This window comes from Chiloscyllium plagiosum, unplaced genomic scaffold, assembly GCF_037043375.1.
Source record: "Chiloscyllium plagiosum isolate Xiang-an unplaced genomic scaffold, Cpla_swu_hap1 HiC_scaffold_19, whole genome shotgun sequence".
Taxonomy (NCBI): domain Eukaryota; kingdom Metazoa; phylum Chordata; class Chondrichthyes; order Orectolobiformes; family Hemiscylliidae; genus Chiloscyllium; species Chiloscyllium plagiosum.
The window spans coordinates 5,636,039-5,688,873 of NW_028270157.1; the positions used below are offsets into that span (position 1 = coordinate 5,636,039).

At 43.3% G+C, this 52,835-nt stretch overlaps 2 protein-coding genes across 5 annotated transcripts in view; one reads left to right on the forward strand and one right to left on the reverse strand.

The window, feature by feature from the left end:
• Positions 1-5,523: 5,523 nt before the first annotated feature.
• tm7sf3 (transmembrane 7 superfamily member 3) lies at positions 5,524-43,850 on the forward strand. Of its 4 annotated transcripts, none has more exons than XM_043708725.2 (12): positions 5,524-5,624; positions 20,065-20,219; positions 22,329-22,473; positions 23,357-23,480; positions 25,646-25,814; positions 28,023-28,200; positions 30,968-31,054; positions 31,670-31,750; positions 36,364-36,516; positions 38,258-38,355; positions 39,496-39,658; positions 42,288-43,850. In XM_043708725.2, exons 1-12 carry the CDS (start codon positions 5,537-5,539, stop codon positions 42,548-42,550), a joined length of 1,704 nt encoding a protein of 567 aa, XP_043564660.2. In that variant the 5' UTR covers positions 5,524-5,536; the 3' UTR covers positions 42,551-43,850. The 4 variants fall into 4 exon arrangements, with proteins under 4 accessions (XP_043564660.2, XP_043564661.2, XP_043564662.2 ...); XM_043708726.2 differs by having other exon boundaries at positions 23,360-23,480; XM_043708727.2 differs by lacking the exon at positions 36,364-36,516.
• A 4,621-nt stretch (positions 43,851-48,471) lies between these two features.
• The window catches only part of fgfr1op2 (FGFR1 oncogene partner 2), a 17,919-nt gene continuing 13,555 nt past the window's right edge, over positions 48,472-52,835 (reverse strand). The window contains exons 5-6 of the mRNA XM_043708723.2: positions 50,074-50,187; positions 48,472-49,380 (exon numbers count right to left, since the gene is read on the reverse strand). Coding sequence (XP_043564658.2) covers positions 49,246-49,380; positions 50,074-50,187 — 249 coding nt within the window. The 3' untranslated portion in view covers positions 48,472-49,245. The remainder of the gene's footprint in view (positions 49,381-50,073; positions 50,188-52,835) is intronic.

The window sequence follows — 52,835 nt, forward strand, 5'->3', positions numbered from 1 at the left end:
AATTCCCGCCTCAGGCGACTCTCTGTGTGGAGTTTGCACATTCTCCCCGTGTCTGCGTGGGTTTCCTCTGGGTGCTCCGGTTTCCTCCCACAATCCAAAAAAAATGTGCAGGGGTTAGGTGAATTGGCCATGCTAAATTGCCCGTAGTGTTAGGTGTAGGGGTAAATGTAGGAGAATGGGTCTGGGTGGGTTACGCTTCGGCGGGTCGGTGTGGACTTGTTGGGCCGAAGGGCCTGTTTCCACACTGTAAGTAATCTAATCTAATCTAATTATCTGGAACAGTAAATCTTAATTTTTCCCATTGCATTGTGCTCCCACCTTCATTTCTCTTCTTGGATGGATATCATTGGCTACAAGAGCAGTGGGGTGGCATCGTGGCTCAGTGGTTAGCACTGCTGCCTCACTGCGCCAGGGACCCAAGTTTGATTCCAACCTCGGGCAACTGTCTGTGTGGAGTTTGTACATTCTTTCTGTACCTGTGTGTATTTCCTCCGGGTGCTCTGGTTTCCTCCCACAGCCCAAAGGTGTGCAGTTAGGTGGATTGGCCATGGGAAATTGCTCATAGTGTAGGTTAGGTGCATTAGTCAGAGGTAAATATAGGGTAGGGGAATGGGTCTGGGTGGGTTACTCTTCAGAGGGTACGTGTGGACTTGTTGGGCCAAAGGGTCTGTAGAGATTCTATAAAAAACATACGTGGGAACCCCAACCCTGACTTGGAAATATATCACTATTCCTTCAGTGTCACTGGAATCAAAATCCTGGAATCACCTCCATTAAGGGCATTGTGGGGTACTAACACTACATGGACTGCAGCAGTTCAAGAAGGCAGCTCACCACCTTCTCAAGGGGCAACTAGGGATGGGCAATAAATGCTGGGCCCAGCCAGTGATGCCCATGTCCCACAAGTGAATTAAAAAACACCGACCTTACTGTCAAAGTTAAAAATCACACAACATCAGGTTATAATCCAACAGGTTTAACTGGAAGCACTAGCTTTCAGAGCGCCATTCCTTCATAAGGTGGTTGTCCAGGTGGTTGTCCACCTGATGAAGGAGCGACACTCCGAAAGCTAGTGCTTCCAATTAGTGCTTCCTGGTGTTGTGTGATTTTTAACTTTGTACACCCCAGTCCAACACCGGCACCTCCCAATCATGCTTACTGTCAAAAGTATCATTCTTGGGTCACTATCTTGAGCCACTCCACATGAATCATGATGTTGCACAGACACATTGCATTCAATTGATTTCCTGCTTCTGTTGTTATCAATGTCACAGTTACAAACCACTTATCACCTCTCATCAAACTGTACTACTGTGTCAAGTGATTTGCCAGAGTCATCCTGTAGTCATCTTGCTTCTTTTCCTTCTTGCTTCTTTTGCCCACTCCAATTTGCCTATCGGATCACCAGATCCACGTCAGATTGCCCTTCACTCCTCCCTAGAACATCTCGACACCAAGAACAGCTATGAAAGAATCCTACTCATTGACACAGTTCAGCCTTCAACACTATTATCCCCTTGAGACTGATTACTAAACTTAGTGATCTCGGACTAAGCCTCACTCTCTGCAACTGGATCCTCAGTTTCCTGACCCACAGGCCACAATCAGTGAAGATTGGGGACAATATTTAATCCTCACTAACACTCAACACTGGAGCCCCCCAGGGCTGTGTACTCAGCCCCTACTGTACTCATTGTATACCCATGACTGTGTTGCTAAATACCAGACTGATGCCATTTAAAAGCTCACTGATGACACCACCATGGTCGGTCAAATCTCAGATGGCAATGGATCAGACTTCAGGCGGGAGGTGGAAGACCTGGAAAAATGGTGCACTGAGAACAATCTAGCTCGCAATGCTGGCAAAACCAAGGAACTCATTATTGACTTATGGCGGGATGTTACTCATGCTCCCCCTACACATTAACAGCACAGAGGTGGAACGAGTGGAGCGTGTCAAGCTCCTGGGAGTGGTCATCCACAACAAGCTTTCTTGGACTCTTCATGTGGACGCACTGGTTACAAAGGCCCAACAATGTCTCTTCTCAGACAGCTGAGGAAATTTGGCATGACGGTGAATGCCCTTGCCAGTTTTTATCGGTGTGCCATCAAGAGCATTCTGTCTGGATGTATCACTACCTAGTATGGCAACTGTACCATTCAAGATCGGAGTTAGTTACAGAGAGTGGTGAACTCGGCCCGGACAATCACAAAGGCCAACCTCCCATCTATAGTATCCATCTACCAGGCCCACTGTCAGGGAAAGGCCGCCAACATTCTCAAAGATCCATCCCACCCTGGCAATGTTTTTCTACAACCTCCACCATTGTTTTTGCCGCTGTTTACCTATTATTTACTTATGTATGCTACTTAACTCTGTGACCTGCCTGTATTTCTTGCAAGACAAAACTTTTCACTGTGCCTCGGTACACGTGACAATAAATTCAATTCAATTCGATTCAATTTCCAGCAAAACATATAAATGCAAAGCAATTCAGCTTTTTGCAGTTCGAGAACTGCTTCCCCAAATTGAAAAATGCCGCCGTTACCTTTGTGTGGTATCCTCCACGATGTTTATACCTTATATTCTGACCTGGATCTTTTTGCTGAGTTTTCTGCAAATATTTGTTCTTTCTTCCCCAATCTGTTGTCTCATTCACCCTGGGCTGTCTCTCAACATAATGCAATGCTTCATCCATTCTCCCATCAGTAAGCTCTGGATGATGATTGATAATCTCAGAAATTCTGCACTTGTGAATCACTTTCTTGAGAGTTAGGACCTGGGTTTTTCTGTCAATAAGACACTGAAAGCTAACATGTGGATGCAGCAACAATGAGGAAGGCCTTGAGGGGTCTGTATTGAGTAAATTGGGAGAGAAATTTATCCCTATTTAGAGGCACTAGAATGTCAGGATCCAGATTGAAGACCATTATCCCAAGAAGTATAACTGTCTTGATGCAGTGAGGGGTCTGGAGTGCACTGTCAGAGAGTGTGCAGGAGGTAGCCTCATTTTAGGCACTGTTATCTGGAAGGAGGCAGGAGAATGATATGAAGCAAACTGATTGCTCCATAAGTGAAAATAAAACCAGAACAACTTGCAAACGAATCACACTGGTCTGAATTGTAAACCTCAGACCACAACTCCAATGCATTAATTTCCAAATGCAACAAACATTTTATTAACTGACACCTATGGGAACAGAGGAATGCCAATTGATCAAATATTTTGGATAATCAAGAGGTCCACATAAAAACATGCACTAAGAATTAGAAACATAATGCAGGAGGTATACACATTATACTTTATTTACAGCATAAATCACTGAAATAATAACACAATTTTACCTTAAATAAAACTTACTGACAGAGAGCCTTCTTTCTCATTACGACAATTCAGACATCGTGGAGATTGCAATGATGCAGTTAAAGTAGTGCTATTTGAGATCTATAATTTTTGCCGCTTTATCGGGAGTGCTGGTTGATTAAGGTGCTGGTTAAAATCTCTGATCTCAAAACTCCAAGACCTGGGTCTCAACTCCGCCCCCTGCAACTGGATCCTCAGCTCCCTGACCCACAGACCGCAATCAGTGAGGATAGACAACTGCACTTAACACTGGACCCACCCCACGAAGGATACGTCCTCCCTGGGTATTCCCTGGACACCCACCACTGTGTAGCCAAATTCCGAACAGACACCATCTACAAGTTTGCTGATGACAACACCTTGGTGGGACGGATATCAAGGAACAATGAGCTAGAATACAGAAAGGAGGTGGAGGGCTTAGTGATGTGATGCAATGAGAACAACCTCTCTCTCCATTTCAGCAAAACTAAAGAACTGATCATCGACTTCAGAAAGAAAAGAGGAGAACAAACCCCCATCTACATCAACAGGGCTGAAGTTGAGAGGGTGGATAGCGTCAAGTTCCTTGCAGTGACAATAACTGATAACCTGTCCTGGACCTCCCACATAGATGCGACAGTCAAGAAGGCACAACAACGCCTCCTCTTCCTCTGGCTCAGGAAATTCGCACGTCCATAAGGACCCTCACCAACTGCTACAGATGCCCCATTGAGAGCATACTGTCCGGGTGTATAACAGCCTGGTACGGCAACTGCTCTGCCCAGGACTGTAAGAAACTTAAGAAGGTGGTGTGCCTAGTCCACACCATCACGGAAACCAACCTCCCATCCATGGACTCCATTACACAGCTCACTGCTGCAGAAAGGCTGCCAACATCATCAAAGACCCCTCCCACCCCAGTAATGATCTCCTACAACCTCTTCGATCAGGCAGGAGTTACAGAAGCTTGAACACACACCAACAGGTTCAGGAAGAGCTTCTTCCCAGCCGTTATTAGACTGATGAATGGACTCTCTATCCTTGAATAATGCTGACCTTGTTAATGTTGATCTTTCTTCGCACACGTCCTGTGCAGTGTACCCTGTATGCCTCACTTTGTCCAAAGTTTGTTCACTCTGTGATCTGTATGTCCTTGCTATGACCTGCTTGTCATGCTCGCAAAGAAAGCTTTTCACTGTACCTAGGTACATGTGACAATCAATCAAACCAATCAATCAATCAAAAACAAAGTTTGCTGTATTTTAAAAATTGTTAGAGAGCAAAAAGTAAGGAAAAGAAAATCTGTGACTTTAAATTACTATGAGTCAGAATGTCTGGGCATTTTCCAGCCTTTGCTGCTGTGGAAAATCAACATGGAATACTAGGAGGAGGATGCCATTCGGCCTCTGAGCCATATGATCGTGGCTGATCATCCAACTCAGTTCCCTGTTCCCGCATTCCCCTATAACCTCTGACTCCTTTAGCCCCAAATGTTATATCCGATTCCTTACAACCAGAAACAAAAACATAAATTGCTGGAAAAGCTCAGCAGGTCTGCGGAGAGAAATCAGGGTTAACATTAACTCTGGTTTCTCTCCACAGACCTGCTGAGCTTTTCCAGCAATTTCTGTTTTTGTTTCTAGATTTACAGCATCCATAGGTTTTTCGGTTTTCCTTGAGAGCCCACAGTGGTTTGGCCTCAGCTCCTTGCCGTGGTAATGTATTCCACAGGCTCATTCAAGAAGACAGAATTGAGTATGTTCAGCCCCACTCTGTATTGTTCTGAGCCCTGCAGGTGAATGCTGCCAGGCTGGACGCGACGGGCCGAATGGTCTCATTCTGGCTCCAACCACTGTGGGATTTTTATGTTCTGTAAGAGTGTAATAAAGCGGTTTCCTGAAAGCGATGGTGCGGCCAAGAGAGGGTTGTGTGCTGGGCTGGGTTGGAGTGAGACTGGGGTGGGTGGGAAGGGTTAACAGAGCCCGGGGCTGGTTTACATCACGAGGAGATGTTGTGATCAGGAGTTGGGGCAGGTTCCGGATATTGAGGCGCTCTGCGACTGACTGGGTGTCTGTGTGTGTAAAAGGAGGAGACTCAGAGAGCTTTCTCTGTACTGGGATAGTAACAGCAGTGTCTTTCTCCTGAACCATTCACAGGAGTAAACCAGAGACAGGGGACAGGGGACAGGGGACATGCCGTCCTTCCCCCGGATACAGAGTCCTCTCTGGGCTGCACCTTTCCTCTTGCTCCTAGCCCTGTCCCAACCCCAGACTCTTGCAGGTGAGTGCTCCCTGTTTATCCCACCCTCTCGAGGGGGGCCGGGGTTATTTTCTCTCCTTTTCAGGGGCTCTCCCTTGAAATCTGATCGTCGATGCAAATACGTTACATTTTCAAGGCGCCACTTGCTCTTTTGAAAGTAGTTGCGTTGGTCGAAGCGACAGGGGAATTATCGTGAACCTCTGTCGCTCTTAAGTTGCAACTTTTTTGTATTTTTTCAACACCGCAGCGATAAATGTTGCGGTATTAACGAATTTCTTTGGTAAAGAATACACGATGTCCTCTGTAGAGTTGTTCCTGCCCATAGTTGGGGGGTACAGACTTACTGTTATCTGTGTAATTACTGATGCCTGGGTTAGAGCCGCTATTAGAGTTTGATTCAATCAGTAAATTGCTTTGGTTTGTCAGATTACACTGAGCTGCTGTTATGGCCGATAGAATCCCAGCCTGGATGCACCTATTAAGGGGCTATTTCTCAACAAGAGAGTTAGGAGTGAGATGAGGAGAAACTTCTTTAGCATTTGGAATGCACTGAACAAAGACTTTGGAGTGCAAGTTCATAGCCCCTTGAATGTGGAGTCGCAGGTAGATAGGATAGTGAAGAAGGCGTTTGGTATGCTTTCCTTTATTGGTCAGAGTATTGAGTACAGATGTTGGGAGGTCATGTTGCAGCTGTACAGGACATTGGTTAGGCCACTGTTGGAATATTGCATGCCATTCTGGTCTCCTTCCTATCGGAAAGATGTTGTGAAACTTGAAAGGTTCAGAAAAGATTTACAAGGATGTTGCCAGGGTTGGAGGATTTGAGCTATAGGGAGAGGCTGAACAGGCTGGGGCTGTTTTCCCTGGAGCGTCGGAGGCTGAGGGGTGACCTTATAGTGGCTTATGAAATCATGAGGGGCATGGATAGGATAAATAGACAGTCTTTTCCCTGGGGTTGGGGAGTCCAGAACTAGAGGTTTAGGGTGAGAGGGATATTTTTCATGCAGAGGGTGGTACATGTATGGAATGAGCTGTTAGAGGATGTGATGGAGGCTGGTACAATTGCAACATTTAAGAGGCATTTGGATGGGTATATGAATAGGAAGGGTTTGGAGGGATATGGGCCGGGTGCTGGCAGGTGGGACTAGATTGGGTTGGGATATCTGGGTTGGTTTGGGCAGGTTGGACCGAAGGGTCTTTTTCCATGCTGTACATCTCTGACTCACTGCTGGGGTGGTTGTGTTGGTGGATTCCCTGGAGATTTCAAAACAGCTGGACATACATCTGAAAGAAGTGAGTTTAGAGGGTGCTGGAGAGTGGAACTAACTGGGTAGTTCTTTCAGGAGAGAGTGCAGTCACAAGAGGGTGAATGGCCTCCTTCTGTACTGGAACATTGTGATTTGAAACATAAAACACCTGATGAGCAGTGCTTTGAAAGCTAGTGCTTCCAAATAAACCTGTTGGATTATAACCTGGTGTTGTGACATATTTTTTAAAACTTTTTTTTAACCCCTGTCCAACACTGGTATCTTCAAATCAATACATTGTGTTTGTGTGAGAACTTAATGCACAAGTGATATTATCACACTTCTATATGAGCGGCAAGTGTAGAGGGAGTTAGGTGGATTGGGGAGTGAATAACCTAAGAACCTAAATAGTGCTTAGAAGAACTTCCCCAGATTCTCCACAAACCTAGCAGTGAGAAATTATTAACGTTTCAGTCTATGACCTTCCAATAGCTTTGAGTTCTGTGAAGGGTCATCGACTTGAAATGTTAACTGGGTTTTTCTCTCTACAGATGCTGAGTCTTTGATCTTGTTCTGATTTCCAACATCTGCAAGATTTTATCTTTTGCTCCTGGGGTATATGGTGAACCACATTATAGGTAGTTATGGATGCACCCTTGTTTAAAAAGGTATTTGGATTCTAAGCAGCTTCAACAGAAGTAAGATGTTTTTTTTAAAAGGGCTTTGGGTCAGCTGTGTTTACTGACCAGTCTTTTTTGTTTGTTTAGCAAGGATGTGAATGTATGAAGATGACATGTTGGCTCAGTGGTTAGCACTGCTGCCACCACCAGGAACCCAGGTTCGATTCAACCCTTTGTGCAAACTCCACACAGACAGACACCATTCTCCCTGGGTCTGTGTGGGATTTTTCCATGTGCTCCAGTTTCCTCCCACTGTCCAAAGATGTACAAGTTAGAGTGGATTTACCCTGCTAAGTTGCCCTGTAGAGTCCAGGGGATTTGTACACTAGGTGGATTAGCCATGGGAGATGCAGGGTTGTGGGGATAGGGTAGGGAGATGGTTATGGGGTGAGATCCGATGGACCAAATGGCCTGCTTCCCCACTGTTGGGATTGTTTGATTCTGAAGGTGTAGAAAAGGTTCACAAGAATCATTCCTTGGAACTTAAGGGAGGGGAATAGATTGAGGGATGGTCTGCTAGCCTTGATGGAGAGGGCTGAAATGAGGTTTTATTGAGGCACTCAATAGTGATGGGTCTAGACAGATTTTTTGAGGGAAAGCTGAACCAGAAGGTACTGATTGCAAAGTGATTGCTACAAAAAGCAAGGATGACATGGAAAAGCTCTTTTGTAAACTCAAACCACTCGCTTTTAATTGTATGTGGCAGAGGCAGGTTTAATTAAGGAATTTGAAAGAAATAATGATCTCCAAAAGACTAGATTAGTAGAGTTGTGGGAGAAGGACATGAAAGTACTCGAGATGGGCTGAATAGCCTCCTAGACTCATTACCATAGTTATTAACCTAGCTAGAATCACTATCAAGTGCAGATAATATCAGATTTATCAATGTACCAACTGGGAAGTGGGGAGAAAGGAGACTAGAATTGAAGATGTAACTTCTCCTGTGTATAGGAGAAAGCGAGGACTGCAGATGCTGAAGCTCAGAGTGGAGAGTGTGGTGCTGTAAAAGCACAGCAGGCCAGGCAGCATCCGAGGAGTAGGAGAATAATCGACATTTCGGGCATAATCCCTTCCTCAGGAATGGGCACTTCAAAGGTTTATGCCCAAAACATGGATTCTTCTGCTCCTCGAATGCAGCCTGATCTGTGCTTTTACAGCACCACACTCAACCTGTGCTGTGTGTGTGTATGTAGGTCACGTCAGAGTGGTGAAATATTGCAGGCAGACTCCCCAGCTGATCTGTGGAGTGCTAAAGAGTTCCAGCACCTACCTTGTCTTTCTGGCCTTGGGAAACTTGATAAGTTTCTGATTTTTGAGGATTATTGATCACTTGATGTGCTGAGGGGTCTTGACATGTACATGTGAGAAGGATGCTTCCCCTCATGAAAGAGTCTAGAAAAATAAGGTACGCCACTTTTTTTTTAAAGCCACCAGTTTAAAAGTTGTTTTTCTCTCTGGATTCTCCCTCCTTTAAAGCTGGTTGGAGCGGAGTCCATGAATGTCTTTAGGCAGAGCTCCATTTGTTTTTGGAGCAAAGTTGATTGGGGTAGGAGGGACTGTGGATTAATCAGATCAGCTGCAATCATCAATGGCAGAGCCAGCTTGAGGGGCTGAGTGGCCTTTTGGAAAGATTAATTGTGTGAAGAGAGAGCCTGGATCAGTTAGGACCATATTCACTGGAGTTTAGAAGAATGAGTCTAGATTTCATAGATTTGTCTTGGTGTCTATCAGGACTAGACAATGCGAAGGAAGGAATTCACTTAATCTTGTGTTGCTAGCAGCTTTTTTTTTGGTCCATCCCTAATTGTCCTGAGGGGCAAAGCAGTTTACAGGTGAAGTGACTATTGTTGATCTGCAGGCTGAAATTCTCTAGAGCAGAATGGGAAAGGAAACAGATTTTCCTTTCCCTGAAGGTCCTGCTTTCTGGAACTTTTTAATAGAATTAGTTACAGATGCTGACACTGCTATAGTGTTTATTAAGTGTTCCTTGACTATTTCAAAGCCTTGTATGATGACCCAATCCTGCATGTGTTTGTCAGTAGTTTCAACTCGTTTCTAATTAGTTTATTTCATGAAAAGAATTCCTATGAAACTGGATTAGCAACTTTGGTTCAGTTTGAGTCTTGGCTTATCTGTGTTGAAGTATTCATTTGTTACAAATAGGTGTCATGAGCATGTATAAAACTGATGAGATACTTTCTAACAAAGCTGGCCAGGGATGTTGACACCGCTGTGGAGCAAGTGGGACTTGAACCTGTGGCTCCTGGCCCTGTGATACGGACATGATTGCTGTGCCATCACAGCCTGCTGCAAAACTGACTGTAACTTAGTAGCAGACTCTATTCAGCTGGTAGCTGGTGACTTGAGCACATTGCAGTGTTGAGGGGGCACTGCGTTATTGAATGTGTTCTTCAATTGAGATTGCAAAGACCATGCTGTTTGTAATCCTCTTCAAATCATGAGGTGGCAAAGATCAGCTGGCCTACTGTTTCTGCCCAGTGATTAGATTACTTAGTGTGGAAACAGGCCCTTCGGCCCAACAAGTCCACACTGACCCGCCGAAGCACAACCTACCCATTCCCCTACATTTTACCCCTTTACCTAACACTACGGGCAATTTAGCATGGCCAATTCACCTGACCTGCACATCTTTGGCCTGTGGGAGGAAACCGGAGCACCCGGAGGAAACCTACGCAGACACGGGGAGAATGTGCAAACTCCACAGTCAGTCGCCTGAGGCGGGAATTGAACCCAGGTCTCTGTCGCTGTGAGGCAGCAGTGCTAACCACTGTGCCACCATGCTGCCCACAGTGCATGCTCAGAGCTAATGTATAGAACCTGCATGTCCTCAAAATACTGCACATCTTTAGTTTTATACAAAAAAAAACTCTGCTAAAAATGCTTCTACTGCCTGCTTGAGCAATACAATCTGGATCATAGAAAACAGGAGTAGGCCATTCAGCCCTCAAGCCTGTTCTGCCATTCAATACAATTATGATTGATCATCCAACTCAATCCCTGTTCCTGCTTTCTTCCTGTGCCTTTGATCTCTTTAGCCTTAAGAACTATCTCTAACTCCTTCTTAAACACTCAATGTTTTGGCCACTTTCTTGTGGCAGAAAATTCCACAGCCCCCACCCCAAACACTCTCACAATAACTTTCTCCCCACCTCAGTCCTGCATTGTTAAATGGTGACCTCTGGTTCTGGACTCCCAGGTCATTGGGAATAACCTTCCTGCATTGATCCCGTGCAGTTCTGTTGGTTTTTTTTTAAGGTTTCTGAGCTCCATCCTCGTTCTCCTACACTCCAGTGAATCTAGTCCTATCCAATCTCTCTTCATACATCAATCCTGATAAACCCTTGGTGCAAGCCCTCCATCGCCAGTACATCCAGGAGACCAGAACTTCAACACAATACCCCAGGTATCACCAAGGGCTTCCAAAATAGAGGAGGCGATGGTAGAGTGGTGGTATTGCTGGACTGTTAATCCAGCAACCCAGGTAGTGTTCCTGTGTTCAAATCCCACCATGACAACAGACAGTGGAATTAGACTCCAATCCAGTTGTCTTTTTTTAATTCCAATAGACAATTGCTGATTGTCAAGAAAATCCATTTGGTTCACTCACTCCTTTTAGGGAAGGAAATTGCCATCCTTACCTGGTCTGGCCTACATGTGACTCCAGACCCACAGCAATGTGGTTGCCTCTTAACTACCCTCTGGGCAATTAGGAATGGCCTCGATTAGCTACACCATCATCTGTGAAAGCATTTTAAAAATTGCAGTGAGGTATCCCTGCTTGTAAACAACTTATCATTTTTCCTCTTTTTTCCTTTTACATTTGGAAGCCAGTAATACCACAAGCAGTGTCTCTCTCTGGATGTTGGGTTCTGGTTTGAGTTGCTGGTAAAGACCAACAGCTTGTCAAAAGCAGATGCTTGTTCTATGTTTTTTGATCATGAACTTTGGAAAATATAACAGATCTGGGAGGTCTTGCTGGAACTCTGGTGTGTATGCTGAACAGATTTCAGGAGTAAGGTTGGGGGAGGAGGGGTGAATCAAAAGCTCTGTACTTAGTGTCACTCATTTTGAGGTTTTTCCTTAATTCATACACTGGATGTGGCCAGCATTTATTGCCCATCCCCTATAGGGCAGTTGAAAGCCAACCCCATTGCTGTGGGTCTGGAGTCACATGTAGGCCAGACCAGGTAAAGATGGCAGTTTCCTTCCCTAAAGGGCAGTAGTGAACTAGGTGTTTTTTTTGTCAACAATGGATTCATTGTCATAAAAATCTGGAATAAAGAACCTAATTGTTAAACTCAAATTCCACCATCTGCCATGACTGGATTTGAACCAAGGTCCCAGAGTGTTACCTGGATCTTTGGATTAATGGCTCAGTGAAAATATCAATAGGCTATTGCCACCTCCCTAATATTGAATTTCAGTTGATTGGCAAAATAAGCAATAATAACTTGATTTATATAGCACCTTTTTTTGACCTCCGTGTAACACCCCAAGCTTGGTAAGTGTGTCAAATTTGGGTTTGATACTAATTCTCATGAGATATATTGAGGCTGGTGACCAGATGGCACCGTGGTTAGCACTGCTGCCTCAGTGCCTGAGACCCGGGTTCAATTCCAGCCTCAGGCAACCCACCGTGTGGAGTTTGCACATTCTCCCCGTGTCTGCGTGGGTTTCCTCCGGGTGCTCCGGTTTCCTCCCACAATCCAAAGATGTGCAGGTCAGGTGAATTGGCCATGCTAAATTGCCCGTAGTGTTAGGTAAGGGGTAAATGTAGGGGTATGGGTGGGTTGCGCTTCGGCGGGTCGGTGTGGACTTGTTGGGCCGAAGGGCCTGTTTCTACACTGTAATGTAATCTAATTGCTCAGGGGTGCTCTAGGAGCAGTGGTAGTGACCCTACACTGGCCTAGGATTCTTGGTTTCAAGTCCCACCTGCCACAGAGGTGTGTAACCAATTTTCCTTAAATTAGATGTTATTTAAAAAGGTTTACACCGAGATGGTGGTCACTGGCTTTTAAGGGCCAATTTATCTTCAGAATTGCATGAATCTCAGATTTTAGGGTATTGTCAGCCTGAAGGTGATAGCTTACCTCATAGCTATGTTGTAAATTGTGATTATCTCTAATGCACTGCCTGAGTCTTTAGTAGCTGCAGACCCTACTGGTAAGTTACAATTAACCCTTAATTTCTGTAATGTTACCATTTCACACTTTACTGCTTTTACATTTCCTCTTCCAATGTCTGCCTGTTCCGCCAGCCTGTTGTTGTTCACTATTTACCTCCATTTGCCATCTGCAAATTTTGGAATTAAGCACTTGTTTCTGCAACTGAGTCATAGCAAAACATGCCTAAGAATTGTGACTGCTGTAACTGTGTAGTTGGTTATAAGGTTATTCAGGGTGGTGTGTGCACATGGCATTTAGCAAAGGTGGACAGAAGGGTTATTGACAGTAACCCTTCCTGATGAAAGGCTTTTTGCCTGAAATCTTTTTTTCCCTGCTCCTCAGATGCTACCTGACCTGCTGTGCTTTTCCAGCACCACTCTAGTCTAGACTCTACTGACAGTGCCTAACTCCTCCACAACATCTCAAACAAAATCTAGACCATTAGAACTTTTTTTTTCCCTACTTTTAAAATTTTACTTTTTGCTCTGGAGGCAGACATAAACTGTTTTTGAGCCTATCAGGAAAGACTGGGGATTTCTCTCTCCAAAGAGAAGACTGAAGAGCTTGAGTTGAGAAAGGGTTTGTTGTGTAGAAGTGTTGAAGATGTCAAGGGAGACCTGAACTAGGAGTCATCAATAGAAACTGGTCATCAATAAACTCCAGCCGGAAGTTCTTCATCTGGACCGTAGTGAGAATGTGATACTCATCACGTGGAATCATTGAGGTGAATAAAATGGAGCCATGTTAAGAGGATGTTGGATGAACACAAGGGAAAAGGATATGCTAAGGGATGAGAAGCATGAGACTAGTTGGGACATAACACCAGACCTGTTTATACTGTAAAATTATTACAATCACTGACAGTGCCTTTTGTGAAGGAATTATGTAAGATTTCACACGAACATAAAAACATAGTCTTTGTTTTACTGTCTGATAGACTAAAATCAGCATTAACTAAATATGATGTATTAACTCTCACTCGGCTGAATGGCTGGCTTTCAACAGTGGGTTCAGTTCCCACACTGGCTACTGAGGTTATCACCTAAGGACTTTCCTTCTCAACCTCTCCCCTCTTGCCTGAGGCATGGTGACCCTCAGGTTAAACCATCCCTGAGCTGCTGTGTGGTCTAGTAGGACTATGGTGACTCTTTTTTTTCCCCACTTTGCCCACCTGATTGTACTGTTCCTGAACCCCTCTCTCTCTCAAAAGTAACCGTCCCTTCCAACGGTGCACGCCCCCTCAGCTCTAGACTGAAGGTCAGTAAAGATTTTGGAGTTGAACAGGTATCCACTGCCTTAGACTCGGAGTGTGGATTGCTATTGGTCATCCATGGCTATATGACACTATTGTAGTGGAGGATGAAGTGAGCTTTGCAGTCGAATGACCCGTTGACTACTGGAGCCAGCTGGGAGGTTCATTTTTGGTCACATTTTACTGCAAATCTAAAACTGCAGTGCACCCACTGTGCTCTATATGGCAACTTGTTCTGTGTTTCACCAACTTCACATGACATGGCGTGATACAACTTGTGATATTTTGGCTTTCGATTTTGCTCTAGGTTATACACTTCATTCCACGTTCCTGAGCTCAGGGTGTGCACTTCATCCAAATCATGTTAGATGTAGTGGAATCTGATCACGTACATTTTATCACCAATTGTTTTTGTTTGGAAGTATCTCTCAGGAGGCTGATTTTTTTTTTCTCTCTCTCTGCTCGAACTTTGACTTTGTCTGTAGCTGGGCATTTGCTGCTGTAATCTTGTGAAGAAAACTCTATGCCTTTCAGACTGGTAAGATTCTGATGTTCAAAAGCCTCTCGCTCTCTCTCTCTCCACTGTTTGTTTTGCCTTAATTGGAATGCGAAAAGGTGAGCTGCAGGTCTGGTCTGATTACAAAAACCAATAGTGACTCACCAATTTTAACTGAGTCATGTCACTTCAGATGAACTCACTTGAAGTTATAAAAGCAGATACCAAGCATTCCTTTAAATATCTTTAAAAGGAAAAACATTAAACTGTGTTTGTTTGTCCAAGTGAAAATGGATGTTAGTAGATAATAAAGATAAGTGTAAGGAACAAATGTTTTTGTTTTCACAACAGAAGATATAAAAATATCCCAGTAATTGTTCTGAATCAGGGCAGAAAGAGAAACTTGATTTGGTTAAATCTGCAGGTTCATCTTTTTGTTAAACTTTCATGGATGTGGGTGTCACCAGGCAGCACCATCCCTAATTGTCCTGGAATTGAATGCCTTCCTCAGCCACTTGAGGGTGCTGCTGTGGGTCTGGAGTCACATGTAGGTGAGAATGGCAGATTTCCATCACTAAAGGACACCACTGATGCAGGTTGCACAAAAAAAATCAAACTGATTTAAACATACCTGGAATAGAAAAATAAATCTTACCAGCTGCCCTCGGATTTTAAACAGGATGCCCCAAGTATTAACCTGGGCCAAGGGATTACTAGTCCATTGGCATGGCAAACCATGCTCCCATCTTTGGTTTTTTTAAAAAACATTTGGCTGTGTACCTAAGTAAAGTAAGTGAAAAGTTTTTGTGAGCTGTACAGACATCCCTAGCAAACTAGGGCCCACAGATCTTAGGGCACTTAGACAGCAAGACACAAGGTTATGGCTGCACAGGATGTACACAAAACAAGATCAACACTAGCAGGTCAATGTTATTTTAAGTTAAAGTCCACTTATTAGTCTAACACATGGGAAGAAGCTGTTCCTGAACCTGCAGGTGCATGTGTTCAGGCTTCTGTATCTTCTACCTGATTAGAGCTTGTAGGAGATCATTCCCGGGGTGCGATGGGTCTTTGTGAGCAGCCTTTTCCATGGCAGTGAGCCATGTAAATGAAATCTATGGATGGAAGGTGAATTTCTGTGAAGTCTAGTACTGTGCACGTAACTTTTGTAGTTTTCGTATGGTCTGGGGCAGAGCAGTTGCCATACCAGGTCTTTACACATGGTTTCAATGGTGTATCTGTAGAAGTTGGTGACATGCCAAATGTCCTGAGCTGCCTGAGAAAGAAGAGGTGATCTTGTGCCTCTTGACTGTCACATCTATGTGGGACACCCAGGACAGGTGGTTATCATCACTGAAGAACTTGCTCTTACCCCCCACAACCTCCACTCTGATGTAGGTGAGGGTATGTTCTTTCCTTCTTTCTAAAGTCAATGACTAGTTTTAGTTTTTCTGATGTTCAGAGATTTGTCACTACATCACGCCACCAAGCTCTCCTATCTGCCTTCTGTATTCTAACTCATTGTTACGTATCCATCCTATCACGCTGGTGTCACCATGAAACGTGCAGATGGTGTTCATTTGGAATTTGGCAACAGAACCATGGGAGTACAGTAGGGGGCTGAGGCCACCCCCTTGGGAAGGGGGCAGGCTCCAGTTTTGTTGTTGTGCTGAAGGTGCAGTTACCACCTTCTCGGTTTGTGGTCAGAAAGGGAAGGATCCAGTTGTAGCCAAGACCTGGGTGAGAGTTTTGAGAGCAGTCTGGAGGAGGATAATGGTGGTGAAGGTGGAGCTGTAGTCAATGAGCAGGAGTCTGACTAGGTGTCCTTGTTGTCCAGATGTTCCAGGGATTAATGCAGGGCTAGGGATGTGGCATCCACTGTGGACCTGTTACGTTAGGGGATGGAGGCAGACTGGGAGACGAGTTGATGTGGGACATAACCAGTCTCTCTCACTTCATGGTTAGACCCACTGGATGGCAGTCATGAAGGAATGTTGCATGAACTCAAACTTGTGTATTCCAGTTATGAACAAGATATTGTCCTCTTTTCCTACAGTAACACTGGCTCAGAGTCAATCCCCAAACTGAACAGATTCTAACTTCCTTATTACTTTTAAATTAACCCCAACACTACCAAGCAGCAGTAGTGCTAACTTATTCCCCAGCACCTATGTCATCTGTGTGTGGGTGTAGGACCCAGTGAAGAACAAGTGCAGAAAACGTAACTGATCTTCCACCATCAGGAAGAAAAACACCTGGGTGGCCAGTGATATGAGCAATGACCTTGTCAGAGGGCAATGCTGAATGATCAAAAAGTGAAGGGGAGGAGGGGGAGGGATTAAATCAAAATAGAATCTGAGAGGGAAACAAAACACTCTTGCAGTGCCCATCTCTCCCTGAAAACCTGAGGTGTTGGTGGACAGTGTACTCCTTCTCCAGAGACTCCTGGGCACAGATGTAACCATGGAAGAGGGGTAGGCAATTGGCCATAACTACCTCCTCCACAGCCCGTGACCTAGACCTGTTTATGGTCAGTTTGGCCAGTTCCAGGAGCAGACCTACGAGGAGGTCCTCTGACCTGCCCTCCCTGCTCTGCACTAGGTGATTTTCATCATTTTTAACCAGGCAGTTGGCTAAATAAATGGTCAAAGTGTACTTACAATTGGTACAGTGGAAATACCCATGTTATGGCATATCAGCTTATTTTATTCTGACAGTAGCACACAGTTCCTCTCCAGTGGAGCAGAGAAATCTCCACTGGGTCCACTGCACCAGGAGTTTAAAATGCAGGTATTTGGATTACTTTCTCAGTAAATGACAACACTCCGTTCACTTTCTGAATTATTTGCTGCATCTTTTTTTGTACACTTGAACACCAAGCTCCTTTGCTTGAGCTGAGGAGAAATGTCTTCACCCAGAGAGCGGGGAGCTGGTGGAATTCTGTCTCGAAGCAGTTGAGGCCAACATAGCCACCTCCAGAAGGAGTTGGATATTGTTCTTGGCCTAAAATCCCCAAAAGTTATGGGGGACAAAAGGCGCTGCTGCTCCACAGTGCCATGGACCCTGGTTCGATTCCTGCCTCTGGAGTTGGCCCATCCTGCATGGGTTTCCTCCCACACTACTCAAATGTGCGGGTCAGGTGAATTGGTTATACTAAATTGCCTGTAGTGTACAGGGATGTGTAGGTTAAGTGCATTAGTCAGGGGTAAATGTAGAGTAATAGCGTAGGTGGAATGGATCTGGGTGGGATACCCTTTTGAAGGGTCAGTGTGGACTTGGGCCAAATGGCCTGTTTCCATACCTGGGATTCCATGAAGGTGAGAACTGGGGAGGGATGGATGATCAGCTGTGATTGAATAGTGGAACAGGCTTGAAGGATCGTATCACCACCTGTTTCCATCTGAGCTTTGCAATCTTTCAGCATTTAGTGTTTTTTTTTAAAATTATCCCAGTTATCATGGACAATTAATTTCCCATGTTATACTCCACTTGCCAGCTCTTTGCCCACTCACTGAATCAACATTATTCATAGCTTTGTGTCCTTTTCACAACTCCCTTTCCTACCTATCTTTGTCAGTTACCTCGCCCACCCTTCACCCTATTAAACCTGTTTAGTTTCTAACATCTGTCTGTTCCGATTTAACTTGCAATGTTATGAAAGCCAAGGGCTGAAATAAAAATAGTACTGAAGCAACTCAGCAGGTCCAGCAGCTTGTGTAGAGACTGAGGAAGAGTTAATGTCACATTGAATTCATAACATCTCTTCAGATTTGGTATTGGACTCTGGTATCTCTGCTCATAGATGGTACCAGTCCTCAAACTTTCACTTTGTACCTCCTCTGTACACAGCTACAGATACAGCCTGATGTAGTGTGTCCTGTTTATCTGCATTCTTTTCAGATGACATGACAGAATTTTCTTCAGAGTGCTATGAACCTTGAAAATTCATCAAGTTTGTGGCATCTCCACTTTTGAATATAAGGCCATGATAGGCTGATAGTTGGGGCTATGATATCAAGGAAAAGGTGGGACAGTGGTGTTTGAAGCCAGAAGTCTGTCATGATTGTATGACAAAGTTCAACAGGCTGAATGGTCCCCATCTCCAGATTCGGGTAATAGCAGGGGATGGCAAGTGACAATGGAGCGATTTAGAACCGGGGAACGCAGGGGCTGTCTGTTTCTGAAGTGTTCACATTCATGTGCTGGCTGGCAGTCACTTGTGGCTGACCCTAATATCAGCGCCCACGTATCACTTACAATACACCACAGGAATGGAAAAACAAACTTGTAGAAAGTGAGAGCTGCAGATGTTGGCGAAGTCAGTGCGGTGCTGAAAAAGTAAAGCAGGTCATGCAGCATCCGAGGAGCAGGAGAGTCAACATTTTGGGCATAAGCCAGTCATGAATTTTAAACTTGTTTTGTCCATTGTTGAAAGTACAAGTTTTGGCTGAATGGGGGTGATCATTTTGTTTTCAAGAGATTCCTAATTTGATCAAGGAAAATGACAACTTCAATCTTATGCCTTATGCAATCCTTCATCTGAACATTAATATTGTGCCATTTTGTTCAACTCTTTTTTTTTTTTCCCCTCCTCCACTTATAATAAACCATGTTCGTCTTGAGGCAGTGATGAGCTGTGTTCTCCCAGCTGCCACTTGTATTTCACTTGCACTTGGCAGATACCAGTAACTGGTGCCGTGTGCAAATAAACACCCTCCCTGTGCATGCCAGGCTTATCCCTGCAGACAGCTGCTGCTGGAAGGAGCATTTCTCCTGTCTGAGACGACCTGTTAATGAGCTTCTGGTTTGGGTCTGGCCAGACAGTATCACAATACAGCAGGGCAAGGCTATAAGGTCATGTCATAAATCTTCCAGGAATAAGACCTATAAAGTTGGCAAACCCCACCCCCACCAAGTTCAGTTTTAATTGCATACTTTCTTACAAATCTCTCCAGAGAATATTCAGTGAAGGGGGTGGTGGGAGATTTCAAAATGAGCAATTGAGGCATTTTTCAAACCTAAGCTTTTTGCATTTATGTATGCCTTTAACAACTTGGGACATCTCCAAGTACTTCCCAGTGTAGCCCCTGCTGTAATGTAGGCAACGTGGCCATCAATTATTATTCCATAAACTGCAATGGGATGATCCAATCATCTCATCTACTGAAAGATTGTTGACCATCCCTCAAATTTCTTCAAGTTTGCTGAAGAGGTGTTTCAGGAGCTGTTTGCCTCTTGTTCATCAGGGAAATGAAAGATTTTAATGTGTTTTTGAGATTTCTTTGTTTTTGCCTTTATCAAATGGAGTTTGTTCTTCTTTTTTTTTTGTTTTGCAGGTGTTCTCCCCTTTCTTCCCTGCCCACACCCCCCCCCCCCCCCCCCCAATACCCCATCAGACCAGATAATCTAGTTAATTACCTCCTTGTTCTTTGTCAGAGCTCAGCGTTTCCTGTCCAACTAAACTTTTTTTTTGAAAGGTGGTGAAGCAAAACCTGAAATAGTGAGATGATTTATGAGGCAATGCCTGTGATGTACATTTATCTTTGTGTAGCTCATGTTAAAATTTGAGTATCTGTATTGTAATCCTCCCTCTCATGCAGATCGAATTGAATTCAAACTTGGAAGATTTCAACAGATCACATTATTTGAGAACAAGACGTTTGTTGTCTTTTTGTCAAATGTTCCTGTGGATGTGACATTCATCATCATTCAAGTGCACACCAAATATGTTAATACACTTCTTTCCTTTCATAAGGTATGTAAATGTGTATTGATAATTCAACTCTTGACTGCTTTCCAACTTGTTCTGTGCTTTGGATTGATGTCTCAATTTTTTGTTTTCCCTTACCCCCTCCCCCACCTCCAAACGCTTGTTTCCTGTCTGTCTTCTCACTGCAATTGTGTTCAGAGCTCTATCCTAACTCCAATCCTGTTCATGTGTTGACTCGTACTTTGTTTCCAGATTCACTGATACCTCAATTCAAAGCATTTTTTTTCCAAATTTCCTGTGGTCTCTCTGGAGAGTGAACAGAGAGAAACCGAGTGAATGGTGTGTTTCGAATATGCTGTCTGTGTTGCCTTGAACCATAATTAACTGGAAATGCTCAGCAGGTCAGGCAGCATCCAAGGAGCAGGAGAATCGATGTTTCAAGCAAAAGCCCTCCAAGAATGGGATGCTGCCTGACCTGTTGTGTTTTTCCAGCACCTTACATTTGACACTCTCCACTGTATAAAGAACCTACCTCTGACATCTCCCCTAAACCTTCCTCCGATCACCACCTTAAAATGATGCCCCCTTTGTGATAGCCATTTTGGCTCTGGGTATAAGTCTCTGGCTATCCACTGTATCTATGCCTCATCATCTTTATATATCTTATCAAGTCACTCCTCATCCTTCCAGAAACAAATTGTTTTAAACTCCCTGGGCATTACTTAAGGGAATAAATCAATGGTCATGAGCTGAAAGGTGTTTTTGTTTTGGACTCTATTCCTGCCAGTGTCTATATAACTGGCCTATATCTGCCAATGTAGGAGACACATGTAATCAGTGACTGGTACTTGGTGCATTAGGATAGAGGCAGAGAACTGTATGTGTTTGTGATTCCAAACCCTCAGCAATGTAGCTGATTCTTAATGCCCTCCTGAAGTGACTGAGCAAGTCCATCCCTAATTGCACTTGAGCCCCCACCCCCTTGTTAGCGTGTTGAGAAGCTGCTTCTAAACTTTCCAGTGGATAGAAATTCTTTATCCACTCAAACCATCAAGGTCGATGAGTGAGTCTGGTGCTGGAAAAGCACAGCTGCTCAGGCAGCATCCGAGGAGCAGGAGAATCAACATTTTGAGCATAAACTCTTCCTTAGGATTCCTGATGGCTTTCCTGCCCCTCAGATGCTGCCAGACCTGCTGTGCTTTTCCAGCATCTGCAGTGCTCTTTTCAGACTGTCAAGGGAGTAGCTGGAATAGTTCCCAACTTGCTCACTAACTTAGAGGACTAACCCTATGAAAATCTGAGCCCTTAAGTTATTATAATTGGTTTTAGGAGCAGGAGTAGGCCATTCAGCCTGTCCCACTTTTTTAGTTGGATTACAGCTGCTGCTCTCCCAATGCCACTTCACCACACTTTGTAATTAGTGACCTATCTGCTTCTACCTTGAGCCTTCTCAATGGCTCCACATCTGCAGCAATCCAGCTTGGAGAATTCCAGAGATTTACCAATCCTCCTGATGCAGGAGATGACCACTGTATCTGAATCTGCTCTTCAAACGAGCATCATTTGACACCGGGTAATGTCCTACTTTCTCCCCATTCCCTTACACAATATTTCTGTCCAATTAATCATTCAGTGACTCTCTCTTAAATGACTACCTGTATGATTTTTGTTTTTCCTTTTGCGTCATCTGCATGCATTTTAAATCTTTGCCCTTCTCATTCGTTGTTACTTTATCAGTGGGATCATTTCATCGCTACCTACTTTATCCAGCCAGCTCATGATATTGGAAGCTTCATTCTCGTTGCCTTTTCTCCAAGTATAACAGTCCCAATGTATCCTCACCGCTGAAGTCTCTCGTTCCTGGAACAGTTCTTGTAAATCACTTCTGCACTCCCTTTCCAATGCATTCACATCCTTCCTATAATGTGAACCTACAACTGTGCACTGTATTCCAGCTGAGAATTTACAAGTGTCTTACTCACCATTTTGAGGAAATCCCTCCGTTTCAATTCTAAAGTGTCTGCCTCCTATCCAGAGAATATTGTCCCATGCTCAAGAAAACATCCCATCTATACTCACTCTGTTGTAACCTGATTGAAAGATGTGTGTCTAACATTGCTTTTAAAATGTCAATGTGCACATTTTTTTTTTCAGATTACTACAACAGAAACTTCAACTGGTCAAGACCCTGCCTTGCTGCAAAGTCTAAAGCCAGAGGAGACTGCGTTGATGTGGCATCTACGAACACCAATGGAAAACGCCTCTGCAATGTCTGTCATTCTCCCGTACAAAGCAGGAGGTTGAACTATCTCATTCTAGTATCGAACCAGTGACCTTTTGCACACGTCCATTTTGGTTAAGGTGTTTACACAACCCCCGTTCCCCCTTTGGTTACATTGGGGTCTTGACGTGATTCCTGAAGAAGGGCTTATGCCCGAAACATCGATTCTCCTGTTCTTTGGATGCTGCCTGACCTGCTGCACTTTTCCAGCAACACATTTTCAGCTCTGATCTCCAGCATCTGCAGCCCTCACTTCCTCCCTGTCTTGACGTGATTGCGAAATGAGTCTTAATTCTCTCCCATAATCCATTTTTTTTTAATATAAATGTTTTGCGAAGTTGGGATGCTTGTGGTGGTCTTATTTGCATGAATATTTCACCCAACTCTGCCTGTTTTTATAGATCTGAAACAACAGGTTTGGAATAGTTTTGGTGCCCAGAGGTGTGTTGATTTAGAATGCTCATCTTTAAATAATTAGAGAATTGGTGCCATTCTTGTATGTGTGATTTGATGCTGGCCTTTTGTAGGACTGCCTTTTGAACTGAAGATATTTCAAACTTGTGGTGATCTTGGTTTCTGTCACTGTACACTGGAAGCTAATGAGCATTTTGTTTTATTATATCAGATTTTTAGCATCCTCTGTATTTTAATTTTATCCTGTAAGCAAATGGTTGGGTTAGTGTTGCCATCGGTTCCTCCCTCAGATGTCTTCTAATCAACCTGTACATGTTGTAATACAACTTTGAAACTCATGGGATTTGAACTCTGGTCCCCCAGTCCATAGGCAAGGACACAACCATGAGACACTCCAATCCCCCTTTCTATACTAGATCTTGGGTATGTCTCGTAATACAGAAATGTCAGGTGGTTTCTGTACTAACTTGCTTCCAATTGCCTTCAGCAGATCCTGTACCAGGTGGATGTAGCATGGCATCTGATTTGACAGTTGATGCCCGTGTACACTTACAGTACAACCTGTATGAAGCCACAATAAGTTTTGCACCAGCCAATGTTGGATATGCAAGGTAATGTTCAAAGCAAAAATGTTTCTGATCTGCATTTTGTTTATTTTTTTGATTCTTCTGAAATGGAGTCATTGTTACAAGTTTCTCTTGTGAAATAGCAACAATATAATGTCTTCTATTGACGTCAGTCAATCATGAGCAGACAATGTATGCACAGCAAGATTCCACAACACATGAATAATGACTGACTAATTTAATGTTTTGAAGATGAATATCGTGTGCTCTTCAAAATATCCATATTGTGGCACTTCTTTAGTACTGCATTGCAAAACTCTTGCTGTTTTGTGTTGCTTCCTGACTCTGCAGTGGGATAAGAATCTCAACCACTGTTGCCCACTGAGCTGTGGCTAACGTCTGTTTGATTGGAGTTCAGAAGCTAACTGTTTGAGTGGAAAATCTAAGTCTTGAAAATTAAAACAAACCTTTTCCATTGGTTTAAAGACTGATTTTTCTTGAATTGGTTGAGTGTAACTGTTGGCACAGATGAGATTTATTCAGGTGCTACACAAATGTGGAATTATGTCTCAGTAATTATTTTTTTGTTTTGATTCTGTGTGGTTGAATACAGTCTGCATCGGCCTCTTGCAAACAGCAGAGATTGAACTTCATTTAATCATTGAGATGTGAACCCTCAGACTTGGCATTGTGCTGGCAAGAAACTTCTGTTGTTTGACATCCAATGTCTTTTTGGACAGACTGCAGTTACTGGAAAGTACCATTTGCAGCCCCACTGTACAGTAATGATCCTACAGGGCAGACCCTGTCCTTATCAGGACATTGCTCCATCTGTGTGTATGGTACAAAACCCATAAAAGGGATTTGTATCTGATCTACATCAAACTATATACTGGAAGGACACAGCATCTCAAAATGAGGGTTGCAAGGTGATGGCCTCGTGGTATTATTGCTAGACTATTAATCCAGAGAATCATTCAGTGTTTCAGTATATTTGCAACAAGTATTGGGAAGACCATATCTCATCTAGAGTACTATGGAGAGATTGTCTAGGATCAGAGAAAATTGCTTCCAAATAAGAGGTCACCTGTTTAAAATGGGTGAAGAATTTCTTGGGTAGCGAATCCTGAGGCATTCTTCTCTGCAGAGGGCTCTCTGGGCTGGGTCACTGGAATATCTCTGAATTAAAAATTATATTTTAAGGCCAAGGGGTTATGGGGGGTGTGGAGGGAGGTGGGGGGAGAAGGCAGGAAAGTGAAGTTGAGGGCTATTGATTTGTAGATGTTGGTGTTGGACTGGGGTGTACAATGTTACAAATCACACAACAGGTTATAGTCCAACAGGCTTAATTGGAAGCACTAGCTTTTGGAGCGCTGCTCCTTCTGGTGGGTGTGGAGGCTACAATTGTAAGAGACTTTTATAGGCTATAAAAGCTAGTGGTTCCAATTAAACCTGTTGGACGATAACCTGGTGTTGTGATTTGTAACATTGATCAGCCATGATCTCACTGACAGCAGACTCCATGGGCTGAGTAGCCTACTTCTGTTCCTATACCTTTATAGCATTAATTGCTTTTGATCTCCCCCCAAATTGGTTCCCTTCCTTTCTCAGTCATTGACCTTTTAAAATAGTTTGAAAGTAAATGGCAGAGTGACAACACTCTGGCCAATTTCTGAATTTTTAAAATAACAGCGATTTCTTGGAGCACCAGTAAATGCAATGCACCTATCTCCAGCTGCAATTTCATTTGAAACCACTACAACGATCAGTGAGTTGAGTGAATGGGAATAAAACCATCTTTACATGGTTCAGATTGGTGCTCCCAGTTCTCTTTTCTTTTTTTTTAATACAACTCTATAAAAATTTGATGTATAGATAGGGTTAGCAGTCAGAATGTTTCCCCTCATTGAAATACCTAATACTTAAGGTGAGAGGGGTGGGAAAGGTTGGTTTGTAAGAGGGGTAGGAGTGTGGAACACTCCAGGGTGGTGGAGACAGATACGATAGGGCTGTTGAAGGGACTTTTGCACAATTGCATGAATATGCAAGGAATGGAGGGGTATGGACCAGGGAAGGCAGAAAGGATTAGTTTAATTTGGTGTCAGTTTGGCACAATATTGTGGGCCAATAGGCCTGTACTGTTCTGATTTGTGTGTCATTGACTGGAGGAAAGGTGATGAATGGGTGACTGTCTGTCTGTCTTTTTGCAGGGGAACAGTTCCCCCATTGTGTGACTTTGCTGCAGAAGAGCCCACGTTGAGACTGCAGTATGATGTCTATCAGTATTTCTTACCAGAGGCTGATCTGACTGAAAAACTCCTCTTTGCCTCCCTTCAGAAGATGGCGAAGGTAGATCAAGTGGAAGCGAATGGAGTCAAGGTACAAAATGTTTCCCATCCTCATTCTCCCTCAAGTGGTGAAAGATTGTCATAATAGGCTGAAGATTTTGAGTATGATTTCAATGCATGTTTTCTTATGGATAATTGGAATGTGTCTAGACATGCCAATCCTTAACATTGATTTTTCTCTTGGTAGAAAGTTCACAAATATCCAATATAAATATTGGATATCTTATGAAGTTTACATGGTGTATCCTGTACAGATGTCTCCCAGCCACCTTTTCATCTGTTGAAGTAACCACAATTTGGAACATCTTTAATATTGCAAATTGAAGTTAATTTTTGTCAGATGTGGGAATTGCAAGTACCCACAAGGCTTACCTTTTTATTGTCTATCTCTTATTGCCCTTGAACGGAGTGGCGTTCTGTATCATTTTGGGAGCGGAGCATGTTTACTTTGAGCCAACTACATGGCAATGGGTCTGGAGTCACATGTAGGCTAAATAGCAGATTTTATTCCCTAAAGGACATTTGTGATCCAGATGGGTTTTTAACAATAACTGCTGATTAGTCTGGTTGTTATATGGAGAAATAAGGTAGGAGTAGGCTATTCGGCCCTTCAGGCCTGCTGTGCCATTCAATGATTTGTGGTTGATCCTCTATCTCAATGCCCTAATCTCAAATCCTCTCCATACCCCTAGTTAACTTCCATGTTTAATACATTTATCAAACTCCTTTCTTGAATATACATGCGTGCGCGCGCACACACCCCCTCTCTGTTGGAGCAGATCTCACGAGTTGATCCACCTTTTTTTGAGGAATACAGGGCAACCTCAATTATCCCAGTGTTGATGCTCCAAATTTGTGATTATCTGAACAAGATCACAAGGTCCTGATGCTTAGCTAAACTGTTCTCCGAACACTTGACTTTCCAAACAAATTATTCCCCATCTGTGCCTTTTGGATAATCCAAAGTTGCCCTGTATTTCCTCATCTCCATCCTTGATGGCCTACCCCATATCCTGAGGCAGCATTTGGTAAATCTTAAGCTTCCACATTCTCTCTTTTTTTTATTTTTAAAATGAGGCAAATAGAATGTTGGCCTTTATTTCAAAGGGAGTACAGTGTAAAGGTAGGGAGGTTTTTGTTATAACTATAAAGGGCACTAGTTGGCCCATAGCTGGAATACTGTAAATGGTTTTGGGGCTTATTTTTTTTAAAGGAAAGATTTATTTTGGCTTTAGAGGCAGTCCGAAGAAGGTTCACTTGGTTGTTATCAGGTATGTGGTGCTGGAAAAGCGCAGCCGTTCAGGCAGCATCTGAGGAGCAGGAGAAGTGATGGATTAATCTTCACTGGATTAATTTGGAAGCTTTAGAGAGGGTGCAGAGGAGATTTACCAGGATGCTGCCTGGACTGGAGGACATTTCTTATGAAAAGTTGAGGGAGCTAGGGCTGGCTTCATTAGAGCAAAGAAGGATGTGAGGTGACTTGATGGTGGTGTACAAGATGAGAGGCGTAGATAGTCAGACTTTTTCACTGGGCGGAAATGGCTGTCAAGAGGGAGCATAATTGTAAGGTGATTTGGAGGAAGATAGGTTCTTTACTACCACAGCCGGCAGTGCACCCACCACTCTAAAGTCCGATACATTAGGGGCATTTAAGTGACTGCTGGATAAGCACAAGGAAGATTAGTACAATCAAGGGTATGTAGGTTAGTTTCTCCTTAGAGTAGGATAAAGGGCAGGTACAACATTGAGGGCTGAAGGGCCTGTACTGTTCTATCTAAAGCTGCCTTGGAATCCAAATAGACTACACCCAACAGGTTCTCCCTTTATCTATTCTACTAGTTACATTTCAAAAGCTCTAGATTAGTTATGCACAATTTTCCCTTTCCTTAAACTCCTAACTTCACCTAATCCCATTAGCATTGGTGAAACTTTTTTAAATTCCAGATTTAGTAACCAAACTTCAATTTTCATTAGATACCATAGTGGGGTTTGAACGTGTGAACCCAAGGCAATAGCTTACACTGGGAGAAATGATGTAACTTGAAGTATAATAAAAACAAACCATTTTGTTTTTCTTTAAAATGAAAATTGAGCCAGAATTCTGGTAACAGTCAACAGCTCAAATAGTTGTTGTAGAATGTCATCATTCTGACTGACCACAAGGTCACTTCCTGAGTGCCCTGGGGTGGTGCTGTGCCATGATCCATTTTCACAGAATTTCTATTTTCCGTTTTTTCAGCTTTGCAGTCTGGGTGCACAAGATAAGACGAGTGTAACAGTATCATCCATTCCTGGCCAAGGGGTGATTTATAACGTTATTGTAAAGGATCCTGAGATGAACACATCGGCAGCTTATACTCCGGCTCACACCTACGGCTGCAGTTTCACAGATAAGCTGGATAACTGCTATACTCTGAGTAAGTTCATCTCGCCAATGGATCTCCCTTGATCTCCCGCACTTGCCTGGTGTACTAGGTTGGTGGAGAAAGTCCTGCTTTTAGATTTTTAACAAAAGACAGGAGTGGAACATAGTGGTTCATGTGTGGAATGAACTTCCTGAGGAAGTGGTAGATGTGAGCACAGTTACAATGTTTAAAAGACACTTTGATACCTAAGTGAATAGGAAAGGTTTGGAGGGATATGGGCTAGGCGCACGCGAGAGGAATTAGTTTAGTTTGGGATTGTTTGGCATGGACTGGCTGCACGGAAAGGCCTGTTTTCATATCGTATGACTCTATTGATGTGTTGGGACCTAGGGATGTACAACCAATAAGGTGCTATACTGTAGGAAATGCGGCAGCCAATGTTCACACAGCTAACTCTAAAACCGGCCTCCTTTTTAATACTATCATTTTCCAGTCCATTCCTTCCTCCACTGGTGGTGGCCAACTTTAAAGTTTTCAGAGTCTCTTGTCCTACGTTCCTGGGGGGTGCGGAGGAGTGTGTGCCTGCCTGCCTGCACCAGCCCCCTTGCCCCAATCCTTCCCGTTTGCAGCTGGAGGGGATATTGGTCAGTGTCCTGCCAGACCTTGGCCCACATTGTACTAGCTGCTTGGGGGCAGTGCCCCACTGTCAGGCCGTGCTCATGATCAGGAAGCATGGTTCTGACAGATGAAGATCCGTGCTCCACTTTGGTAACTGGTGCCTGTACCCAAGTGACGAAATAGTATTGAAGAATTGTGGCTGTCTCTCTTTGTTGTCCCCAACTTTGATCAGAGACTAATTTGATCAACCACCCTGGACTTCAGGCAAGTGTCCCTGCTGGGGACAACTTCTTGTTACAGGTGCACGCACACAGCAGGTGAAGTATAATGTGGTTAAACATGAGGTTATTCACTTTGACAGCTAACACAGGAAGGCAGATTATTATCTGAATGAACATTGAACCTGACTGATAAGTATTGAAGGTTGAAACATAAACCCAGATTCCCTTACTGATCACAAATTTATGGGGTGGGAAAGTGGAGGGTTATCAGATCAGCTGTAGTCTCATTGAATGGCAGAGCAAACCTGATGGGCTGAATGGCTGCCTTCTGCTCCTATGTCTGTGATTAATTATGGTGTTCCGGCTGAGCTCTCCATTTCACAAGGCAGTAAATGGATTGTGGATCAGTAGGGTATTGGTGTGGTCAGGCATAGAGATGCATACATCTCGGACTCCCCATTCTGTTTCCTTATGGAAGGAAGACCTAGATGGTCGAGAAACTCAGTGTTTTATGGAGTGAGGAACGAGTTTTTCTAGTCCTGTGACTTTCTAGAATCCAAGCATGATAGAATGTGATGGGATTTATATTGTTTTAAAAAGGAGGGAGGAATAATGGAGGAGACCTGGGATGGATTATAGGGTGGAAGTGTTTAAATAACAAGGACATCTTGGTGTAGGTGTGACCAAAGCTGGAAGAACTATAAACTGAAGAGGACAGTTTGGAACTCCCAGAAGAACAAGGTGGTGGAGTGGACAAATAAGTGGTGGATAAAATTCAAAGCAGAAAGTGAGGTTTTTATTAGTAAGAACATTGAAAGACTGCTTAAAAGGGGGTGCAGGAATAGAGGGAGCTGGGCGTCAGTGTCACAGATCATTGAAGGTGGTAGGACAGGAGGTGAGAGCAGTTAATAAGTGTCCCTGGCTTTGTTAATAGGGGCATAGACCACAAGGGCAAGGAGGTGGCGCTGAACTTGTACAAGACACTGGTTAGATCTCAGCTGGAGCATTGTGTACAGTTATGGGTGCCACGTGATGGGGAAGCTGTCAATGCATGAGTGCAGAAGCAATTTACAATGGGGTCTCTCATTCTGGGAACCATTGAGGATAGATTGAAAATTGGCCCCTTCTTGGAGAGGGGGAAGGTTGAGAAATCTGAGTGAGGTTTTGTAAAATCAGTAATTTCACATCAACGGGGTGGGGAGGCTGAGTGTCAGCTAGCTCAATTGGCTGGACAGCTGGTTTGCAAAGCAGACATTAACAGCATGGGTTCAATTCCTACACCAGCTGAGGTCTGAAGGACTGTCTCCCTGCTGTTGCCTAAGGTAGAGTGACCCTCTGGTTAAACCACCACCTGTCATCCCTCTCTAATGAGGACTCTGGAAATTTCACCTTTCCTTAAGCTCTGGAATGCGTTGCCTGGAAATGTGGCAGAGGCAGGTTCAATTCAGGCACTTGAGGGTATTGGAGGACTTGGATTGAAATAATGTGTATGGTTATGGCAAGGGTTAGGAGGGAAATGAGACTGGCTGGCTGTGGGGAATGATGCATAAGAGCCAGTGCGGGCACAATGGGCTGAATAGCCTCTTGTACTATAGTGGGAATGAAAGTTAAATCTTTACAGTAACCAACAGTTCAGAATGTGTTAATGGTAGCTGTGCTTTTAATAAATAAAAACCATGCAGGCTGGCACTTGGTAAAAAGAATCAAAATGGTACATCTAAATTCGTCAGACTCAGACCAGGAGGTCAAGGGGAGGTGAAGTCCCTCTTTTACTGAGCTGTGGTTCCCACTAGTTACATTTTGGGCGGTTGTAATTAGCTGGTGCCCCGATACGTTCTGATGTGAGGCTGCTGGCGATTTACCACGTTTAATGTTGGGCACCACGTTGTTACTGGTATATCTGGCATTTACATATCGCGCTTGTGGAGCGTGAGGAACTCTGCAATTCTGTCCTCTAATGGGATTCTGTTTCTGTCTAGAGCGAACTTCAACAAGAATATTTCTGGTTTCTGTTGGGCTCGTTGGATTATTTATTTGCTTCTTTGGACATCGCTACCTAAAGACAGGTGAGTTTTATTGGAATGCCCTCCACTTTTAATTGGCTGGTTTCTACTGAGCATAGATGGACCTCTTCAGTGTTTTCACTTTTATGGATATTCCTAGTTATTAGTTATGTCAGTTGTATTTTAAAATATTTTTTCCCGAGATGGGGTAATTGATCTGAGCAATCGACAGTGCCATTTATGTCTTTTTGTTTTTTAATTACTGAAAGAAACTTACTCCTAGTGACTACATTGGGGGTTAGGTAAGAGATTTGCCTGGAATAATCCCAGGATTTGGAGGCTTTGGTGGAATCTAGAACATTCTTCCCCTCCAGACAGATTGGAGGAGGAGATGGAAAGGTGCGGGAGGTGATTGGGAGACCACGGGAGCAGGTTGGGGGAGGGGAGTGCAGAAGGGGGCTTGGTGGTGGTGGTGTGTGAGATCTATTGGCTTGTTTGTCTCTCTCTCTCGATGTATTTCTGAACCATCAAGATGCACATCTACAAAGATGAAATGGCGATTTGTTTTCAATTTATTACAACTCCCGAGCTTGTCACTGTTTTACACAGCTATCTAGTGAGCTGTGGAGACAATAACCTTTTCATCTCTCTAAGCATGTTCCTCCTTGTACATCCCAGAATTATTCTTCTTTGGATTCCTTCTGGTGGGATCTGTCTCCTTTGTCCTCCTGACCCAGAGGAGTGCACTGCATTATGATGGTAAGTGATTGGCCAACTCCAGTTTCTGTTTTTTTTTTTTTGCTGCAATGTCTGGGAATTCCTACAAAGGCAGCATTTGGATTAGATTAGGATAGGTTTAAATATGGGGATCATGTGAAATAACAACTGACCAATCCTAGAGGCACAAATCACATGACACCAAATGACTTAAGATTTTTTCTTTTTGAAGGTAACAGACTGAAAAGGCCACTTTGTCTTTCTGGATTTCAAGAGGTTTAGTTTTTTTATTAATGGAGGACAGTCATGTTTGTTACATGACCTTCCTATCAAATTGGGTCTGCTCCTGGGCCTGGCCAGGCTGGCTATAAACCCAGTCCAGTGGGCCATGGAGGGCTCATCTCCAACTGCCTGCCTCTCATGTGTTTGCCCAGGTGCCCTTGGAGAGGGAGCATGCTGTATCCATCAATACGCTTGTTCTCTTCTAAAGGTGGGCACTGCCCAGGGGATACAGTGCTTTATTTCCCCCTCCAACCCCATTTTGATTTAGCCCCTTCACCCTCCACCTTTTGGCTTGCATTATATAGAAATGGTTGACCCACTGCTGTCTACCGATGGTGGGGGAAATATAATTGCAGTGATGTTTGGTGGGCAAGTCACTCGGTTGTGGAAAAAGTGAGGACTGCAGATGTTGGAGTACCAGAGTTGAAAAATGTCGTGCTGGAAAAGCACAGCAGGCCAGGCAGCATCCGAGGAGCAGGAGAATCTATGTTTTGGGCATATTCCCTTCAGGAATGAGGCTGGTGTGCCAAGTGGGCTGAGCTAAAAGGTAAGGGGGGGAGGGGTGCTGGGAATACGATAGGTGGAAGGAGGTGAGGGTGATGGGACAGAGGTTGGGAAGAAGATTGGAAGTCAAGAGGGTGGTGCTGAATCCGGGGGTTGAGACTGAGATAAGGTGGGGGGAGGGGAAATGAGGAAGCTGGAGAAATCTGCATTCATCCCATGTGGTTGGAGGGTACCTAGGTGGAAGATGAGGTGCTCTTCTCCAGGCGTCATGTGGTCAGGGTCTGGCGATGGAGGAGGCAAGGACCTGCATGTCCTTGGCGTAGTGGGAGGGGGAGTTAGTGTTCAGCTACGGGGTGGTTGGTGCAGAGGTATTCCCTGAAACGTTCTGCAAGTAGGTGGCCTGTCTCCCCAATGTAGAGGATGGCCATTTGGGTTGTTCGGTAGTGGAATTGGTCCTCCTAGGAGCAGATGCGGCAGAGGCAAAGGAATTGGGAATATGGGATGGCGTTTTTACAGGGGGCAGGGTGGGAGGACTTGTAATCTAGGTAGCTGTGGGATTTGGTCGGTTTGTAGTAAATGTCTGTGAGTCGGTTGCCCGAGATAGACCTCTCCATTTCTAGGAAGGGGAGGGAGGAGTCTGAGACGGTCCAGGTAAACTTTTGAGGTCTGGGTGGAAGTGTTAGTAAAGTGGATGAACTGTTGAACCTCCTCGTGGGAGCACGAGTTAGCGCCACTACAATCATCGATGTAGCCAAGGAAAAGGTAGGGGGTGGTGCCAGTGTAGCTGCAGAAGATGCTGTTCCATATATCCGACGAAGAGGATAGCTGGGGCCCATGTGGGTGCCCATGGCTACTCCTTTGATTTGGAGGATTGGAAGGAGAAGTTAAGAATGAGGACCAGTCCAGTCAGTGGAAGGGTACTGGTTGGGTCGGTGGGAGAGACACCACCCACGCCCTCCACCTCCACCTGCATGGGCCCCAGTTCATCCACTTTACTTCAAGTGATCCAGGATATGATGGAGTATGAGATTTTTATACACTCAAGTCATATGGTATGTAACAGTGATTTCATGAGCGTGCCTCTTAAAGGTATCCTGCCCTACTTGGAGCAGAGACTGTCAAGGAAAAATTGAGGTTCAAAATCACAAGGAGGTTTTGATGAACTAACTCCTGCTGGATGTAGGTGGGTTGGACAGGGAGAAAGTGAATAAACGTTTCACCCAGTATTATATGGTGATCTGGGACAGCCTGTCTGAAGGGGTCACTAACCCAACCCTCTAGATTGTTTTAATGAACAGGGTGACATAAAAGCACACATTAGTGTGATAGGGAATGCTACAGCACTGATCTGATGCAGTAGCCTAAATAGCTGTCCCAATCTCACTAATGGTCTTGAATCTAAAATACTTTGGATAAAAAGCATTTAACTTGTGGTGCGGCAGATGAGTTGATGTAGGTGCTGGGTAAAATGGAGTTGTGTATTCTACAACAATCGTTCACTTGGAAGCACTGAGCTGTACTTGCTGCTGCTAATGGGAGATGTTGGTCACTCTGTCTGAGACCAGATTGTGGCTGTTACCGCCTTCAAATGAGATCCAACTATTTTCTTGCCTACTCAGGAGAAAAAACCCAAGCTAATCATCAACTGAACACTTCTTTTAAAAATGGATTTTGGTGCAAGTCACTCTGTGCTGATGTAGGCTCCTGTTTGAAGAAATATTGAATTGCTAAATTCAGGGATGTTTTTAAAAAAAAAAAAAACCTCCCCTCCCCTTCCCCATCCCCCAAATAGACCAAACTTGTCAGAGGTGGCCATTTGGCCAATTGTCAGCTCTCTGCAAGAATAACTTGGTGAAATGATGTGCACATGGCTCAGTCTGTAGCTGCTCAATGCTTCACTGTTTAATTAGATTCTGGCTCACTTAACATTTTTAAATTAGATTAGGATTTTTTTAAAAGCAAACTGTCATATGGTAGAAATCTAGTTACATTTTTTTGTACTGAAGTAAATATCCTAATTAGTTGTATAGCTCAGAAACAGACCCTTTGGCTCAACTTGTCCCACTGACCAGGCTTCAAGATAAGCCAAACCCAATTGTTAGCGATTGACCCATATTGCTGTGTAATCATGTACGTATCCAAATGTGTCAATGTTGTAATTGTACCTGTATCTACCACTTCCTCTTCTGGCAGTTCATTCCAAATACATACTACTGTCTTGCCCCTCCAGTCCCTTTTAAATCTCCTCCTCACCTGTCCTGCCAGCCTGGGGAAAAGACCCTTACTGTTTACTTTATCCATGCCCCTCATGATTTTATTGCATCTCTAAGGTCACCTGTCCAGTCTCTGACACTCCAGGGGGGAAACACCCCAGCCTAACCAGCTTCTCTTAATGAGTCAAACCTTCCAGTCCCTGTAACATCCTTGTAAATCTTTTCTACACCCTTTCCAATTTTTAAGTGTCCTTCTATAACAGGGTGACCAGAATTGGACACATACTCCAAACGTAGCCTCACCAACATCCTGTACAATCCCAATGTGACATCCCAACTCCTGTATTCAGTGGTCTGAGCAATGAAGGCAAGTGAGCCAAATGCCATCTTCTCCACTATATTTACTTGTGAACCAACTTTCAATGAGTGAGTTATGCACCTGAACCTCTGGGTCTCACTTGACAACACTTGCCCAGGGCCCTCCTGTTCACTGTATAAGCCCTTTCCAAAATGCAGTACCCCCCCACTTTTCTAAATTTAAACTCCATCTGCCAATCCTCAGCCCATTGTCCCAGCTGGTGTAGATCCTATGGTCTTCTCTGTCCACTACACCACCATTTTGGTATCATCCGCAAACTTATCATGCTTCCTATATTCATCATCCAAATTCATTATACAAATGACAGACAAGAGTGGACCCAGCACCGATCCCTGCAGAACACTGGTCACAGGCCTCGAGTCTGTAAAATGACCCTCCCACCACCACCCTCTGTCTGCTACCTTTTTTTGAGCTGATTTTTGTATCCATTTGGCTAGTTCTCCCTGGATGCAATGTGATCTAACTTCTTACGAAGCAGCCAACATGTTGTACCTTGTCAAAGGCTTTACTAAAGTTGATGTAAACAACATCTATCACTCTGCCATCTTGGTCACATCCTCAATAAAAAACCTCCAGTTTGAGAGACATGGCTTTGTGTGAGGAAAATCATGCTGACTGTCCCTAATCAGTCCTTGCCTCTCCAAATGCATGCGAACCCTCCCTCAATCATTCCAACAACTTGCCAAGCACTGATATCAGACTCCTCTGTCTATAGTTCTCAGGCTTTTCTGTGCAGCTTTTTCTCACGTAAAAAGCGCAACATTAGCCACTGTTTTCCCCATGCATATAGATGATAAAAGTGCCATGCACAGAGACCTGCAATTCTTCCCTAGCTTCCCACAATGTCCTCAGATACACTTTGGCTCCCAGAGATTTGTCTACCTTTTTTAAGACCTCCAGTGCCACCTGTTCTGAAATGTGGACTCTTCAAGAGATCACTATTTGCCCAATTCCCTAGCTTCCACTTGAGCTTGCCTGTTTCCTTCTGCCCTTTTTTATATGAAGGGAGTATTACAATTTGCAGAATTGTTTCTTGCAGCAGAAACCTCCTGGTGCATCCGCCTGGAATTGATTCGGATGTAGGTTCCGAAACCCAAACTATTTTCTACTCAAACAAGGTGAAAGCAAGTTAATTGGATCTGATTGTTTTTTTTTTTTTCTAGAGTTTTTTTTGCAATCCAAGCCTGTTTTATCGTCTGTTAACAATGCAGAATTGTAACTGTATTTGAAGTTGTTGTACAGTCTCCATTGGGGACCCTATCTGTTTGTTTCCCCAGTTATTTTGGGGTTGGTGGCAGTGTTGGGATCTGTCGGTGGGAGTCTGCTGGTGATGTGTTGGTGGCGGTCTGGCTCTGTTGTGCTGTGTGCGCTGGTCGCTGGCTTGCTCCTGGGATTGTTGCTGTCATCTTTGATCTTCTTCACACCATTGGGTAAGTAAGTGTGGAACAACTTAGTAACCAGGCTGATCTTTGACATTCTTAATGTTGGCCTGGCCAGTGACTCCCTCATCCCCTTGAATGAAGAATTACAAAATAGTGCAACACCAGTGTTTATTTTGCCAAGCATGTTGAAGTGGGAAGACACATTACTACTTAAACTGTGCATTCGTGGGACAAGTGTTACTGGCTGATCCTTTTATTACCTGTCCCAAATTGTTCGGAGGGCAGTTAAGAGTCAACCATGTTGCTGTTGGTCTGGAGTCACATGTAGGCCAGACCAGGTAAGGATGGTGGATTTCCTTCCCTGAAGGACATTAGGGAACCAGCTGGATTTTATGACTATGGTTGCTCTTTAAGTTGGCAGTTGTTTTCAATCTAAATTTTTACTTGTTTTCAGGCTTTACTATCTGCTGTGATGAGATTTAAATCCCAGAGCATTAAACCAGTTCTGGAGTACCTAATGCAGTGACAATCCCACTACACCACTGCTGCCACACATGTCTGGCACCTGAACCTGGGCCTCCCCTTTTGAGGGAGGGATACACCCACTGTTTTACCCTGATTGGCTGCTCCAGGTTTAGTTTCTGTTCATTGGTCATCCCCAGGATGTTGAGGGGTGGGTCAGCAACAATGCAGCTGTGTCGAGTGTGATGGCTGGATTCTCTTTGGTCAATGCCTCACATCCATGACATGAATATTATTTGCCACGTAACAGCCCAAACCTGGATACTGTCCTGGGATTTGGTGTACATGGACATTGCTTCAGTATCTGAGTTGCTGCGAATGGTGCTGAACATTGTACAATCATCAGCAAACATCCCCAGTTCTGATTCTGATGGTGGGAGGGAAGGTTGGTGGGTGGGAGTGGGGTGGTCAGTTGGCTCAGGTGGCTGGCTGGTTTCTGATACAGTGAAGCCAATAGCCTGGATTCAGTTTCCACACCAGCTAACCCAATCCACACTCTGGGTAAACAACCACCAGTCTGCTCTCTAATGAGACCGCAGCTTTGGTCCTTCTGGGAATATGGCAGCTTTATCTGAGTTCTCATGGTGCAGTGGTACTGTCCTGGTCTCTCATCCAGGAGGTCTGGGGCTCAGTCCTATTCTGTTCCAGTGGTGTGTAATAGCATCTCTGTACAGGTTGACTTAGAAAAGACAGGATGGCTGGGCAGTGGGCACTACCCTGAGGAACTCCTGCAGAGATATCCAAGAGCTGAGTTGACTGATCACCATCCTATGGTGAGGAAGGGCTTATGCCCGAAACGTCGATTCTTCTGTTCCTTGGATGCTGCCTGACCTGCTGCGCTTTTCCAGCAACACATTTTCAGCACCATCCTATGTGCCAGTATGACTCCATAGAGCAATTCCCATTTGATGCCAGTTTTGTTCCAGCTCCTTGAGGCTGTGGTTGGTCACATGTGGCCTTGATGTCAGGAGGCAGTTCTCTTCCCCCCCCTCTCACTCGCTCCCTTCCTCCCTCATGGATTCAGCTGCTTGGCCAAGGTTTTTATAATAAAAGGAGCTGAGAGCCTGGGGTTCTACCAGGGGCAGAGTGTTAGTGACTAACTTATTGTTACGTTAGTGCTCCTGGGTTGGAAAGCTTTTTTTTTGTCTATTTCTGTAGTAAGGATTTTTTTTACCAATAACATTGAAACCCAAGAGTTTGAATTTATTAAAAATCATGGAATTATTGCTAGAGTTGCTCTCAATTTGTTTTTGTTTTTGTCTTCCAGCAAATGTTAAAGTTTTTGATGATGATGCTGTCTTCTGGGTGACCTTCTCTAGTGTGGCATTGCTTGTCCCACTGATATTCTTCAGCTGCCCTAGACCAGTAAGTTTTCCCCCTCTATCGGGTAGTGAATTTAATGCCCCTGTTGATTTGATGTTGCCTAAACTGCTTTTTACCCTTTTTTTTAAAAAGCATGGAAAATGATGTAAGTAGAAAATTTCCATTGTGGAAGACTAAGGTGGACAAAAGTTGATTTTAAAAAATCACACCAGGTTATAGTCCAACAGGTTCACTCAGAAGTACCTGATGAAGGAGCAGTGTTTTGAAAGCTAGTGCTTCCAAATAAACCTGTTGGATTATAATCTGGTTTTCTTTTTTTTTTTAAAATCTGAGAATTTCCATTTGTGTGGTCAGACAATTCAGCAAAAACTGTTTCTGAAGTGGGAGAAGCAAGTGTATCGTTGTCATTGATTACAGACTATGGAGCCACTGTTCGCGCTCTCTCGTGGACCAGAGTTGCTTTGGAAAAGCACAGCAAGTCAGGCAGCATCCGAGGAGCAGGAGAATCGACGTTTTGGCATAAGCCCATCATTCCTGTTTCTCCTGTCCTTGGATGCTGCCTGACTTGCTGTGCTTTTTGCAGCACCACACTCAACTTTGGCTCAACTGTCTGCTGAAGAGTCCATGTACTGCTTTGGTTCGGAGGACAAACCAGACACAAGATATTGATGAAACAGATGGGTATTGTTGCTGAGAGTTGCTTTCAATTTGAGACCGAATTTAAATTCTCCTAGCTGCACTTGAGATTTGAACCTTTTGTTCCTGGAGCTGGAACTGTCTGAGTTAACCATCCAGTGAGATTGTATTGACCTTTCCTATCCCCTCTAGTCTGCTGACAAGACCATAAGATGTAGGAAAATGTTCTCTGGGTCCTATATCTTGATGGAAATAGTTATTCTGAAATATTAAATCTTGACAAAATGCTTTTGACTAGCAAAATTGAGCCAAAGTCCATAAAGTGACCAGGAAACTCCCAATGGTGTAGAGTTCTGGGAATTACGGATCTGCATTATACTCACCAGATATGTCTCAAATTACTGATGAGACATTGCAATGGATTTTCTAAAATTGAAACCCACATGTCAAACTCTAGGAATTGAGTTTTCTTTTTTTATTTTTAATAAATGTTTTGCACATTTTAGCATTTACTTTTGTGTCCTTTGTTTTTTTTTTTGTTTTTAGTTGAACATTCTGGCCTGTGGATTTGTTGGCTCTTACACAGTGATTCTAGCCATTCACAACTTTGTGTTCACCAGCCTCGCCTACATCACGCTAAACATTGTCAAGCGAGCACTTCATGGCAACTTCAAGGCTGCCTTCACAAACATACCCTTCCAAACGAACGGTAAGCCAGGAGGAGTGGAGCTGGTGTTGTCATAAAGTCTGCATTTAGACAATTGTGTTCAGCAAAAGTCACTTTCTGATGGATCCCAAGAATTGATGGGCAATTGGCTGCCTCCTGATGGCTTGTCTGTTTAGCTTTTCAATCTGTTGAGAGACCCTAGTAATATATCCCTATTTTAGGGAGGGAGGCAGAAACTATAGCCAACTAGCCTGACCTCCAGTTCTTGGTAAGATTGTAGAGTGCTTTGAAGTGCATGGTAGAACATGCTGAGTCAGTGTGGCTTCGTCATGCCTAACAAATCTGTCATCATTCTTTGTCTAATTTGCTTGTTACATCCTCAAAGGAGAGCTATTGGATAAGGTCTATTTGGATTTCCAGAAGGTCTTTAACAAGGTGCCACACAGGAGGCTGCTAAGAACCCACTGTGTTCAGGGCAAGGTACTGGCATGGATAGAGGATTGGCTGACCGAAGATGGAGTGGGGATATAGGGGTCTTTCTCAGGATGGCAGCTGGTGACCAGTGGAGTTCTGCAGGAGTCAGTTGTTAGGACTACAGCTATTTGTTTTATAAAGTCACAATCTGGACTCAGACTGAGAGCATTGTTGCTAAGTTTGCAGATGACACAAAAATAGATGGCAGAACAAGTATTTTTGAGAAGGTGGGAAGACTACAGAAGGACTTGGACAGGCTAGGAGAGTGGACAAAGACGTTGCAGATGGAATACAATGTGGGAAAGTGTGAGGTTATGCACTTTGGTAGGAAGAATAGAGGTGTAGACTATATTTTCTAAATGGGGAAAAGCTTTGGAAATCTGAAATACTGACTTGGGACTCCTAGTTCAGGATTCTCAAGGTTAACATGCTGATTCAGTTGGCAGTTAGGAAGGCAAATGAAATGAATGCAAACATTACAGGAGGGCTATAATACAAGAGCAGGGATATACTGCTGAAACTGCAGAAGGTTCTGGTCAGATTACATTTGGAATACTGTGAGCAGTTTAAGATTAGATTCCCTACAGTGTGGAAACAGGCCCTTCGACCCAATAAGTCCACACCAACCCTCCAAAGAGTAACCCATCCAGACCCATTCCCCTACTCCCTGCTAATGCATCTATCACTACGGGCAATTTAGTGTGGCCAATTCACCTGACTCCCACCTCTTTGTGTGGGTTTCCTCCCACAGTCCAGACACAGGGAGAATGTGCAAACTCCACAGTCACCCAAGGCTGGATATGAACCTAGGTTCCTGGTGCTGTGAGGCAGCAGTGCTAATCACTGAGCCACCATGCCACCCCATATCTAAGGAAGGATGTGCTAGCATTGGAGGAGATCCAGAGGGAGTTTGAGAATAGTCCTGGGGATGAAGGGCTTGTCTTTTTTTGTTTTGAAGAGTAGTTGTGGACAGAGTCTACTGGTGAAGCTTAGTAGGAAGATAGGGATCTGATTGAAACTTAAGAATACCAAGAGGCCTGGATACAGTGAATGTGGAGGAGATCTCCCCATTAGTAGCAGAGACTAGGACCTGAGGGCATAGCCTCAGTGAAGGGACAACCCTTCAGAACTGAGGATAAGGAGGAACTGAGGATGAGGAGCCAGAGGGTGGTGACTCTAACTCATTGCAAGACAGACAGATCCTTAAGGGGATCAAAGGTTATGGGGAGAAGGCAGGAGAATGTTTCTCAGCCTCAATCAGCCCATGATTGAATGGTGCAGCAGACTCACTGGGCTGACTCTGCTCTGATATCTTTGTCTTATGGAATGTATAGAAAAGCAGGGGGTTGGGTTTCAGCCCAATGTTAAGGTCTCTTACTCAGGATACTGAAGCTATGTACGAGCGAATCAAAGGAATTCTTTTCCTGTTGAAAAGAAATTTGAAAGGGAAGGGGAATGAAACAAACCTCTTGTCTCATTCTGCTCCCCCAATGTCTGAGTGGCCTCCAAACTGTATGAGAAATGTTTTTATTTTATGCCATCTAGTGATTAGACTCCCTGGTAAATTTGAGATCACCTTCATCCACTTGGGATGTGGGTATTACTGGCTGGGATGGCAAATTATTGTCTGTCCCTGGTTTATTTTAAAGGCTATGCCTTCTGCACCTAGTTACTGCAAGGGAATTAATTTCTAATTGCATTGGGGTCATAGTGCTATTGCTGGTGCTGGCTGCAGAATTATACAGTGGATATAGACTTTTAAAGACACACACACACTGGTGAGATGAAAAATGTTGGTTATGACCTGAAATGCACTATTTGAGATGGTGGGTTTTTTTTTTAAACACTTGTTCATGGGTATGGGTATCACTGGCTAGGTCAACATTTTATTACCCCAGAGGGCAGTTAACAGTCAACTGTGTTGCTGTGGATCAGGAGTCATAGGCCAGACTGGGTAAGGATGAAGATTTCCTTCCCTCTTAGCCATTAGTGAACCAGATGGATGGGAAGCAAATTCAGCCCTACCTTCTAAAGAAAATTGGAGCTTTAAGGAGCTAAAATTTGTAAAGCTTTGAATAAAGTAGACCTAATTGAATAGATTTCAAAATGTCAGCACAGGCTAGATGGGATGGCTGAATGGCCTCTGATTTCTGCTACTTGATTTATACTGTGAATACCTTTTTTTTTTCAATTGCAGACTATATTTTAATATCAGTGTGGGTGGTCTTACTGGTAAGTGGAATAGTCTTCCAGTTCCACCGTGAGAAGGAGCAACCCAGATTCCCACCTCATCCGTACAAAACCTGGAAACGAGATCGAGAGCGTCGACAAACTAACATCTTGGACCCCAGCCACCACGTCCCACCAATCAGGGATCGGGTAAAGAGTGCACTGACTGACGTCAAGCATCTGTTCACCAAACAGCAGTCTGCAGGAGAACAGACCCCATTACTCCTCTAGACTCCAACCCAGTGCCAGTGAGGGACTTCGCTGTATCTGTCTATGACTCGGCTGTATCTGTTTATTTGGTCACGAGTCACATTTGTGCAGATCTGCCAAATTGTTTTTGACACCAAGAATTTGAATGGTGGGCTCTCTTAAATCACTGTTAATTCTGTTACAAGAACATTTGTTTTCAATCTTTATAACGTGCCAGAAACCATTGGAGTGATTTAAAGGATTGACCGAATCCTACCTTGTAACTCAAGATTAGCATGAACTGAGCAATTGGCTGCTAAATGGGTACAAACCCTGCACTGATTCCATTTTTGAACTTTTTTGAATTTCGGTTCTTGTCTGGAAGTTATGGTGATAGGACACGTTACTGATACAAGTGGTCCCATCTTTAGTTATCTGCACCTTGTTACAGATTGCTATTTTTTTTAAACAGAAAAAAATGATTGATTGTATCCTGGGGAAAATGAGAAAAAGTTGGTCCTTCTAAGGATTCACATCACCCACTGTTCCAGGAGTTAGTGACATCCAAACACTTCAGAGCTATAGAATAATGTAGTGGAAAAAAATTCAGACTTGCACAGTGTTCTGCACATTTTTTTAAATACCTCATTGAATTCTAGAACAAGATTCCTGATATGGAAATTAAACTAACTACAAGATTTATTTTTGAGAAGGTTAATAGTTATTTTCTTAAATCAAATCAACTTTGTTCCACAATATTCACTTATAGTCCTAATGGATTGTTTCTGGGAGACTATTGTCATATGACAGATTAAATATTTATAACCTGAAGCTTCCTAATTGAGCTCATTTTGGCTGAATTAAAATTAATCATGCAATTTCCTCAGATTCCTGTGCCCATAGAACTGATGGAATAAGTTATCCACTTGTAGCTTGTTTATCTATTAACTCATTTGGGTGGACAAAGGTCAAATTAAACCACTTCCTTCCAGTAATCAGCCTTAACACCACCTCCTGAGGCTACATGGATTGGGCAAAGGGAGACCATTTTACAGATTATACATTGATGCATTGGCTTTTTTCCATTAAAATAAAGAGCAAGTTTTCAATTTTAAAATATTTAAACAGCTGGAGAGGAGTGTTGAATTAGGATATTTATTGCAACTAACCTGGGCTACAACTGAACATGGTGGTCCTGATCGAACGGTGTGTATAATAGGGTATGGGTCCATTGTGCATGTAAATGAAGCATCCTCTAGTCTCTACTTGGTTAATACTTGAAACCATGGGTGTATTTTGTGAGTGTTTTATATTGCAGATGTGATTAAAATATTTGATACAATTGTGGTCTCTTTCATATGGCTTATTAGGACTGGCCCCTTTCATAAATAAGTAATTTACACTTATTTAGCACCTCTATATCACCTTGGTGTCTGAGTACTTTAGAGCTGAATGAGAGAGTAAGTTGCTGTAGCTGCTGGAATCTGTACTGAAACAACAACCACTGGAAATCTTAGCGGGCAAGCAGCATCCATGAGCAAGAACCAGTTAACCATCTTCTAGAGTCATCTAGACTCTGTTAGCTTTGCTCTCTCTCCATGGATGCTGTCTGCCTAACACTGAATAAGATTAGGGCCAATCAAGGATAGTGGGAAGTTGAGTCCAAGGAAATAGGAGTAGTGTTTAAATGAATTTTTTTTTCCATCTGTATTCACACTGGAAAAAGACACACGTGGTCAAGGAGAATACTGTGATACAGGCTACTAGACTAGATGGGATGGAGGTTCACTAGGAGGTGTTAGCAATTTAAAAAATCCCCAGGGCCAGATGGAATTGATCATAGAATTTTCTGGGAAGCCAGGGAGGAGACTGCTGAGCCTTTGGCTTTGATCTTTTGTTGTCATTTGTCTACGGGGAATAGTACCAGAAGACTGGAGGATAGCAAATGTTGTTCCTTTTGTTCAAGAAGGAGTAGAAACAATCCTGGTAATAACCAGTGAGCCTTATTTCAGTTGTGGGTCAAGTGTTGGAAAAGGTTGTAAGAGATGGGATTTATAGCTTCCTAGAAAGGAATAAGTTGACTAGGGAGAGTCAGCATGGTTTTGTGAAGGGTAGGTTGTGCCTCACAAGTCTAAATTGAGTTCTTTTTAAGGTGACCAAACAGGGAGCTGAGGGTAAAGCGTGTAGTGTATATGTATTTCAGTAAGGTGTTTGATAAAGATCCCCACAGTAGGCTATTGCACCAAATACAGAGGCGTAGCATTGCGGGTGATTTACAGTTTGGATCAGAAATTGGCTAGCTGAAAGAAGGCAGAGGGTGGTGGTTGATGGGAAATGCTCATCCTGGCGTTCAGTTACTAGTAGGGTACCATAGGGATCTGTTTTGGGGCCACTGCTGTTTTGTCATTTTTATAAATGACCTGGATGAGGGCATAGACATATGGGTTAGTTAATTTGTGGATGACACGAAGGTCGGTAGAGTTGTGGATTTTGTAGGTTACAGAGAAACATGGATAAGCTGCAGAGCTGGGCTGAGGGGTGGCAAATGGAGTTTAATGTAGAAAAGTGTGAGGTGATTGCATTCCTGTTACTCTTTCCAAAGTGAATCAGAGTATTGGGCTAATGGTAAGGTTCTTGGTAGTGTAGATAGGCAGAGAGATCTGTGTCCAGAAACATAGATCCTCGAAAGCCACCCCCCAGGTTGATAGGGTTGTTAAGAGGGCATACGGTGTTAGTTTTTATTGATAGAGGGATTGAGTTTTGGAACCATGAGATCATGCTGCAGCTGTACAAAACTCTGGTGTGGCCACGCTTGTAATATTGCATATAGTTCTGGTCACATGGTATAGGAAGGATGTGGAAACTTTGGAAAGGTTTCAGGAGATTTAGTAGGATGTTGCCTGGTATGGAGGAAATGCTGAGGGACTTGAGTCTTTTTTTGTTAGAAGATTGAGAGGTGACTTAAGTGAGACATAAGATAACCAGAGGGTCAGATAGAGTAGACAGCAAGAGCCTTTTTTTTTCTCATAGTAATGGCTAGCACGAGGGGACATAGCTTTACATTGAGGGGTGATAAAGGACAGATGTCATAATAGGAGGGATTTGGAATAGTGAAGGATAGATGGGCTTTGGATTGGTTCCACAGGTCGGCACAACATAGAGGGCTGAAGGGCCTCTACTGTGCTGTAATGATCTAATTTTCTTAAATACCCCTCTTAATCCAAAGAATATTGAGGGCAGAGCAGTAGATGTGATCTATATGGACTTCAGTAAGGCATTCGACAAGGCTCCCCATGGGAGACTGATTTAGCAAGGTTAGATCTCATGGAATACAGGGAGAACTGGCCATTTAGATACAGAACTGGCTCAAAGGTAGAAGACTGAGGGTGGTGGTGGAGGGTTGTTTTTCAGACTGGAGGCTGTGACCAGTGGAGTGCCACCAGGATTGATGCTGGGTCCTCTATCTTTTGTCATTTATGCTCGCATCCGAATCATTTATGTAAGAGGTACAGTTAGTAAGTTTGCAGGTGACACCAAAATTGGAGGTGTAGTGGACAGCAAAGAGGGCTACCTCAAATTATAACAGGATCAGATGGGCCCATGGTAAGGTCCTAGGGACTGTTGCTGAACAAGAGACTTGAGTGCAGGTTCATAGCTCCTTGAAAATGGAGTTTTAAATGCCCATAATGAGGGAGAGTCCACCACTGCTACTGGCAGGGCATTACCTGTGAAGTTTCATTGTTTTTTTTTTTAGAAAGCTGACAATAGTAACATCCTTGACTGAATCCTGGAGGGTGTTTTATAAGGAACTAGTTGATCATCCCTTTTGTATTAACTATTTCCCAGATTAATTGTACAAGTTTTGAAATTCATCAAAGTAGGTGGATTTATAATGAAAAGTGGCAGGAGCTACAGCAAACAGAACCACAACAGCAAAATTGTTTCTGGTGTGCATTTGTGACAAAGGGACAGGTAGTACAATACTTCAGATATGTATAGCTTTAAACAATATGATAGTTGCAAGGTTTGTAGCTCAGGTTGAGGTTTAGGGTGTAGGTTTGATATCCAGATGTTTCATTACCTGGCTAGGTAACATCATCAGTGGTGACCTCCAAGTGAAGCGAAGCTGTTGTCTCCTGCTTTCTATTTATATGTTTGTCCTGGGGTTTGTGGTGATGTCATTTCCTGTTCTTTTTCTGAGGGGTTGACAGATGATATCTAGATCTGTGTTTGTTTATGGCGTTGTGGGTGGAGTGCCAGGCCTCTATGAATTCTGTGGCATGTCTTTGCTTAGCCTGTCCCAGGATAGATGTGTTGTCCCAGTCGAAATGGTGTTTTTTTTTCATCCGTGTGTAGGGCTACGAGGGAGAGAGGGTAGTGTCTTTTTGTGGCTAACTTTCTTCCTGTTTGTCCAACGTAGTGTTTCTGGCTACAAAATTCCATGCAAGGACTGCCACAAACACTGCGTAGGACAAACGGGAAGAAAGTTAGCCACCAGGATACACTAACACCGGCTAGCCACAAAAAGACACGACCCTCTCTCCCTCGTAGCCCTACACACGGAGGAAAGAAAATCCACCATTTCGACTGGGACAACACATCTATTCTGGGACAGGCTAAGCAAAGACATGCCACAGAATTCATAGAGGCCTGGCACTCCAACCACAATGCCATAAACAAACATACAGCTCTAGTTACTATCTCTCAACCCCTCAGAAAACGAACAGGAAATGACATCACCACAAACCCCAGGAACCCCATCCAGGACAAACATATAAATAGAAAGCAGGAGACAACAGCTTCACTTCACTTGGAGGTCACCACTGATGATGTTACCTAGCCAGGTAATGAAATGTCTGAATATCAAACCTACAGCTCAGCGAACAAACCTACACCCTAAACAATATGATAGTTTTACAATTTAAAAAAAATACATTTGGATCTTCTGAAGGTGAGAAACAGCCTTGCAATAAAACTTTACTTTTCACTACCTATGAGCAAGAGTGAGCAACCCTCTCCTTCTGCTCCACCATTCAATTAGATCATAGCTGATCTGACTTGAACAGGAACTTGACTTTCCTTGATCACTTGGAATCTATCTACCTCTGCCTTAAAAAATATAAAGATTCTATATCCACTGCCTTTTGAGGAAGGGAATTCTCAAGATAGGCAAAAGTGAGGACTGCAGATGCTGGAAACCAAAATCTAGATTAGAGTGGTGCTGGAAAAGCACAGCAGATCAGGCAGAATCCGAGGAGCAGGAAAATCGATGTTTCAGGTAAAAGTCCTTCATCAGGGTTCCAGCACCACTCTAATCTAGACACTCAATTCTCAAGATAGTCAACCCTTTGACAGAAATATTTCCTCATCAGATAACGCCTTATTTTTAAACTACAAACCCCCAGTGTTAGAACTAGTTAACCAGTTCTGAAGAAGAACTCAGCTGCTCTCTCCACAGATATTGCCCAGCCTGCTGAGTTTCTCCAGCACTTCACATATGCATTTGTGATATATTTGTGGATATGGTACTGAGCCATTATTGAAGCTGTAATTATTGGCAAACATCCCCACTTTTGACCTTATGATGGAGGGATGGCCAGTGCTGGAATAGCTGAAGATGATTGTACTAAATTTTATCCGCCCACACTGCCCTCTCATCTGTGGAGGCAGCTAAATCTATTACCTGTAAATTGAATCAAAGACAAAGACAATCACAGTCTGATAAGGATCAGCTGGTCCACAAATCCTCCCAGGACCTCAGACTTGTTCTTTTTGGCGTTAGACACAGTGAAGAACAACCTTCTACTTCCATCGGAAGAGTACATGGATACAAAAAGGTGAGACTGTTAATCAGCCTATGAGTTCTTCCAATGACAAATCAGCTGCACAAACTTTCAGCCTCTGGTTGAGATATGGTACATTGTAATTCAGCAGTCCAATACTTGAAGGCATGTACGACAGGCTTTAATCAATGTCTCTTTATTAAATCAAAAATATACACATCCACAGACATATAGTACAGAAATCACAGGATTAATAACCTAATCCCAGTTACTGATCTTATATTATGAATCAATAAAGTAAAAAATAGAACTCAATCTATAGGTTTGCCCTGGAATCCGGTCCTCTGTTCTTCCACCCTACAGCAGTACTGGTGCATACTTACTAGACCTGGTCAGTTAAAATTCTAAAGAATAAATATTTCTCCAATTTCAACTTTGTGATAGTAAACATTCAAGTGTATGGCACAATCTGTTCCTCAATCCCCAACACCATGTCCCCAATCTGTCGGCATTAAAAATTACACAATTTATTTTTCCTATATACACATACACACAGGGGTTTCATATTTGCAAAGGGTAAACTAGTGATTGCTTTATTTTCCCTGAGGCCTGTTCTGGTGGCAGTAGTATAGCATGTTGAGACTGAACTGTACTCACCACCAGAAAAGCAGATAGGAATGAGGCGGACCCTAAACTAAACACAAAACGCCAGCCACATTCAACAAAAACCAACAAATGAACACTTTTTAAAAATTAAAGCCAATCATGCAATAAAAGATAGTAAGCTCTTCCAATCAGTTTAATTAAGTGTGCCATGAAACCCCCTAATATAGCTGCAAAAATTAACAGTTATCTGTACCTATTTGATGCACTGGCTCAGTCAGTTTGAAGATAACATCAACATGTGCTAATACAGAGATTAATTAGTGGAAGCTCAAGGATCCCAGAAGTCTTTCAACTTTTCCGCATGCTGAGGTTGGCATTTGTGACTAAACCAGATAATGACGTACTTTCCGATAGCTCTTCCTTCAGGTAGAGAAAAGATTCCTTGTTTATCTGAAGAACCTCTCTTAAGCCTTTGTTTTCAAACTGCAAAGAAACAATTAGCTTTAAGGCAACTGAGCAACCTTGGCAATGCTATCCAGGTGGAGGGTGGGATTAAAACAGGCCTGCTGAAGCATTTAGCTCTGTTCCTAGGTGCATTGAGGTTCCAGTGTCAGAAACATTAGGAATTATAAATAACAAAACATCAAGCTTCTTTGTTGGTCATATAACCTTAATATGACCGTGCTCAAAAACATTTGAAAAGAGGTTGGTAAAATAAAATTGATGGAAAATAGAATTGAGATGTAAAACAAAAATAAATGGCAGAAATAAATCCTCTTACATCTACAAATGTAAAAATTGAAGTTGTGCATCAGGTGTAGAAAGACTGCACCTGAAATGCTAATCTGCCCCCTCTCTCGAGAAATGTCAACTTAACCCATTATGTTCCTTCAGTATCTCTACATCTAATTCATGGAGATAACTACTTTAAATCTTTCAAACAGCTTTTAAAACTACAGATAAGACTACACAAGCAGAAACTAAGAAGAAGCAGGCATTAAACATCTAAAAATCTCTGAAATTATCTTCTGTTGATGGGATAATTGCATGTTTTAACATAGAGAATAACATTTACTTGAAAATAGGGCAAAGCAGAACTTTTGAGAGGGGGATGCAATTTAAGTGACTTCCAAAGCCAGGCAAACAATTATATTTTCATTTTTGCATTCTACTCACTTCTAATTGAACAATTCGCTCCTGTTCCTTAAACAGACGTTGCTCATCTATCTCAATTGCCTTTCGCATCACTGTGGCCATTTCATTGATCTTATCCACATGGACTTGGAGTTCCTGTAGGGATCAGAGCCCAGAAGTAAATTTTGCATGCACTAAAGAAACCTCTTACTTCCAATGATCACACTTCATTCCCAGTGTTCAAAAGCATCAGGTCAGTTCTTGTACATAATGACATGCAGGACTTTGCAGTCTTATGGTAACTGTGGACTGTAACCAGCCATAAAACAGTGCCCCCTTCAGGAGGATGATGACAGCAGCGCAGTGTCTCCTTAACCAAAATGAAGAGTTGATTAGTGTCTGAACGAGGAAGTGTTAGAGTAGTTAATCCAATATCAAGTCAGGTACAGAAAGCAAAATAAAAGACAGAAAGTCAGGAATACAGAAAGCGACAAAATATCACTGACCTGCAGTCTGAAATTTATAAACAATTACAAAATGACTTCTAATGAACCCCAGCTGATGAAAAGCAATTTTCTGGATCTTCTTATTTAAGCAGTGCTTTTAAAGATGTGGAAGAGGTAAACAGTGTAACTGTGCTCCAGACCAGAGGCAACTGACTTCCTCAAAAATGCTGATGGTACATGAGAGAATTTCACACATGCGCAAGAAACATTGCCTGCTCTTTTCATTTATTTATTCATGGGATGCGGGCATCCCTGGTCATTGCGCATCCAGAACTGGGAAGAATCAACCACATTGCTGTTGGTCTGGAGTCACATGTAGGACAGCCCAGGTAAGGATGGCAGTTTCCTTCCTTAAAGAATATCAGTGAATCAGATGGTGTTTGGCCCCCACAATCAACAAAGGATTCTCGGTCGCCATTAGACCCTTAACCTAGATTTTTTTGAAACTGAATTCAAATTTCACCATCTAGGTGAGAAGTGGAAAGTTTAAGGGGGATACATGCGGCAAATACTTCACACAGAGGGTGGAGGGTGTTTGGAACACGTTGCCAGCAGAGGTGGTAGAGGCAGGCACGGTAGATTCATTTAAGATGTGTCTGGATAAATGAATGAGTAGGTGGGGAGTAGACGGATACACAGATGCTTAGGAATTGACCGACAGGTTTAGAAAGTACATTTGGATTGGCTCAGGCTTGGAGGGCCGAAGGGCCTGTTCCTGGGCTGTAAATTTTCTTTGTTCTTTATCTACTACGACAGGATTCAAACCCAGGTCCCCAGAATGTTACCTAGGTCCTTGTATGAATAGTGTAGCCATAATACCAACTAGACCATTACCTCTCCTTAAGGCTAGGATGTTTTGTGGGCAGGTGAGTGTATATATTGTATATAAAATGCATTTTGAACTCTTATGCAAGCTGTGAAAGGCATTTTATGTTAACTTGTAATTTCAGTGAAATGACCTACCTGCTCCACTGTACTGCAGCTGAAGTCTTCTCATTGGAAGTGGTATTTTTGTTGATTTTAAAAAGCTCTCTATCCTGATAAACCTTATGGCTCTATTTCTGATTAATAATGAGCTCTTTAACTCCTTTCTATTCACTCTCCCAGTTTCATGGATAAAGACTTTGATGAGGAAGTTATTGTGCAAAATCAATGAACATGGATTTGTTGGTAAAATACTAACCAAGGGTTGAGATTTAGTTAGCAAACAAGAAACAGAGAAACAAGTGGGCTGTTTTGGAGTAAAAGACAGTGACAAGTAGAGTATTGTAAAGATCAATGCTTGGGCCCCAGGTATTCACTAATACATACAATATATATGGCTTATATGAGAAAATTGAGTTTACTTTTTCCAAGCTGGTTGAGATAAAACTAGGTAGGAGTGAGTTGAGAGGAGGTTTTAAGGTAACTTAGACAAGTTAGTCAGTGGAAAAATGTGTGGCAGATTCAGTATAACACGGATGTGTGAAATTGTCCACTTTGAGGGGGAAAACAGAACGGCAGAGTATCAATGAAGATGGTGATAGATTGGGAAAGGGACCTGAATTCTCTTATATACCAGACATTGAAAGCAAACAGGTAAAAACAATGACTGCAGATGCTGGAAACCAGATTCTGGATCAGTGGTGCTGGGAGAGCACAGCAATTCATGCAGCATCCGACGAGCATCAAAATTTGCTGCTCGATTGAAAGCAAACAGTCAGACGCAGCAATAAAAGCAGAGAACACTGGAGAAACTCGGCATTATTTGTGGAGAGGGAGAAAGTTAATGTTTTGAGTTCAATAGGATTCCAAATTTCTGAAGAATCAACATACAGGGCTTGCAACAGAATTAGTAAAGTTATTTATGGAGATGCAGCAAACAGGAAAGCAAATGCTATGTTGGCATTCAATGCGAGAGGGTTTGAGTACATCCTTACTGCAGCTGTACAGGGACATGGTAACCACAATGGAGCAGTGCTTGAGGTTCCGGTCTCCAAGAAAAGATATATTCACCATAGAGAGAGTGCAGCAATGGTTCACCTGACTGATTCCTGGGTTGAAAATGTGTTGCTGGAAAAGCGCTGCAGGTCAGGCAGCATCCAAGGAACAGGAGAATCGACGTTTCGGGCATAAGCCCTTCTTCAGGAATGAGGAAAAACAGCTGGACAAACTTTCCTCATTCCTGAAGGGCTTATGCCCGAAACGTCGATTCTCCTGTTCCTTGGATGCTGCCTGACCTGCAGCGCTTTTCCAGCAACACATTTTCAGCTCTGATCTCCAGCATCTGCAGACCTCACTTTCTCCTCAATGATTCCT

Bases quoted from the DNA above. Each gene is read 5' to 3' on its own strand.
- tm7sf3 (XM_043708725.2), top strand. From the start codon at position 5,537: ATGCCGTCCTTCCCCCGGATACAGAGTCCTCTCTGGGCTGCACCTTTC. The intron at 23,481-25,645 runs GTAATGTTCAAA...GTCTTTTTGCAG, and splicing joins GCCAATGTTGGATATGCAAG to GGGAACAGTTCCCCCATTGT. The intron at 25,815-28,022 runs GTACAAAATGTT...CCGTTTTTTCAG, and splicing joins TGGAAGCGAATGGAGTCAAG to CTTTGCAGTCTGGGTGCACA.